The following is a 72,089-nucleotide window of genomic DNA, read 5'->3' on the forward strand; positions in this document are numbered from 1 at the left end:
AGATAATGGTTGAAGAAGTGAGTCTTTAGTCGACGGCGAAAGATTGGACGGGATTCGGCTGTCCTAACTGGGATGGGTAGTTCATTCCACCATTGTGGGGCAAGGACTGAGAATAGGCGGCTTCTCTTTGATGACCCTCCGGAAGCTTGGATAGGAGTAGATCTGAGGCGGCCAGAAGATGCAGAGCGTAGGGGTCTTGAGGGTGTGTAGTTAGAGACCATTGACCGGAGGTAGGCGGGAGCGGTTCCCTTTGCCGCACGGTATGCTAGGTCGAGGGCCTTGAAGCGGATACGTGCAGCAATGGGGAGCCAGTGCAGGTCCCTAAGAAGTGGGGTGACATGGGCCGACTTCGGTAGGTTTGAGATCAGGCGGGCCGCTGCGTTTTGAATGAGTTGAAGAGGCTTGGTGGCAGTGGCCGGGAGGCCAGCTAGCAGTGCGTTGCAGTAGTCGAGGCGGGAGATGACTGTTGATTGGACGAGGAGTTGGGTGGCTTCTTTTGTCAGGAAGGGGCGTATCCTTCTGACGTTGCTCAGGAGGAATCTGCAGGTTCTGGTTGTCGCTGCGATGTGAGCAGAGAAGTTCAACTGGTCGTCGAGGACAACACCAAGGTTCTTGGCGGTCGGCGACGCGGTCACAGCTGCATTCTCGACTGTGATGGAGAGGTCGGTCAGGGGGGAGGATTTGGCCGGCAGGTGGAGCAATTCTGTTTTGCTTAGGTTCAGTTTGAGGTGGTTGGTCGTCATCCAGGCGGAGATGTCGGACAGACAGGCCGAGATCCGCTCAGAGACGTGGATATCTGGGGGAGGGAAGGAGAGGAAGAGTTGAGTATCATCGGCATAACAATGATATGAGAAGCCATGAGACGTGATAATGTTACCCAGTGATTTAGTGTAGAGGGAGAAGAGAAGGGGTCCTAGGACCGAGCCCTGGGGGACACCCGTCCGGAGGGGGCGGGTGGCCGACAGAGTCCCTCTCCATGACACTTGGTAGGAGCGGTCATTGAGGTATGATGTCAGCCATGTCAGCGCAGATCCAGCCACTCCCATTCCTGCGAGGGCCGCGAGGAGGATCTGATGGTTGACTGTGTCGAAGGCTGCAGATAGATCTAGGAGAATCAGGACAGAGGAGAGGCCTTTCGCTTTTGCTAAGTGAAGTGCCTCTGTGACCGCAATGAGGGCCGTTTCTGTGGAGTGGCCAGTCCGGAAGCCAGACTGATTGGGGTCTAGGAGGTCATTCTGTAAGAGATAAGCAGTAAGTTGGTTGGATACAGCACGTTCAAGTGTTTTAGAAAGGAAGGAGAGAAGAGAGACAGGACGATAGTTGGCTATGACGGTGGGGTTCAGGGTTGGTTTTTTTATGAGGGGCGTGACTCTGGCTTGTTTTAGGGAGGTGGGGACCACCCCCGAGTAGGACCACCCCCGAGTAGGACATTGAATGGGCCCTAATAATGGCAATCTAGCAATAGAATTTAAAAAGTTATAGCCCTGCAAAGAAGGGGAACTTCTCCATGTTAAATAGAGCTGGCAACGGATGGTATATCATGAATTTAACCTTAGGCAATCAAAGTGTTAAACTAGAAAAGTAAATACAAACTAAATTAACAATGTAACTTACAGTTTATAGAAGGACAGTTTCCTTCTGAAGCACAACTTAATGCCTCATCCTTCCAGTCGGGACCATTTGTCACATAGTGAGAGTTCCACAGATCAAGCAAACCCCCACAGGGCTTGTATTTTGGTTTTGCACTTCTCGTTCTTTGTTATGTTAGTATTGGTATCCTATTATTATGCAAAGTGTGGGATATTCTGGGATATCCTGATGAAGAATGTCTCAGTCAACCGAGGCTTGGATAATAACAAGGTTTATTAACCAAACAGATAGAATACATAGAGAGAATGGCTGAGGCTCTCGCCCCAGGTGATCAGCTGAAATTACCCAGGTAAGAAGCCTGGATAGATCTCAAGAGGAGATCTATATAGTTAACAGGAGGGGGTGTGGTCCCATTTGATAGGTCAGATGGGGGGGGGGGGGGGTACAGGTAATGGGGACACAGGGGAGGGGAGTGTCTTATTCCACAGAGGGGGGGGGGGGGGGCACAGGTAAAGGGAACACAGGGGAGGGGGATATATTTACATGAGGACATAATTATACCACAAAAGTCTAGGTGATAGATAAGTGCCAGGTAGTGTAGTTGAAGACACCTGACGACCTGCGCTGTTGTTATAAGACGGTGGGTAGGCTACTTAGCGCACAACGAATGAGTGGAGCGCATTTTTGTGTGCGCGCGCGTGCACATCCGTGCGCGACTGCGCGTACACATCCGTGCGCGACTGCGCGTACACATCCGTGCGCGACTGCGCGTACTTCTGCTCAGAAAACTGCTAGGACGGCGTGGTACCCCGTGAGACCACCACTGCATCACTGCTCCTAGAACCCACCTCACCCCTGCCCACTTTGACAACCTAGGATGGCTTAGAGTAGACGACAGAGTACAGCAACTTGCAATGGGCCTGGTCTACAAGATACACTACACCACTAAGGTACAGTATGTCAAAATACTTCCCAAAGGTCAGTGAATACCACGATCACAACACCAGAGGGAGCTCCACAAATCATGTTAAACCCAGATTTGGCTCAAACAAGGGACTAAACACGTTTCGCAATTATGCCACATCAATGTGGAACGCCCTACCCAAAGCTGTAAAGGAATGTGAATCACTACCCACTTTCAAAACCACTCTCAAAGAACACCTACGGGAGACTGCAATTCGAAACTGGCCCCTGTAAATGTCCTAACCGAACCCCTTCCAATGTACAGTAAATGACCTAACCCAAGAATACACGAGACCCTCCTCTTGGAACCAAGTATGGTTTCGTCAATATTCCAATGTACAGTTTTGCTTGTACAGTTCCCCCCCCCCCGCCCAACCACCTCCAATGTACAGTCCCCCCCCCTACTCAACCTCCTCCAATGTAGTTTCTACGTCAAATGTATATACACTCTTTTCTGGACTCTTTTTGTATCACAAACAGTACTGTATTTGCAAATCTGGTATGTCATAAATGTATAGATGTAGCAGTACTGTCTATCTGTATGTCGTGTATGTCATATGTTATGATGAATTGAAAATGGGGGACCCTGATGTAAACAAGACGAAAGTCTCTCTGGTCTGCATCCCCTTAACAATTGTATGTATTGAGCTGTACTGTACCCATTCTGCAATCTGTTAATAAAGTTTTCAATCAATCAATCAATCACTCACATATCCCAAGGGTCTAAACAGTTTTGCACACATTAATTTAGTTTGACAGTTATTGAGAGTTAATGAGTTTGAATATGGCCACCGGTGATGTCATCAGATGACACTAAATCCTTGTGTTGTGTTAATTACAGCTCGATGAAATGATAAGGATTGCAATAGGGATTGCTACCCCCCCCCCCCCTCTACTGTACATGTTCATCGAGCTGTAATTAACACAACACACGGATCCAGTGTCCTCTGATGACATCACCGGTGGCCATATTCAAACACATTAACTCTCAATAACCGTCGAAACTAAATGAATGTGTGTAAAACAATTTAGAGCCTTGGGATATGTGTGAGATACAAGATACAAGATACCTTTATTGCCACACAACCAGGTTGGTGGTATTTTGTGTTTGGTACAGTGTTTGAAGCTCTGGATATACATAAAACAGGAACATGGATACAGTTACCCCCCTACCGAGCAATAAATACAGCACAACATAACACACGGAAGAGACTAGTCCATCTGGTCAGGAGCTTGGTTAGTGTAAGGGGGGCCAAGGGAGTTCAGGGTCCGAATGGCTGTTGGAAAGAAGCTGTCCTTGAAGTGGGTGGTTTTTGCAAGGATGGACTTGAAGCGCCTACCTGAGGGCAGGGGCTGAAACAGGGGGTGTGCTGGGTGTGTGAGGGGTCCTTTGCAATTTTTCTGACACAGTGACACGGATGGTTGTGCGAGAGGTGAAGATGGAGTCCAGGGAGGGAAGGTCACAACCTATAATTTTAGAGGCCTTGTTGATGATTATGTGCTAAATTAATTGTTGGTGAAGTGGCTCTTTAAAGATGCACCATTAAGGTGGATGAAGGACAGAGCAGCTCCAGGCTCCTTCAAGGGTGTGCAGAGATTCAGAGAAGGATCCTTGGTACATCTATCCCCGTCTTCATGCAGGCGGCAGCAGGACATAACTGGTGTCAAAGCTTCAGTGTATATCGGTTCATATGATTCATGGACAATAGACTTGAAAATGTCTGGGAAAGTAAGTGCTGGTTACTGGCAAAGATGTCAAGAGAATTAGATCACACTACTGATTTATTGCAATCAAATTCAATTAATGAAGTTATTTGACCATTGTTTAAGCAAAGAGCCTTCTTGGTTGTGAGTAACTGCATACAGTTGAAAATAAACCATTTACTTTGCTGTGATTTTGCTACACTTCTACATGAAAAAATTCTTACGCACTGCATCTTAATGTGACCGGAAATGATTGATGAAGGAATTTTAATAACATACCCATTATGTTATCTTCATCAACAGACGGAACACTCGTCATGTACAGAATAAATTCAAAAAGTATAAAAATAATCTCAAGTACCAAAAACACAGAACAAAACATTTGCGAACAAAATGTGCTTTTTATTCACAATTGGCATTACAAACAAAATTTTACAATATGTAAACGTCTGAATAAGAACCAAAACCAAACTAATGTGCACAAACAGCAGAACTGTATAGAGTTTAATACGTTTCAGAGTGCAATTCAGATTTCAAACTGAAATGTTTACACAAAAATGTGGGTTATAACCCTACAGGTGGTCCTGACCCAGATACTAACGAGGATCATTTTGGCTACATTTTGGCTTCGACAAAACTGAGCAAATTAGAGCTAAGCCTATTAATTCCCACGAGGGCCACAAACGCACTCACACAACCCAGCTGACCGAAATAAAAAGTCAGCTTAGCTCTTTTGACCCAACTGCTGTCAAACCAGCCTACATTAAGACAGGAGCACAGTGGTTTAGTGTGATAAAAACAGGCCTGGTTCAATGGTGGGGGGCAATTGATGTTGATGATGACAATAACTGCATATAAACAAAGAATTTGATAGAACGTATTTAGGAAAGAAAACGCAGACTCAACCCCCATTATCTTTCAAAGCACGGACATACAAAAGAGAAAGTGACGGCTGATGTACATCAACAGTGTTAGTTAACCCAAGTAAATGAAAACGCTGCCAGTTAGAATGCTACACGGTTATAGCACATGACATCATTATACAGCCGTTCATATACATCAACATTTGAAATTGCACTAAACTGTATATCATTTTGGTACAAAGAATCTTTTTTTATTTAAATAAGCCAGCCCAAAAAAATAAAAAATAAAAAAAAACTCAAAAAAGATTTAAAAAGGCAATTTATGGCACTTGGCTACTTCAAATAATGTGCAATGTCTAATGTGAAAGGGAAGCTAAACTTATTAAGGGATAAATGGTTTCATAGCTACTGGTTGTATGGAGCTCAAACCGCTACAGGAGGGGTTGGGTGAGTTAGTGTCTGCTACATCGTGGCTGTCTGCACAACCCTTACTGGGCCACAGACGTCATACTATGGGCTACAATAGGAAGGGACCGGTAGGACTGGATCAAATCAAACCCGCTTATGGATTCATAGGGAATCATCAAAATAGTTACCGACGAGGTCAACATTAGTAAGCTTTTCATTAGCAGCCCGAGCAGCGGATTCCTGGGTTTTATGGCGTTTAAAAATAAGCTAAATAGAGTTATGGTACATATAAAGTTACAACACTGTCAACCATAGAGACATGCAACCAGTCACATCCTTTATTTGACAAATAGTCCAGCAGGTATGTAAATGACAACTTATATATGTATATATATATATTTTTTTTTTATCCACTTTTTCTCCTTCTTTTCCAGTTTTTTCTCCCATCCCAATTTTGTCGTGCCAATTGCCCCCTCCCCTGTCTTGATCGTTGCTCGCATGTGCCCCCCAATGGTCGGCCGTAGGGAGGATAGAAGCCTTGCATCACATGTCCCCTCCGATACATGCAGAGTCAGCCAGCCACATCTTTTCACCTGCCAGCGTGGACTCTCATTGGCGAGGTGTAACGTGTGGGAGGCTCACACTACCCTCGACATCTCCTGTCCTTGCTGTGCAGGCGCCCTGACAGACCTGTAGGAGTCGCTGTTTACAACGACCAGATTACCACCCATCGACTCCCCTCCCGCTGACTCTGCCAATTGAGTCAGTATGACGGCCGGCCCAAGCTGGAGGCAACGCTGACAGCCGGATTCGATACCGGAGTCTCACGCGTTGGTGACGAGCGCTTAGACCGCTGCGCCACCCAGCCGCCATATATGTACTTTAAATATATATGCATTTATTACCATCTTAATTTATCTCCCACCCCCCCCAATTCTATAATGTGAAGCTCTTTGGGCTGCTTTTCATGTATGAAAGGTGCTATACAAATAAACATTATATATTTTCCAGGGACTTTGTGCACAATAAAAGGTTTATGTAAAATAAATAAAATATGTTTTCTAAGATTGAATACTAGTGTTGCACATGTTTTTATGTATGGTGTCGACCAGACTGGGGGGGGGGGGGCCTGGCCATAATTAAAACCAAAACAAATCCTTATGAACCTCGAGGAATCACTTTCCACATACCAAAACTGTCTGCCAAGTCTGGTTGAAATGTAACCAAGATCTATAAGCAGTCTGCGGGGGGGGGGGGGGGGGAAGGAGGGGGCGCCAAGATAGCTGTACAATAATAAAAAACAACAACGACAACAGCCTTGTGCCCTGGACATCAAGGCAGAGATCCCCCCCCCCACCCCCCGAACGCACACCGACAAGACGTCTTCTGTTCACAACAAACCTGAACCATAAAACAACCTCAGCCTGGACCCAAAGTCAACAGCTCCCTCCCACTGCCAGCGCCGCTCTGTACCGGCAGCCGTTCCCTGGACAGTTGTCGGGGCTCGCAGGCTTAGCAGTTTAAGACCCTTTCCACCACTAGGTCTGGGCGTCCTCTCGACGAGACCGCGTCAACGCAGCTCGGGGCCGAGGGCGCTAGGTGGGCAGCGGCTCGTCGTCGCGCTTGCTACAGCGACACTTGCAGCACAGGACGAAGGGCGTGGCCAGGAGGAGGAAGGGAGAGGCCACCAGCAGGAGGAGGCCGAAGCCGGCAAAGATCCCCACCACCTACAGAGGAGGGAGAGAGAGACGAGGACGGCGGAGTGAGTTCTGCTCTACACAGCAGAGTAGGAGAGTAACAAGGGTCAGGGCAAAAACGTCACGGAAAGTTCATAGAAATAGCTCGGAAAATGGACAGTCCATCGTTGAGCTGTGGGTCGCAGCGGCCGAGAAAGTTAAGACCACCAATCTAGCAGCGGAGCGGGGTTGGGGTGTTGGTCCTGGGGGAGGAAATGTCCTTTGTGGCGTCTGTGATAATATAATTAGATTTTTTTATATTCTGTATTTTTTTTTATTTGTATTATTTCTAATCGTCTTATCGTTATTATAATTATTATTGTTGAAGTACTGTCCTGTGATGTCTTGTGTATTATTGTTGTTACTGTATGGTGTTGTGTTTTGTTTAAATAGAAAAAAAGAAGAAGAAAAGAAATAGCTCTGAAAATGAGATTCTGGGCGCGACCAAAATGCTCCAGAGGTGAAAGGGAGACGATGGGAAATAATGTTGCCAATCAATCAACTAAAATGATTGATTTCAATTCAACAATTCACATTGATGTCTGGGCTTATCCGTTATAAATATTGGAGAGAAATATAATTAAAAACGTGCCCCCAAAAATAAAACTGTTCATTTCCAACTCAATGATTCACTTGAACAGAATAACACTCTTCCATTCTGGAGTCATGAGTGTGAACGATTGTTCAGGAAAGATCCACAAGGGGGCAGTAGTGTGACTTGGACATTCCTGTGTGCACACACACACACCATTAAGACTGTGGTAAAACAATACATCTTACAACCAAGAATTGGATTCTTCCTTTGACCTTTCTAGGCAGTGCTTGCATGACTAAAAACACCAGTCTGCATTATAACAAACAGACCGCTTGCCAGTAAATCCTTAACAAGATTTATTTGTCAGCACGCAGAAGAACAGACAAATGGGCCGATATATTTTTGACACATCTATCAAATCTGAATTGGGTGTTGCGTGTTGCGTGTTTTAATTATTATTATAATTATTAATAAAAACAAAATGTAAGCATCTTTGAATACATAGTGAAATAATTTCGTGCTATATGTTTTGGAGTCGAGTCATACGAGTTGCTCGCTCTCTACCTGTGTCCGGTGCCATATGACGGAAGCTCTGGAGTGTCCTAGTTTGTTTCTGCACGGTCCTTTGTCATAATGGATGAGAAGGAAGTCATCCTGAGGAGATAGAAAGAGGGAGGGGACAGAAAAGATCAGTTAGGATCAAACCAAAAGGGAGGAGTCACTTTAAAACCTACACATTAGCCATAATTCACACGGTGGTCATTTTGCTCTTATGTCCTGCTCGGGTTGGGATCTCTTTTGCGACCCCCCCCCCCCCCGCACACACACAGTGGAAGCATAGACTGCATTATGGAACTTTTACACATAATGATATTCATTTCCCCTTTTCAAGCTATTCTAACTTGAATAATGACTGGAGGAGGGCTTTAGACGTTCAAATATTCATTATTTCACAACAAAAAAGCATTAAACTATAAAAAGGCACACGTGTATTGCTCAGGAGCCAAGGCGCTGCAGTGTCCAGTGTGAAGTCGATGGGACGAGCGGCGGCTGAGAACGCTGTAAGCAGCTACACTGCGGTTGTCGACAACACTGCACCAGCGACATCGGGAGCCAAGCCCGTCCCAAACGACCACACCTCAAATGGCCACGCCCCAAACAGGCAATTCACTAGTTCACAACAAAAATTATAAACATGATGTTGTATTTGTATATCTTTCAGTGGCCCTTAAAATCATTTTTCGAACCACCAGATTGAGAACCACTTGTTGCTGCTATGGGGCCGACTTACATCCAGGGACTCCAGGCAGTACCAGCAGAAGGCATGCTTGCAGTTCTTGCACATCATCTGGGCGCAGCCCTCGTCCCTCTCGATGTACACCTTGCACTTGGGACAGCGCTTGATGGGAGCGTCGTCATCGTAGTTCTTGTAGAAGGCGCTGAGGGAACAGAGGGTGGAACTGAGGACCGTGGCTGATGCCGAATCTCTGCAGCCTTTAGACCTGTATGGTTTGTTATAGGCTTATCTAGAAAGTCTGTAACGTGGCTCTGAGCTGGGAGTGTATCGGTGTTCAGACCGCAATACAGCCAGTTGATGGGGTTCCATTTATAGTATTCTAATGACATGTTTTACCCCATTTGATTACAATCACCTGTTGTTAGCGACCAATATGCCTGGGATTTAATTACCATGAATAGAATGTGTATCATGTAGCTCTAAGCTAGCGTGTATTACTGTTAAGAGCACGGTAGTGCAGTACAGCCAGTAGACAGGGTTTTATACAAAGTGTATCATGTAGCTCTAAGCCAGCGTGTAGCAGTGTTACCAACACTGATCGAACGGCAACTGGCCATATAGCAGTAGAACATGTTTTACCTGGTTTCTCCAGGTAGGAAACTGGTGATGGGCATGTTGTCCTGGCAGGCCTGGCCCTTGTGCCAGCTGGTCCGGCAGACTGAGCAGAACTCTAGCCTGCATATAGAACACTGGACCAGCTGGGGCAGAGGCAGCTCCGCCTCCTGCAGCTGGCAGACAGCCTGGCAGGAGGAGGACGGGCACCAGGTCCGGCACGGGTCCAGCAGCACCTCTGTGGGACACGGGAGACAACGCAGAGGCGATATCAGGGACACACATGTTCACACATGTTCACACATCGCGGATGTTCAGAGAGGTTGGTTATACTCGAGTTCCGCAGGCTCTGCCAAGGTACCAAGCTAACCATTTGGATATTACACTACAGCACACTTGAAACAGCCATTATCTTACTTTATTCTATTAACAATATTGTTATTCACATAATCTTTTCTTAATTACCACCTGCGCTTCATAATTTCTTTATTCCTATAAATGGGGAGCCGTTAACAGATTTGTTTGTAAAGTTCTAACTGTACAATTACCAAATATAAGGCAGTGTTTTTTTGCTGCATATTACACCCTAAAAAAAGTGTCGTCTTATATATTCATGCTGGAGATTGGAGGTGTCGCGCTCACGAATCCGCTATTTTGGAGCGATATTTAGCCCCTTTCCTGGTGAGCTAGTATGTCATGTTTGATATCAACGGATTCCCTGCAATCCCAAGATATCATACGATATCAATGACTTCACACCAGCCTGGTACGGTCTCCAAAAGACGGTGATGGTGCAAGGCAGTGGAACAACTTTCACATTCCACAAGCGGCCGCGCCGACACATGGCCTTAGTAGTGCCATGAGTCCGGGGTGCTTTTTGCGTCCGTTTGAATGACTTCTCTTCATGGCAGTGGTCATCCTCAACCGTTTTCTTTTCCCTAAGCCAGGGTAAATACTCTGCTGCAAGTGCAACAACAGAAACAGAAAACATCACACACGGGGGGGATTTACAGGAAGAGCCGACAGTCCACTATTATTCATGAGCCAGATGTCTTGAGTTTAGTTTTTCTGAGGATGTTGCCAATTAAATCATACACAAATCCAATTACACTCAATTTAATTAAGATGGTAGAAAGACGGTATGTTCTCTCAGCCCACTGCACGCTCTCTCTCCTCTCAAGAGGGTAGCGTATATTCTGAGGAGGTTAAGCGGTGTTAAGGTTCTACAGGAGAAGGGGAGGGACTCCGTCGCAGCTGGATACACAACAAAACGACGATACACTCTCCCGACAGAATGGCCCACTTTACGGGGGGTGAACGTGGGGTTGGCGGTAGAGGACTCACCTCTCTCAAACTGCAGCCTCTTGTACCTCTGCAAGCTCTCTGCTAACACCATGCACTCGATCTGCCAAAAGAGACGCATACAGGTCAACTTGTCGGGCTTATAATCCGGCTTCATTTCTGACCTCAATCGGGACACGTTCAGGGCTTAGTGGTGACAGTTTCCACACGGTCTGTATACACACAGTGTGTCAGCTCCACTTTTTAAACAGACTTGAGGAATACCCTTTTAGGCTTGTTTTTATACAAGAAGCCGCTCGTCTTTGCTTTCTTTTCCTCTGTTGCATCTGTACCACTCTACAGTCTTTTGTATATACAATTGTATGCATCATCATATCATTTCATTTGTTTACTTCTTGTTTGTAAATACCTTCTTTTGATGTTTGTAAAAGTACATTGCATTGCAACCGTGTATGAAAACGAGTAAATAAATAATGCTCGATTCCTTTTTTTTAATCGAGTTGTACCTCGGTCTCCTGAAGGCGACCCCGTTTCGGACAGGCAGAGTCTGGGCAGCTGATGGCCGTCTCCAGGCCCTCTTTGATGAGAAGCTCCACGTACTGCTTCAGGCACTGGAGGGAGGAGTGGGAGAGATTCACACGGCAGGATTACTTCACGGCTGCTAGCTCCTAATTATGGATTTTGCCTTCGAGTCAAAGCGCTCGGCAGCAGTCTGTAGGGTGTTTTAAACGCGTTAGCAAACATCAAATATTGTTTTTCCCCTCCCCCCTTTTCTTTTGTTCATTCGGTTTCCACAATTCCTTCAGAATGCCCAGTTAAAATCTGACTAATATAAGCTCTGTTGCATCATCTCATTACTCCGGCACGGGGAAGAGGTCTGGCCCCGCTCCTTCTCGTAGGGAGGGTCCTCATGGCCTCATTCTTTGGCTGTGGTTATAGAATATAAACGTTAGGCCGGGAGATATTACATCACCTACTCCCTACACGCCATACATACACGGCATTAGCAACAGTAAAGCAGTAGTAAGCTCCCTAGGAAGGGAAGGAGGAGAGAGAAAAGAAACAAACGTGACATTAACACACCCCTCCGTTCCTGCTCCTCTCCCAGGGGTCGACGGTGGAAACCATGGCAGCAGTTGGCTCTATTCTCTCCCTCTCCCTGACGGCACGTCCTGCGGTGTTCTTCTCGATCACACTCGTATTACATTCCTCCGTCAATAACTCATTATACTCTGTGGTCCATTACCGCGCGGCCTGCGCTGTGTATCCAGGCTCTGGAGGCTGTTGCACATTAAGTCCTAAAGCGGTCTCGACTCAAAGTCAGAGGCAAATGGACCGCCATTGAGCTACTGTGTGACGGTAGGGAGCAGGACACATTGACGTGCGGGAACCAAAAAGGGATTAAAGGCGGAGGGTAGTTTCCATCTCTACACAGATTAAAGGTGGAGGGGGTAGATCCCATCTCTACACAGATTAAAGGCGGAGGGGGTAGATCCCATCTCTACACAGATTAAAGGCGGAGGGTAGATCCCATCTCTACACAGATTAAAGGCGGAGGGGGTAGTTCCCATCTCTACACAGATTAAAGGCGGAGGGTAGATCCCATCTCTACACAGATTAAAGGTGGAGGGGTAGTTCCCATCTCTACACAGATTAAAGGCGGAGGGGTAGTTCCCATCTCTACACAGATTAAAGGCGGAGGGGTAGATCCCATCTCTACACAGATTAAAGGCGGAGGGGGTAGATCCCATCTCTACACAGATTAAAGGCGGAGGGTAGTTCCCATCTCTACACAGATTAAAGGTGGAGGGGTAGTTCCCATCTCTACACAGATTAAAGGCGGAGGGTAGTTCCCATCTCTACACAGAGATTAAAGGCGGAGGGTAGTTCCCATCTCTACACAGAGATTAAAGGCGGAGGGTAGTTCCCATCTCTACACAGATTAAAGGTGGAGGGGGTAGATCCCATCTCTACAGAGATTAAAGGTGGAGGGGTAGTTCCCATCTCTACACAGATTAAGGTGGAGGGTAGTTTCCATCTCTACACAGATTAAAGGCGGAGGGTAGTTCCCATCTCTACAGAGATTAAAGGTGGAGGGGTAGTTCCCATCTCTACACAGATTAAAGGTGGAGGGGTAGTTCCCATCTCTACACAGATTAAAGGTGGAGGGGTAGTTCCCATCTCTACACAGATTAAAGGTGGAGGGGGTAGTTCCCATCTCTACACAGATTAAAGGCGGAGGGTAGGGCTGGGCGATATGGCCTAAATATGACATCACGATATTTTCTGACCTTTCGGCGATACACATCACGATGTTTTTCTTTTTTCCCCCAAACAATTCATTATGAGGCTTACCAAGACAGTATTTGAGTTTGTAAGCCAACATTAAAGACAAAATAAAATACCCATGCATTTAGCATTTTTATATTATATATTAGATTTAGATTATTAGATTATATATTGCATATATTTAGCAATGAGATATTATATGATTTAGATATGAAATATGATGAATTGAAAATGGGGGACCCTGATGTAAACAAGACGAAAGTCTTTCTCTGGTCTGCATCCCCTTAACAATTGTATGTATTGAGCTGTACTGTACCCATTCTGCAATATGTTAATAAAGTTTTAAATCAATCAATCAATCAATAAATAAATAGCATTTTAGCTTTTTGATGAAACTACTGTATATTTGTATGCCTCTAAATGTTTTGATGAATTGAAAATAGAGGACCCTTATGTAAAAAAAGCCGAAAGTCTTTTTCTGGCCTTCATCCTCCAGTCCACTGTTGTATTGAGCTGTACTGTATTGTACCCATTCTGCAATCTGTTAATAAAGTTCTCATTCATTCATTCAGACGGCAAACAGAATAATTTTGATTGACAGTCGAGTCTGCCAATTACGTCACACCGCTTGCACCCGCCCTGCTGTTCTTAGCACCAATCGGCAAGCGCGTATTCATGTTTTACTTCCGCTTTTGTCCGCCATTGATTTTGACGAGAGCTCAATAACATCAACAACGTTAGCTCACCGCGGTCGACGTTTGACTAAACGAGGCATAATGATTTTACTGCAACGAATGTTATAATAAAAGCCTTTCCATACATCTGTCTGATTGAAAACTTTATTAACAGACCGCAGAATGGGCACAACTTACTCAGCACGGGCTGAGATATGAACTAGTAATGCTTGCTTAGCCTTGCTATCTATCTAGGTTGTCCTATGTTGCTATGCGCTATGCTATGTTGCTATGCTATGCTACGTTGCTATGTTCGGGTAAATACGCTGATGTTATTGAACGTGTAACTATATAACGTTAATGCCACAAAACGAATGCATTTGTTAATCATAAGTAGTAACTTTGATGCAGTAGTGTGTGTGTGGGGCGGCGTTGTTCAAAAGTTTGAACGTGTGGACCAGATTGACGCGACACAATCCTCTTGGGCAAACATCACGATATCCACGATACGTTTGAAAAGTGTATCGTTAATGAACTGTACCCGATATTTATATAATATCGTCATATCGCCCAGCCCTAGCGGAGGGTAGTTTCCATCTCTACACAGATTAAAGGTGGAGGGGTAGTTCCCATCTCTACACAGATTAAGGTGGAGGGGTAGTTCCCATCTCTACACAGATTAAAGGTGGAGGGGTAGTTCCCATCTCTACACAGATTAAAGGTGGAGGGGTAGTTCCCATCTCTACACAGATTAAGGTGGAGGGGTAGTTCCCATCTCTACACAGATTAAGGTGGAGGGGTAGTTCCCATCTCTACACAGATTAAGGTGGAGGGGTAGTTCCCATCTCTACACAGATTAAAGGTGGAGGGGTAGTTCCCATCTCTACACACAGATTAAAGTTGGAGGGTAGATCCCATCTCTACACAGATTAAGGTGGAGGGGGTAGTTTCCATCTCTACACAGATTAAAGGTGGAGGGGGTAGATCCTATCTCTACACCAGTACAGTCAACAAGTCTTCCCACAGCTACTGTGACATTGAGAGGCAACTTCTTGAGATCTCCACCGTTCTGATGAACCATCGACCCGGAAGACAACACTGCTTCTTCCTCATTTGAGATTCAGTGGCGGTTGAGAAACACTCGACTTTCTGCATCACTGCCACTTATTGGAAAGAGTGACGGGATCGGTAACCTCATTAGAAGAATAAATTAGAGCCTCTAGGTGGCGCTATACACGTGACAACAGTCAGCTTCCCGTACACACGTCGTAGAAGATCATCCGACTCAAATGGGGTCCATTCCAAAGGTTTGAAAAGTTTCCCTTCCTTGGTCCTCCGTTCTCGATTCCTCCGTGACCCGGAAACTGAAGATCTGTCGCCGTATTTTAAGGCCGTTCCAAAGCCAAAAACACAAGGGGGCGAATTCACAAAGAATGGATTGCGCGGTGCTAATTGCACCATTAACTGCGTGAGTTTAGCGTGCGGTATCTGCTCCCTCTTTGCGAGCCATTCACTAAGGACATTTTTGAGATACTAGCACAAACACGCCCATACGTGTGCAGTTTGCTCTCGATTAGCTCCAGCGCAGTTTGCTCGCAGAGCAGTTTGCACCTGACAGATAGACAGTTGGCAGATATCAGGAAGGGGAAAAATAAACCCGAAATGAGGGGAATTAAGCTCTTATTATTCTTGTTATTGCTGTTATTGCTTCCATTGTTATGAATGAGAGAACCCACACAGCAGGAGATTTTCTAGCACGTTCACAATGAGGAAATAACATGACTTCTACTGGTGTATCATTTGTAAATGATCAATAAACTACATATTATTAGCATGGTATTAATGTGAGTTATTAATTAACTAAGTTAGTTCGTCATTGGGGAGCTCCAGTAGCTCACCACGTACCGCGAGTGCTATTTCAGCGCCGTGGACAACCGTGCTCGTCACGGATCTGGGGCTGAGTGCGTTCGAATCCCGGACGGCAGCCGTGCCTTTCCCAGAGTGTCTTCCCCCCCATCTGAACCCTTTCAGCCTGCTTCTGTCGGTCGAACTTGACCAAGTATGAATGCGATGAAAAAAGCGATAAACGCTAAAAGAACCAGCTGACTGGTCAAAGTTAAAAAAAAGAAAAAAAGTTAGTTCGTCATTTATATGTGCTGCTTAACTCATTGGCCGTCAACAACGATTACACGCGTTTGTCCGACAACCGCTGAACGCCAACCACGTATATATATATACGTTATTTGGTCCGTTTTCCTTTTATTTCGATATTTCTATTCATTACAGGCACACAGACTCTGGGTTAACATGGGGAATCCTCATGAGAATGTAAAAGTGCAATACCGGCCGCATCACACTAGACGGCGGTATCAAGCACCCTTTATGCCCTTCTATCTTTCTCTGTGGGATGGCCACAGGTCTCTGGTGTCATGTTTCCTTGTCGGGCGAGGGCAGCCGTTCTGCCGGTTCCAACGAAGCGCGTCAAATATCTCCGATCCATATGTTGTGGTGGATTATGCCGTCGACCAAATGGACATTGGCTATACCAGATGGCGATCAAACAATTGGAATATTATTTTTGGAATACTCCCGATCACAGGTAAGGACGTTTTGACGTCAATTCTAGCTTGATCCTGCAATGCTTTCATACCGATCGGGCTGATAACAGTTTTTAGTGTTCAATGCGAATGCCGTTACTGACAAATAATCAGAAACAACCCCCCTTTCATGCATTCATGATGGAACATAATAGCTATGATATAGATTTGATTTCGGGATAATAGCATATACAGGCAAGAAATGGCAACGTGTATAGTGGAATCGACGTATAGGGCTTTAACTCAGGATTTCATGAATTACCCTAGACCGCTCTAAAACCATACTTATATTCACCACGGTATAACACAGGAACGTATGGATGGAAAAATTTATTCTTTCTCACATATTGAATGATATCAAATGGGCCATAGTATTGTATCCATAGCTATAATATAGAATATAGTTATAGCTCTACAAAGAAGGTGACTGAGTCAGTCCTATATTTTAACGTGTGGCAATGCGACCACGGGGCCCCGTCTAATCCCCGGCGGTCAATGAGTTAATATAGGCTACATAAACAAATCTGTCTATTTATTGATACTCTCATCAATTGACAATCATGACGTTGCATTACTGCTGATCAGCACGCCTTTCAGGTTAACTGGTGAAAAAAAAGGTTTAAGTGGTAACGTTAGCAACAGCGTTTCCGTTAGAACATATTCGTGCCGGTCTGGGTGTCCTGCAAGATTTCTATCCCCGGACATATTCGAGAAATTCCGGTCAGAGTTTTAAACAGCAGTCTGTTATAATCACATTTTTATGAGCTAACGAATTCCGTTATATTGGACATTTGTATTAATTACATCAAGCGAAGAATGAGAAATTGATTTGCAGAATCAAATGACTATCTCTCGCCTCCCAAGTTAGTGCGATACGCTAATCCAGCATCAAGCTCCCGCCCCGCAGGCTCCCGCTGCAGCAGCTGTCACACGCACCCCCAAATGAATCTCGAGTCGACATCGCTTCACCTCGTTGTATCAGACACGTCACACATATCATAATGTTCAACTTCACACACAGCAAACTGTAGTTGATCATCACATTGCCTCGTTTGCTAGCTCGTCGCCACATGCAGAGAGGACGAGCCACATGCGCGTAACGCATTTGTTGATTTCATTATAGCCTACATTTAGTTATAATCAATAATATGCATTACTATGTGACACGGCAGTCAACCAACAGTTGCATATGATTAAAAAATGTCAACACTCACTCACCCCGTCTCTCGTTGTGCCTATCCGTTTTGTACCTGCGAGAACAGCGGGGTCGTCTGGTAACGGTTGGTTCGACTTTGATAGATCCCCACTGGAACAGGTGGACGTCTGCGAGGCTCGCAACGGTAGCAGCAGACTGGGGATGCTCTTTGTGGTTCAATCAATAAAGTGTACTTTGTGTACGTTCAATCAATGTTCTCTCTCGTACAGGGACCGAAACTAAAGCCTGCCGCCCGCCAGGGGCGCTCAGTTTTTACCTTTGGCGCTTGACACTTAGAGGGCTGCCCGCCGTGTGGCGTGTAATCAATCAAGTTCATAACGATACTCTTATTTTGAAAATCTGTGCGGGTCTCATTTCCGCCCCAAGCGCATCTCCAGTCATAATATCGATGGCTCCGGCAGTTAGCAACATTAGGTTCGTATGATACTCTTATTTTTAAAGAAACCGTGGCAACGAGTCATATCCGCCCAGCCCTGCAGCGGGATACTATTGGCTAAGGGCTTCTGCTCGCAGTGCTCGTGTCAACACAGAGGCAGTCTGCTCTAGTCTAGAAGAGCGGACCTCCATGAGCTACCGTTACTGTTTAAACAATGACCCAGTCAACTATTCACTTTTAGTTTAATACATGACGAGGCATTGTCTAACGGTATCTAGCTGGCTAGCTACTGATAGCTGCTGATAAACAAATGCTCCAGCAATAGTCGACTCGATTGCATAATACCTCCGTTCCCTCGTTAGCTAGCTCACGTTAGCTAGCTCACGTTAGATATATCTGTCCCAGTAAACTAAATTGTCTTAACGTTATCTACCGGGCTAGCAGTAGCTACAGATAGCTCCTGATATCAATGTCTTATAACATTGATTGAATGCGTATTCTAGCTGAGGGCATGTTGAATGTGATTTGACAAAAGAACCGTAACGTTATACCAATAGGGTCCAGCTGCATCGCCGGAGAATCCTTGCATGCTGAATGTAGGGTCTAGCTGAATATAGGGTCTAGCTGCAGGGCCGGAGAATCCTTGCTGGAGCTGGAGGCTACTCAAGTATACACACAGACAGTGGAGCTGTTTGCAGATAGCGAGCATTTTGACTTATTGCGTGGTGGCGATGTCTCGCAGATAATACAACTACAAGTATGATTATATAATATATATTTTATTTAAAAAAATGTTTTTTATATAAAATATATACCGGTATATATTTTTTTTAATCAAAAAAAATTTGGCAGGTAAGAAATATGCTTGGCGGGTAGATTCTTCCCATCTACCCGCCACTGGCCGGTGAGTCAAAAAGTTAATTTCGCTCCCTGCTCTCGTACATCATAGAGGCTAGACTACTAGACTATAATGTCGCACCTGAGCCAGGAGAATTTAACTTTCCACTCGGGCCTGAACGCTCGACATTTCTGTTTCTTTTCCGCGGGAGCCACCACGGCATCAGCGGTCTCTGTGACTTCAGAAGACTCATCTTCGTTGTCATTATTATTAGACCTGCTTGTGCTTGGTTTCATGAAATATTTGTTAAGCTTAGCTTGTTTGGCCATCTCTCTCTCTCGCTCGTATACCCGTTTGTCGTTATGGTGGCCAGACAGGCTAAAAAAAAGAAAGAAAAAAAAGATTCACATCCGAGCGGCGCCATCCGCGCTTTATCAGAGTGAAGCAACAATGAAACAAATGTAATGATTGTTTCGTTCATCGCATAGGCTATTTAATTTTTGCCTATTTTAATACAATTCAAATAATAAAATTGTGCTTAGAGGAATTATTTTCACCGGACATTATGACCGGAGAGATTTAAATATTCGGACTTCAACATATTTTGCCGGTCAAATACCGGTAATTACCGGCTAACTGGTTAGCAAGCTATAATCTCCAGACATGTTTTGGCCATTCAAGACAGTTTTAAAATGTCCAATCTAATGAATTTAGTTTGCTCATAAAATGCTTAAAATGTTATGTGATTATAATAGACGACTGTTAATGTATAGCGACGTGCACAGGGGCCGACTGCCTGCAGACAGGCCGTCAGAATGTTAATTTGGGATAAATAAATAATAATGGGTTTCTTTATTTATTTTCTCAATTCTCCACTTGAAATAATAAATCAAAATGTCCAATCTAACGAATTTCGTTTGCTCATAATAGCCTACTGCTGAATACCATGGGACAAATAAATTATAAATTATTTTGTGCAGACCTTGCATGGTGCAGAATCACCGCAAAATCTGCCCCTCAATTAATATCGCAGAGGGGGGGGGGGGGGGGGGGCATAATTCCACGGGACAACCACGAGGACACCTAACCCCTTGAATATTATTGCGCGGATCAGAATACGGGCGCAAAATCTGCGAGGTTTTTACACATCGCGCCCCGACCTTTTCCCAACGTTTTCGCTGATGGAAGTGCATTGGGAAGTCGTGCCCCCCGCAGAGTTCTACCACGAGAGGCACGTGGGAGCTTGCGCAAAAACACCCACATTTTCCCACGTCGCTTAGTGAACACCAGATCACTGAAGACGTTGGGTCGCTTTAACTGCGCGGTGCAATTTGCGCCGGCCGTTGTGAATTGGGAGTGTTTTTGGACGAGGCTCATTTGCATAGAAAGGGGAACATGTTCCACGCATATTACCTCATTTAAATACACGCTAATAGCACCGGATGCAATGCTGATGGAACGCAGTTACCACCTCATTTCACCCGTTGCGCCTTCTCTGTGTACAAACTGTGTTTCAGAGCTATTTGCGCCGGCTTAGTATCAGAAAAAGCCACGCAATCCCTTTGTGAATTCGCCCCAAGGTGTCCTGGCTCCAGCAGAGGATACACTCGAAATGTGAAAGTATTTTTCGAAGATCCGACTGTTAATCGTATAAAGCTCCTCCAACATACGGCACTTCAAAATGCCATACGAGTGAACGAACAGTCCATTCCTTCTAACTAGGGATGTCGGATATTATCGGCCTACCGATATTATCGGCCGATATTGGCATTCAAATGTGATATCAGAAATGATCGGTATCGGTTTAAAAATATATATATATATTTTTTACATTTATTTAACCTTTATTTACCCAGGCAAGCAAGTAATAACAAATTCTTTTTTTTATCTACTTTTTCTCCCATTTTCTATTTTTCTCCCATCCCAATTTCGTATCGTCCAATTCTACCCTCCCCTGTCTCGAACGCTGTTAGGCCATGCCTCCCACAAGCCGGCTGCAATGTGGACTAAGCCTTACATCACGTGTCCCCTCCGGTACTCGAGGAAGCAGCAGTCGCATCTTTTCACCTGCACAGCGCGATCTCTCAGCGTCGGGGTCTGCGTTTGGAGGGCACGCCGCCCCCGTCGCTTCCTGATTCTGCTGCGCAGGCGCACCAACCGACCTGTAGGAGTCGCTGTCCACAACGTCCGATCCCCACCCATCAGCTTCCCACCCCCTAATACTGCCAATTGTATTAGTATGAACGACCAGCCAAGCTGATAGCAATGCGGAGAGCTGGGCTCGAACCCAGCGTCTCCTGCATTGGTGGTGAGCGCCTTGCCCACTGCACCACCTAGCCGCCCAAGTAATAACAAATTCTGACAATTAACTGGACAAAGAGTGACTTTATGCCTCTTTCTGACACCTTCACTCCCGGTTTCCTGGAAAATCTCCCATTCAAATTGGCAAAAGATCGCCTCACCTATCTTGGTCTGACCATACCCAAAGATCCTAAATTAATATTTAAATTGAACTTTGCCGACTATGTTTCAAGGCTAAAACAATGCATTGAAAATTGGAAAGTACTACCCCTCTCCACGATAGGCCGCATAAACTCTGTCAAGATGGTTTCTCTCCCCAGATTCCTATACCTTTGTCAAAATCTTCCCATCTTTCTCACAAAGTCTTTTTTCAAAGAACTGGGCCCTCATTCATCAACGTGACGTAGAAAATGTTCTATTTCCACACGTAAGCACAGAATTTAGAAGTTGTGCACGCACAGAAATATTGGGATTTATCAACCGTGCGTACGCAGGTCCTATGCTCCTCCGTGTTGATAAATACCACCTTGTTCTACCGTCAATGCTCGTGCATGATTATCCATATATGGTCATGAAAGTGATGAAACACCCCCCATGGGATGTGAAATAATGGACTGACCCGAGCGGAACTCTGAGAAACTTCACGGAGATTGTTTACTGCTGTCGAACCAAGAAGACACAACGCGTGTTATGGGATAAATAAAAGGCGGACTTGTAAACGGTGATGTCAGATATCAACGGCTCCCTAAGACCATTGCTGCAATTCTGCCTGGACAGCTCAAAATACTAATAAAGACCGTTCGTTGACCACTGTTTGGCGTTGGTTGTGTGTCATTATAACCGTGCTGTAATATGAATGCCTTTATTAGTTGTGTTCGATTGGCTATATGATTTTTAGAGGCATCTATTTTGTTGTCGGTATTACCGACAACAAAATAGATGCCTCTAAAAATCATATACTATTAGGTAGCCTATATGAATTACATATAATAGCAGCCATAGCCTACATTATGCAACAGTAACTTGCGCATACCAGTGTATGCGACGGACCAGTGTATACCTTATATCATATCATATTCATATAATAGTTTCTCTATCAGCATACCAGCATGTAATATGTTCTTTGTTAGAACTCAACTCGTTATTATTTTGCACATAGATTGCAGAAATACGGGAACGTTTTGATTTACATTAAAAGGCTTTGACATTGTAACACTAAATACGTGGAATTCTGTAAGCATAATACAAGTCATATCACCCACACGATATGCTCTGTGTCCAGAGCATGTATGCTTTTCATTCATTTAAGACACATTATTGCAAGGGTTTTGTAATACACATACACCCTGGTGTCATTGCAATGCGTTTTTTATTCTTTCTTATACAGTAAAAAGGGGGAAGAACACTATATCGTGGGTGTTCATATGACTTGTATTCTGCTTACAGCTTCGAAATTCCACTTGTTTCGTTTAACGTAAAGCCTTTTAAATATAATCAAAACGTTCCCTTTTTTTTTTTAGAAATGGTCGTACGCACAGGTTAAGCACATATCTGTGCGTAAGACACGTTGATGAATGAGGGCCCTGGACTATGTAATTCTGTCTTACATCTGGAATTATAAGAATCACAGAATCTCAAAAATGCACTTGCAAAAACCTAAATCTGAGGGAGGGCTGGCCTTGCCAGTATTTAGGCACTACTACTGGGCTGCCAATGTAAGGGCTCTGATGTACTGGCGGCAGGGGACAACAGGTGAATTGACTAGTCCTGGGGCCCCCTTGTGGCTGAGAATGGAGGCTAATTCCCTTATTAACTCATCCTTGCCAGCTATGCTATTTGTCAAACCAGGGGTACCCGGGATCTTAAGAAGCTTGAAACTAAGTTTTGTCGTGGAAAACTGTCAGAATTTTAAATCAAATCAGGGGTGCTTTGAGCCTACCAGATATTTCTATCCATGCACCAATCTGTTTTAATCACACTTTTTCGGCTCCATGGACAGACAGGGGTTACCTTGCCTGGAGTGGGAAGGGGCTAGCTTCCATTAAGGACTTATACATAGACGGTCATTTTGCATCCTTCGATCTACTAAAGAGGAAGTTTGAGTTGCGGCACCAACTGGCTCGGATTTTTACAAGTCAGAAATTATGTTAGATCCAAAGTTCAGGCTTTCGAAGGGCTCCCAATTGAACATTCTTTCTTTGATATATTGCTGAGCCGTCCCCTCTCCAAGCACCTCATCTCTAGGTTTGTGTGTCTGTTTGACAACTGTAATATGGCCTCTACTGAGAAGATTAAAGAACAATGGCAGGAGGAACTCGGTATTGATCTATCCGATATTGTATGGGATAGGAGTCTGTCTATAGTACAACTTGGCTCAGTCAATAGTAGACACCAGCTGATCCAATTTAAAGTTGTGCATCGTCTCCACTACTCCAAGCATAGATTGCACAAGATCTACCCCTCTGTTTCACCTCTGTGCGACAGGTGCCAGGTATCAGAGGGTACTTTCTCATGCCTTCTGGTTTTGCCCTTCACTAACAGGATTCTGGGCCAAAATATTTGACTGGTACTCTAAGGCCTACAAGATAACTCTACAGCCGGGGGCAGAGCTCGCCATCTTCGGCTGCTCTGAGTCCTCTGAGCTTTCCTACAGCTGTACAACAATCTTTGACACTGGGGACAACGGTTGCTAAAAAACAAATACTGATGGAGTGGAAGTCCTCCTCAGCACCTTCTTTCCAACTGTGGATGGCGGACACGACCTCTGTCATACGGATGGAGAGACTAAGGTTCCTGAGAACCGATTCACTTAAAAGGTTTTCAAAAATCTGGGACCCGTTCTTAGCCTATCTCGATGAGGCTAGAGGCGGCAGCTGATTCGCCCCCGTCTGATCTCACAGTCCCCCTATGAGGGACCCCAAACACAATATTTCTCAGTCATGTATGGCTGGTAACCGTGTTGTAATAGCAAATGTAAAAAATGTTATTTTTCTTTTCTTTAATGCATTTTTTTTTACTTTCACTGTCTGAGTGTGTTTGTACGTCATGTTGGTATACTGTTTGTCATGTTTGTACAATGTTCTGAAAAATGTAAAATAAAATATATATAAAAAAAAAAATACAAATTCTGAAAAAAGTATGCATAATGTTGTGTTAATTCCACGACAAGAGATATGTAATGTTAATTACCTGAAATTATTCCGTTTTCTGGGGGGGAAAACCCTGCATATATCGGTATCGGTTGATATCAATATCGGAAATTAAGAGTTGGACAATATCGGTATAGGTAAAAAAGTCAATATCGAACATCCCTACTTCTAACCTATGCTTTTCACGTTTGTTTTGTCTGCCTCTTCTCCTCACATCTCTTCCTCGTTTCACTCGAGGACGACGCGCAAACACATCTATGAACCTTTGGAATGGACCCGTGATGTCCTGCCACAAGGAACAGGATACTTCATCAATGCACACTAATATGTATCTCTACTCTGGCAGGTACCAGTTGAGACCAGTGGTTTAGATAAGCGTGTATTACTGACCAGGGTGCAGAAGATGCATTGGCACTGACTGATGGTGGTCATCTGTTCCAGGGGGAACTCTCCAAGGCACAGCTTGCAGGACATCAGGGGGTCCAGGGCCAGGTCCCAGGTGGGCCGGTACCGTGCCGCTGTCATGCTGTCCGGCACAAGTGACCTTAGAGAGAAATGAAGGAGCCTTTAACACAAGACCTCCGACCTGGTCATGAAGTGGGTTCGGAGCTGGCCGTTTGTGCTCTCTGAAAAAGGTGCCAGAGGAAAGCGCCACTTTCGTCACACATTACACCAGATATAATACGTAGCTTCTCTTGTGTTGCTCGGCAACAAAAGCAGCATGTAATTGTGTGTGTGTGAAAGGGTAGGCTGCGTGATGGTAAGGGCCGTCATGGTTGATGGGTTAGCTTTCTAAAGGAAGCGGTCAATGGGTCGTCGAGAACCTGCAGTGACGCATTTTCCAACAGCACTTTCTTTTAAACAATCTAGGTCAACAACAATGAAAAGGACTAAAAAGATGAACAGAAATGTTTTTCAGGGTCAGACTGACATAACTTGGTTATTATTATTATTTACTTGAGTGCTTCACAAGAGACTGCCGGCTGCACCATAATAAACGTTGCACCTTCACAGGTTTGATGAAGTCATCAGCCAGACACAGCCGCTGTGCCCAGCTGCTGCAGATAATAACCTCTCTCTCTCTCTGCTTCTCTCTAAATGCAGACTACTGCCAGCTCCTCCTAGAACCTCCCCCTCCCTCTCGAGTGCTGAATGCAGTCAACAGCTAGCTGTTTGTCAATATTTCTCCTCAAGGGTGCTAGGCAACCAGCCAGACCAACCTTGGGTTGAAGGCCTCTCCACATGGGAGCCGTGCAGCCGGGCCACACCCTCCTCAGCGGAGTAGCGGAGAGGGAGAGGAATGAATGGAGTGGACCAGGCCGACGTGGCTCCGAGGTTAGCATGCATTTCCCCAATGGGATCAATAAAGGAATCTTATCTTATCCCTGGATAACAGCCAGTCGGAGAGAGGTAAAGGCTATAGGAGACCAATCCTTCCGTGATCGATGTAATACCATAGTCACAGGACTGATGCCTATTAGATGTAATACCACAGTCACAGGACTGATGCCTATTAGATGTAAATACAAGTCGCAGGACTGATGCCTAATCGACAAGTTGATTTCATTGACAAATCTGCGTTTCCTACACACAATCATACAGAAGGACCTCTTTAAACCTAGTACTTACTAGAGATGCAAACATTTTTAAGTATTGACTAATTGACCCAAAGTTTTGGTCGACTAAGTCCTGAAACAGACCGATTGACAGAATTGACAGAATTCCATAAGGCTGTGATGGTCAGGTGGGTCATGTGAGGAGTCCACAATGCAGCGGGCTGTAATGTGGATGTTGCTGCTAGCTAGCCGCGTTAACGCTAAGTTCGTTTCCAAAAGACGACTGCATTGTGGACTCCTCACATGACCCACCTGACTGCTTTAAGGAACCCATCGACCCATCTCAAACCCTGCCCTCTTTTCTTGATCCTCCAATCACAACCGTTGTTTTCTTCTGAAAAAAGGATCAAGAAAAGAGGTCGGAGTTTGAGATAGGTCCATTAGGTGTACTGGATGGTGCACTGTACTGGATGGTGTAGAGGTACTGTACTGGATGGTGTAGAGGTACTGTACTGGATGGTGCATTGTACTGGATGGTGTAGAGGTACTGTACTGGATGGTGTAGAGGTACTGTACTGGATGGTGTAGGGTACTGTACTGGATGGTGTAGGGTGCTGTACTGGATGGTGTAGGGTGCTGTAGGGTACTGTACTGGATGGTGTAGGGTGCTGTACTGGATGGTGTAGGGTGCTGTAGGTACTGTACTGGATGGTGTAGGGTGCTGTAGGGTACTGTACTGGATGGTGTAGGGTGCTGTAGGGTACTGTACTGGATGGTGTAGGGTGCTGTACTGGATGGTGTAGGGTGCTGTACTGGATGGTGTAGGGTGCTGTACTGGATGGTGTAGGGTGCTGTACTGGATGGTGTAGGGTGCTGTAGGTGCTGTACTGGATGGTGTAGGGTGCTGTACTGGATGGTGTAGGGTGCTGTACTGGATGGTGTAGGGTACTGTACTGGATGGTGTAGGGTGCTGTACTGGATGGTGTAGGGTGCTGTACTGGATGGTGTAGGGTGCTGTACTGGATGGTGTAGGGTGCTGTAGGTGCTGTACTGGATGGTGTAGGGTGCTGTACTGGATGGTGTAGGGTGCTGTACTGGATGGTGTAGAGTAGGGCTGCACGATTAATCGATTTTAAATCGAAATCGCGATTTGGAATGATGCAATTATCAAATCGCAAAAAAACAAACAAAAATATTTTTCTTTTATTAAAATGTGTTTAACCAGGAAGTCCCATTGAGATACAAGATCGGTTTGGGAGAGGGAGGTAAGGGGTTTTAGATTGCATGTTGTGAAGTTTAGACTTCAGAGAGGGAGAGTAAAGTACAGAAAAAAAGGTACCGTTGGGTACCGGTATCGATTCCCAGGTAAAAAGAAACATTTTCAGGCTCGGTGTCCCGAAAAGACCCACCGCGTAGGCCAGATGCAAGCCGCATTTTACAATAAACCTCTGTGGGGCTGCTTAATTTTTTTTAATTATAATCGCAATTAGATTATTTCCCAAAATCGTGCAGCCCTAGTGTAGAGGTACTGTACTGGATGGTGTAGGGTACTGTACTGGATGGTGTAGGGTGCTGTACTGGATGCGTGTAGGGTACTGTACTGGATGGTGTAGGGTGCTGTACTGGATGGTGTAGGGTGCTGTAGGTGCTGTACTGGATGGTGTAGGGTGCTGTACTGGATGGTGTAGGGTGCTGTAGGTACTGTACTGGATGGTGTAGGGTGCTGTACTGGATGGTGTAGGGTGCTGTACTGGATGGTGTAGGGTGCTGTACTGGATGCGTGTAGGGTACTGTACTGGATGGTGTAGGGTGCTGTACTGGATGGTGTAGGGTGCTGTACTGGATGGTGTAGGGTGCTGTTCTGGATGGTGTAGGGTACTGTACTGGATGGTGTAGGGTGCTGTACTGGATGGTGTAGGGTACTGTACTGGATGCGTGTAGGGTGCTGTACTGGATGGTGTAGGGTGCTGTACTGGATGGTGTAGGGTACTGTACTGGATGCGTGTAGGGTGCTGTACTGGATGGTGTAGGGTGCTGTACTGGATGGTGTAGGGTGCTGTACTGGATGGTGTAGGGTACTGTACTGGATGGTGTAGGGTGCTGTACTGGATGGTGTAGGGTGCTGTACTGGATGGTGTAGGTACTGTACTGGATGAGTGTAGCCTTTTTACAACGCATCCGCGTTTCCGGCGCTCTGATTGGCCATGTCACATGACCTGGCCAATCAGAGCGCAAAACGGGAACCCGGAAACGCGGATGCGTTGTAAAAAGGCTACAAGCGTACTGGATGGTGTAGGGTGCTGTACTGGATGGTGCACTGTACTGCAGGGCTGTACGTTAACTTTTTTTGCACATAGCACTGGTGCTACAGAGGTTGATGGTTTTGTAGCACAGGCCAAAATCTTGTAGCACAAGTATAAAACGTGTTATATTTGTAACAGTCACAAATGTGTCTATTGTATTTGTGTTATTTAGTTGCAGTGCCATGTTTGGCTGTCATTTTCATGCTGACAAGTTGACGTCACACAGCCAGACACGTTACGTGTAAGGAATTATGGGATTTGGTGTTGGGTGTATGGACTCTACTAGGGGTGGGAATCACAAGTTTCATCACGATACGATATAGATTCTTTGGACAACAATACGATATTTGCTGATATATGCCACGATATGATACGATGCAGGTGCCTGCAATCGATATGAGACGATATCATAACATAAGCCCATTTAACACAATCAGTAACATTTAGATCAACTCAAAAAAGGCAACGGAAATATCATTTGACATTTTTATTTTTGACCTCTTCCAGACTTTTAAAGGAAAAACAACCTATTGTTTTTAATACACATAGACCTCCTGTTCACTGTAAAGTGCCACGTTTTGATATATTGAGCTTTAAACTTTAAGTTAAATGTTTTGGAACTCACAACACGCAACCGTTTTATGTTGCATGATCATGAATACATTTATTTTGTATTGTATTTTTTATGTTTAAATATCAACATTATCTGTCCACCCTCAGTACATTTACTATCAATATAATATACTCGTCTGACTTCATCTGATCTTTCCAAACGCACACACACACACAGAGAAGGGAGAATGTCTGCCCCCTCCTCCTCACTCTGCCCGTCTGCTGTTCTCTCTATATGGCTATGAACAGCTTGTTGTTAGCTCATGCTAATGTAACGTTCATTTCGGACTTTATGACGCGAGGATTGCAAAGCATGTTATATGCATTTGACCCGTTGCCGAATAAAACAGCAGGGATTTGTTTTGGGTCGCGACAACACTATCCACTAGTTCTGTTTCAATGTCCGCGTTCCAAACGCTACTGCTGCTGAGACGAGTCCTGCCGTGTTGTGAGCTGAGCCGAGCGGATATGAGTCACATTGAGCTCGCAACTCGCGGGGATATTGTTCGCTAGGGATTATGGGATTTGGTGTTTGATATATGGAGTCTTACGCAGAAGGGACATTGTATTTAATCGCACAAGACTACAAGTACCAAGTGGATAGCGGGCCATCGCACCAGTGCTATTGAAGTCAATCCTTTCATCGCACAGACTGACGTCAGTGTTGCACGTGAGACATATATATCGCACTGTACAACCCTGCTGTACTGGATGGTGTAGGGTGCCTTTCTGGATGGTGCACTGTACTGGATGGTGTAGAGCATAGGTGTCAAACTCATGGCCCGCGGGCCAAATGTGGCCCACCAAGTCATTTGATGTGGCCCCCAAGAGCTCTGGTAATTTTTTTTTAATTTTTTTTATAAACATTAACACTTTGATCGCCATGGTTAAATTCATAATTTACCATCCCTAGCCAGCTCTATTTGTCTATGGAGAAGTTCCCCTTCTTTGCAGGGCTATAACTTTTTAAATTCTATTGCTAAATTGACATTATTATGGCCCATTCAATGTCCTATATCCATTGTTCAGGGTGTAGCAACGATATACTTTTTCATTCACATATTCATACTAAAATATGGTCTAAAGTATAAGTATGTTTTTATCGTTTTCTGCAGCTTTATACAGAACGTGATTTATAGCTCCAAATGCATTATATTGATGATGAAATACAGTTTGATAGCAATCGGCGCGAGATAAAAAATTTCAACTGGACGTGGTTCTAGAAGTTACTACGTATCATCTGATGTTGACCGGATGGGCGAGGGGGCGTTTATAATTCCGTGGGCAACGTTATACCATTCATCTAGTGTGGGTCATATGATCATCAGATCAGTTAGTATAGAAGACGTTAGAAAATAACGTTGAAACTCACCGTATCTTCCTCACGCCGTTGGACGATCAGCGTGGAGTAGACAGTTTTCGATTATGGGATGTTGATCCTGATGAACCATTTCCAGGTTGTATAATACTATATACGTCCAAATAACATTGTTTATTGAGTTAGGGCGAGCGATTGATTATCCAGTGTGTTGAGATAGAGTCCTGCTAATGATCGCGAGTGCCCGGACGATTTATGGATGAGCACTTCCTGTTTGACGAGTCACTTCCTGTTGGCGATCTGCCGATCGGCCACCAGATGGCGCTCTTGAACCGCTAGAGAGTTGAGTGGAGATCAGCAGTATATCTCAGGACCCCGGAGGAGAAATATGATTTCGATCACAGATTTTTGAAATATTGACATCAAAGACGAGTTACGGCGTCTTCGGCAGAATGAGCATGGCTAGGAATGACGTCTAAACACATCGGCGATTAAAGTGTTAATCTTGGGTTAAAAAATAGCGGCGTTAAAAGAATTGTGGGTTACTGCGTTAATAAAGCTTTAACTTTGACAGCCTTAGTTATTACACATTCTTACACATACATGTATGTTGAACATCCGAGGTATTGATGAAGTAACGAAGGAAAAAAGCCAAAAGCACTTACTCCTCAGACATTCTTTGACAATTTTACAGCCCAAAATACAAAAAAGATCAGGCGGAATAGGTAACAAAGGGTTGAAGAAATATTGTCTGAACTGTCAGATGCAAACTGGCTGTGTGACATAACCGAGCATCTCGCTCAATTGAATAAGAAGCTGTAGGGACGCAAACAAGTCCCACCCAAAACTTTACCAATATAGTTGTGAACTGAGACAACCCTTTGTTATTTTTGAGTACAGTTACAATTGTGTGTTCATGCAGACACATGGTAGCAATTTCATTACGAATTGAAAATGGGGGACCCTGATGTAAACAAGTCGAAAGTCTTTCTCTGGTCTGCATTCCCTTAACAATTGTGTGTATTGAGCTGTACTGTACCCATTCTGCAATCTGTTAATTAAAGTTAATTAAACTATCTTCCATTAGTTGGATGTATGGTTGTGCAATTTGTTTTTGCATTTGTTTTTGTAACATCTGCTACATCTGTCCCACGTGTTCTTTGCAGCTCACAGTTGTTAGTTCTGCCCCTCTTGACTGTGACAAAAAGGTTTTGAACAAACTTAATGTCATAGCTTGTATTTGATGATATTCTTTTTTGTTATTTACTTGAATGGTTTGATCATTGATTGATGGAGTAATATGGGGTTCTGATAAACTAAAATTATTTGTTAAAATAACATAAGCCAGGGTTAGAAATTAACATTTTTTTTCAATGGCTTTTTTTGCCCCCCTTAATTGATTTTCGGGGGCTTTTTTTTGTATTTCGTGGGCACAACATTTTTATAATGAAAATTAACAAAGATTATAAAACATTGTTGACACTTTTTTTTACAGTCTTCGTCCCCATGTTTGATAACGTAATGTTAATGTCTCCATATATAGGGCTCTACGCTAACCTTTTTCCCAAGGAGCACATGTGCTCCTAAATAAAATGTTAATAAATAAAATCTAAATACAAATTTAGGAGCACAGAAATTTAGGAGCACAGTGACAATTGTTCAAGTAACACACACACACACGATGTGTGACATGGCTTGGTTTCATGTTTTGAGGTACCTTCAATTATCTGTAAATAATACATACTCTAAATAATACATACTCTATCTAAATAGATTAAATATGATTGTCCCTGAGGGCAAGTTGTGTTGTTGTCAGATCGATCAATGAAATACGTTGCGCGCTCAGCGCTGTGGAATGAAGGAAATGCGCATCGGGATCGGATTTGGATGTTATTCTTTGGAGTTGTGTTACAAATGGAACGGTCTTTCCCCGCCGAACACAAGTTACTTAACGTTACACAGGTCGCGCTATGCAGATGCTTAGCTTGCTAACGTTAAGATAACTTAATGTTACACTATGCATGCTTGCTGAAAAGCAGAGCTCTCCGTCTGTGTTCGCACCTCTCAAATACCCTGTAACACGCAGCGGGCCCCACCTCCCTCCCTCCTTGCATTCCACCCAAAAACTGAATTTCAGTCCAGTTTCTGAACTATTAACAGCGGAGCTGTTTTGTAATCTTCACTCGTCTCGCACACTGTCTGCAAGTAAATGATTTTTCCGGTTCGCACACACATATTATTAGGGGCAAATACGAGGGAAATGCTCGCACTGTAGAGCATATATATAATTATTATATATATAATTAGTAAACTGTCGGGGGGCTTTTCTTGCCCCCCTTAACTGATTTTCGAGGGCATTTGGTCAATTTTCGAGGGCATTTTGCCCCAAGCCCCCGTTAATTTCGAACCCTGAAAGCTAACATATATTTTTACATCTATGCAAATGCATATGCAATATGTATAACTTGAATAAGTAATAAATACAGAAACAACATGTTTAACAATATGTAAATGAGTAGCTACATTTATTTTACATTACATTAACATTTATACGGTCTTTGGCCCTTTGAGGGCAACCATAATGCTGATGTGGCCCTCTGTGAAAATGAGTTTGACACCCCTGGTGTAGAGGTACTGTACTGGATGGTGTAGGGTGCTGTACTGGATAGTGTAGGGTGCTGTACTGGATAGTGTAGGGTGCTGTACTGGATGGTGTAGGGTGCTGTACTGGATAGTGTAGGGTGCTGTACTGGATGGTGTAGGGTGCTGTGCTGGATGGTGTAGGGTGCTGTACTGGATGGTGTAGAGCAGGGCTGTACGCTAAGCTTTTTCACTAGGGGCACAGAATATTTTTAGGGGCACATTTTTAAATAACAATTTTACCATTATAGTGCAAAAAAATATGTTTCTCCTGCCTCATCACTGTGGTCCTTTTATTTAACATTTAAGTGCTTTTGTTTTCAGGTTTGTATCTTTTATAACGAACCAACTGAGAAAGTGTGTAAATCACTAATAGAACAAAAACAACAAACTGTGTGTGTGTGCGCGTTTGTAGTGCTCCTTGAATGAGATCATCACAACACACACCATTGCATTAATCAGGAGGACAAGAAACTCTGCATACCTTTGTTTCACAATGAAAAGTACCCGCTTCATATTTGTGATGTTACTGGTTTCAGTGTGTGCCTAAAGTGATCAATGTGTTGGGCCGTTTATAGAGATTTATGCCAATTAATGTTTATGTATATCCGGGATTTTTTTTTAATAAGAATTGAGAGGCCTACTACGGTATGTGTATATGTGACCTTTATTTTGAAAACAGTGTTGCGACGCAACCTTGTTTAAGTTTGTGCTTTTGACAGTGAAATGTTCAGTTCAACTTAGCTCGAAGGAAACTCTAATCAAAAAGGTTTAATTGACCCGTATGAGGCTCTTACGGTAGGACTTTGTTTATAGAAGAGGAATGTAATACTAGGCAAAACGAGAAATAAACAGTGATTTTACCAGCAGTAAGTTGCAAGCCACTTTCATACGGGGAACAGTGACAATTATTAGTATTATCTTATTTGCATATGGTCTCATTATTAGATGGATAGATGGGATCCGGTTGATACTTTATTGATCCCTGGAGGGAAATTTAAGTAGACAGTATTTAAGTATTGAAAAACGTTCTAATAGTGGGCTACTCACCTAATGCATGGCTGAACGTTAGAAGTGTGTCCCGGTCAATCATCACTGCCAGATCAGACTTAATTTAATCGGCTATGGTCTCTTATCACCTCTCCACATCTGACGTGGTTGTCATAAGATGTTCTTCTTGCAGAGCAAAATTAGCGGCTTAAACTTATTGAAAGGAAGTTCTTCTTTGGCGATGCAATAGGCCACATTCAGTTTCGATTCGATTGTTCGCTAGGAATTATGGGATTTGGTGTTGGATGTATGGACTCTACGCAGATGGGACACGTCTATTCTTTTACCAACGAACTTGCATTTTTCCACGATCTGATTGGCCACTGACGTTTCTGGTCATGTGACATCTGCGCCAATCGTGTAACGCCTGTTTCTGCGCCTATTTCCGCCTCTAACAGCCTGCAAACTACCTAACGCCTAGTTCTATCACTGGTTAAGCTGCTTAGGCGACTCTTTCGAAGTTGGTTAAGGTTAGAGTTTGGAATCAGGGCTGGTGTTCTATCGCCCTGCTCTAAGACAAACTCTAACCTTAACCAACTTCAAAAGAGTGCCCAAGCTTAACCAGTGATAGAAACAGGCGTCACATGATTGGCGCAGATGTCACATGACCAGAAACGTCAGTGGCCAATCAGATCGCGGAAAAATGCAAGTTTGTTGGTAAAAGAATAGACGCAGACGGGACATGGTATTTAATCGCACGATAGACTACAACTACCAAGTAGAGTAGCGTAGCCCAGATTCACTTCACACGCAAATATTATCGCACGGGGGGCTATGCAGTAAATTCATTCATCGCAGACAGATTTTTTGATAGCACCGCGACATTATGTCACACTGTACAGCCCTGGTTGTAGGCTAATGTTTTACAAATTTTTTTATCCAATTTGTATGGATTAATTTAGGAGTGAAATGCGAATGAAGGGTTGAAATCGCTACTCGCAAGGTTGCCCCCAAATATTATTTTCCACTCGCACAGGCCAAATTAAGGGGTAATTTGCGATAACCTCGTCGCAGTGTACAGCCCTGGTGTAGAGGTACTGTACTGGATGGTGTAGACTGTAGAGGTACTGTACTGGATGGTGTAGGTACTGTACTGGATGGTGTAGACTGTAGAGGTACTGTACTGGATGGTGTAGGTACTGTACTGGATGGTGTACTGTACTGGATGGTGTAGGGTGCTGTACTGGATGGTGTACTGTACTGGATGGTGTAGGGTGCTGTACTGTACTGGGTGGAGATGCCTCCTCCTCCTCAGGACAGTGTGTGAATGACAAAAATAGAAGAGTCCTGGAGTGGATGCTCCAGATAAATAAAAAGAAGCTCAGCGTTCAGAGAAAGGAATAAAGTAAAAAATAAAATAAAGTGACGGCAAGGACAAACATGGATAAGTACTTCCTCTCACTGCCAATGTTTTATCCATTCTGAATATTCAAATGACGAGTTGATCTCTGGTACGCACTCGATTTAAAGATGTACTTCTGGATGACTGATTAGTTGATTTAATCAACAAATCTGTAAAGTAATTAGTTGACAAAAGTCCTACGACCATTAGTCATCTAAGAAGAACCTTCCCACGTTCTCTTTTCTCCATGCGTGTGTGTGTGTGGCAGAACAGTCCTAGAAGACCGTTATGTGTCTGAGTCAAGGCAGTAGCTCCAGTAGGTTTCATCATGCCTACATAACAACACAGTCATCACCGCGAGATGGAAGAGTGACCAGGCCACATTATTACCAGCTTGACGTCAACTATAATTGAACAGGATGTTATACAGCACTGGCAGGGGCAATGCACATTATATTCCGCCAGTTTCATTTCAAAATCAATTCATCTTCTGCGGCACCATAATCACCAGAAAGGGTGCTGTATACAAATGAAGGCTGAAGCATAGATTAGGTGACTCATGTCGTCCTAGAGTCATTATTCACTTTGCAGAAGCAGCGAATGGCAGAAACTACTGGGAGGAAATAATAAGGAGACCAACAAGGGTCTTAGAACATTTATATATATATAGAGAGAGAGGGGGGGGGGGGCTTGCTTTTCATTTAGGCCCAATTGCTTACCAATCTTTAACTATAATGCATATTGTAAATCAAATACTCTCATATTTCTCCAACTGAATTAAACTTCAATTAGTCGATGAGCGACCAATTTAGAGCAAAACCTCATTTGTGGGCAGGCTTTCAGGGGAGGATTTCAGTGCACACACACGCACAGACAGAGACCAATCAAATCTTAGGATTATGGATGGATGCCATCAATCGCTTTCCAAGCTTCATTCAGACACCAGTGTGAAGAGATTCCGCTCCTCAAGGAGAGCCACAGAAGTAGGTAGTGGTCCTGGGCGGCTCAGCGGGGAGAGAGACATGGGGGGGGGGGGGGGGGGGGTTCAAATGAGGACACAATCCCATACAGTATTGGGTTGCACTCTTCCTACTATACTAATATGTCTTTACTGTACTAATATGTCTTTACTGTACTATGCGGTCATCACTGCAACACCCAAGTTTCAGCACTGTTTGATGAACATTGTTACTCAGTTGTAAGAGTCGTACCCTTCCTGCTAACTTGCTGTACATAACTTGTAACAAGTCGCTTTGGATAAAAGCATCAACTAAATGACTAAATGTAAATGTGGGTAGCAACTAGCTTGTTTAAGCAGTCATCTGGAAAACAACCGACATTTATCAAATTCATTTTAAACACAAGCATTTACTCATTACTAGCAAGCTTTTTCATAGTCGTTACAAAAAATGGTTAGTTAAAAGTATATAAAGTATCTCCCGACTTAACGTGCCGTGAAACACTTCCGTTTCCCTGTACTAGAAAAGTTGTACAGATAGCTCAGTGATTCATTCATCCAGAAGTGTACATGCCCGACATTAGCTAAAAACATAGCTGTGTGGCCACTATAGGACTGGACTGCCTCATTCAATGAGACAAGTGATCAGTGAGGGTAAGTTGGGTAACTTCACCGCTACGCAGAGGAAGCCGTGGACCTACAGGAAGAGACGGGCTCTGGAGTGGACCGAGACGTCGACTCCACTCAGTCATTCCGCTCGTTGCCTTCTCTCAGACTGAATAATAGGCTAAGCCTATGGGAAGTAGAGGCTCAAACGGATCAATTCACATATCTCAGGAAGAAACATCACCAGTTATGGCTTGACACGCGTCAGTAGACCCATCTAACAAGATTGCATTTCCCCCCCGCACTACTGTATATGTATTCTACTGTGGTCAGCCGCCACCACACACCGAAAATAAGTCCTCCCGTGTAATAAAGATTTATTTAATAAAAAAGAAAAAGGTTTCTGCTGGGCACAGGGCACCTCATCAACTCTCCTCAGCTTCAACTCTACACAGTGTGGGTCTCGTGCTTCTTACCACCACGCAGGCGGAAAACAGAATTGGGTAGACATTGCGTTACGCTAACTAAGGGTTTGGAAATTATTCTACTGTGGCCTAGGATCATCATCACGCTCGGTTACTCGCTTATTGGACTGCCGTCTTGGTCTATTTTTGTGTACCCAACAGCCACACGCACACAGGATATGAGCCGGTCTTTCCGTCCGTCATGTAAGTTGGCTGGTCAAGACATGGAGAAGACAAAGAGACTAGTGTAGTGTGTGTGGTCTATCCCTCCATCTCATCTGGGTCAGCAACTTGGTGACACGTACAGTAGTGTAGCCCTAAATCTGGCTACTAAGACATAAGATATAAACTGGCAAAAGGCAGGTACAATGATCATTCACCAAAATGTAAAAGGGCTATCTACAGTATACAGTCAAAATAAAAAGGTAGGTTCTAAAACTGGGAAGGCATCTTACAGTACCTGCCGGTCAGGAAGCATTCTTAAAAGTTGCAGTAACTTAAGAGCTTCAATCATTCAAAATGAGGGCCGTGTAGACTCAACCCGAGCACAGTGCAATTACGTGGAACGGGTGTGTCATTTAGTGGTTGAGTCGATATGGTAGACCCCAATCTATTGGGCTGGCGATGAGGACCTTGTAGCCGAGAGAGTAGAGACCACTAAATTCCATGCCAATTTCAAATAAAAAATGTTGCGTCTAAAAACTGTCCTCATTTCAGAAACGATCGAACATGCACCTTTGAAGCAGCACCTTGTGTTGCGAAATCAATAAGATGCGCTGGCAGTGTCGAGGTCAATCACACACTTCTTCAGGGCGTCCAGTTGAACTGAACGGGGTCGACAACAGCAGATGAGGTTTGCATCTAGGGATGCCCCGATCACGTTTTTTGCCACCGATACCGATCACCGATCGTCGTGAGCCATATCGGCCGATACCGATTTTTTATTTTTTTTTTAAACTTACATTTTTATTAACAGTTTTAGACAAACAGCACTTACAAAAAAAAAGAAAAGAAACTAACATCACAATAAAAAAAAAAAAAAAACAGTGCACATAAATATTTACATGGGTATCATAGTTATAGTTGTCTGGTTCCCCTACAGTTGTTTTCCAGGTACTTAATACAAAGGCTGATTGTGTACCTCCCTTAAACAGGCATAAAAAAGTAATTCCTACTCAAAGATGATAAATACTGACTAAGGCATGTATGTGTGATCTGGGTCCAGAGACCCTCCTTGAGCTTCTTTCTTCCCTTATCCTTCGTCCTTTTTTTTTTTTTTTTTTTTTTTTTTATTAACTTTCACTTTGCCTTTTGATTCACCCATCATCCCTGAATGTTAATATCACACCGTTAAACAGACATAAATAATAAAAACATAAAGCAATTGTAATAACCCCAAAAAAATAGAAAATGCTAACTAAAGCATAGTTGTGTGACATGGGTTCAGAGACCCTCCTTGAACTTCTTTCCTCCTTTACCCTTCGCCCTCTTGTGTTGCATTTGGTTCTTCCTCTGTGATGTCGTTTTCGTTCCCTTTATAATCCTCCCACTTTCCCCATCTTTCCCCAAATTTCTCTTCCTGTAACCTCAGCATGTGTGTTATCCTCTCCATATCCTGTATTTCTTCCACTATTCCTACCCATTGTGCTATTGTCGGTGGGTCTTCCTTGTACCACAGTCTCGTTATTGCTTTTCTGGCCGCTATCAACATTATCTTTATTAAATATTTGTCCCCCCCTTGTATTCCCTCGTGTGTCAGGTCTCCTAAGTAAAGCACCAGTCCTGTTTGTGGTAACCCGTATCCTAATATTCTGATCATTGCTTCCCCTATCTCCTCCCAATCCCCCTTCAGCTTCTGACATCCCCAGAATATGTGCGTGTGATTTGCCCCCTCCTTCCCACACATCCTCCAGCATGCTCTTTGTGTTGGTGCATATTTTCCCTTCAGCTCTGGGGTTATAAAGAATCTGATTATGTTTTTCCATCCAAATTCTTTCCATATCCTCGATCCTGTTGTTGAATGTTGCACCTCGCATATGTTCCCCCATTCCTTCCCTGTTATTCCCATCTCTAGTTCTCTCTCCCATTTCTCCCTTATATAATCGGTTGTGTGTCCCTTGCTGGTCATTATCGCCCGGTACAGTGCTGATATTACCCTTCCTTTCCCTCCTTTGTATGCCCTTACTATCATCCTAATTATTCCATTCTGTTCTTCTTCCTTGTCCCCTCTTATTTCTCTATTATAGTAATCTCTAATCTGTAGATATCTGAAGTGGTCCTTGTTTTCTAGTCCAAATTTCTCCTTTAATTTTTGTAGTGTTTGCATTTCCCCCTTCTCTATCATTTTGCATATCGCTGTTGCCCCCCCCCCCCCCCCCTCTCCCACCTTCTGAATCCATGGTCTAACCTCCCCTGGTTTGAATCTCTTGTCATGTGCTACCCATCTCAGGACCCCTGACTGCTTCTCCAATTTGTGTGTTTTTACTACTCTGTTCCATATGTTCAAGGTGCATTTGGTGATTGGATCTAATAGTCCCTCTTTCTCTTTAAATAGTTCCCTATCTCCCACCAGAGCTTGTACCTTGTATCCCTCCCCTTCTTTTTCAATGTCTTTCCATCTTGCCTCATATCTGTCGTTACACCAGCACGTCACTGCTCTCAGTTGTGCTGCATAGTAATAATCTTGTAGGCTGGGTACTGCCATCCCTCCCTCTTCCTTTGGTAGTTGTAGTGTTTTATATCTGACCCGTGGTCTTCTCCCCGCCCATATGAACCTCGATATCAGTCTGTCCCATTCCCTGAATTGATTCTGTGGTATTTGTATCGGTAGTGACTGGAATAGGTACAGTAACCTTGATAGTATGTTCATTTTAATGACCTCTATTCTTGAATTGAAGTCCAAGGGCATTACTGTCCATCTCTAAGTCTCTCTTGATGTTCTGATTTATCTGTGTATAGTTCGCCTCAAAACAGTTTCTCCACCCCTCTCGTGATGTTCACCCCTAAGTATTTAATCTTGTCCATGTCCCATCTTATCCCGTACTGTTCTCTAATTTCCGTCGTTGGGGTATAGTTCCATGCTAAGGTCTGTGTCTTTGTCACGTTTAGTTTGTATCCTGAGTAGTGGCCATATTCCTTCAGTAGATCCATCAGTGCCGGGAAGCTCTTGTCTGGTTGCCTCATGTATACTATCACGTCGTCTGCAAATAGGCCTAGTTTATATTCCGTTCCCTTTATCCTTACTCCGTCCAATCTTTCGCCGTCGACTAAAGACTCACTTCTTCAACCATTATCTGAAATGATTAAAAAAAAAAAAAAAAAAAAAAAAAAAAAAAAACCCTGACTAACCTTACTGTCATGCACTTGTCCTAATAAACTAACCTACACTGTAACACGCAACACTTGATGAACATTGTTACTCAGCTGATAGAGTTGTACCCTTCTTGCTGTCTTGTCGTACAGAACTTGTAAGTCGCTTTGGATAAAAGCGTCAGCTAAATGACTAAATGTAAATGTAAATGTACTCCCTTAATGTCCTCTGTCTGTCTGATCAGTTGTGCCAGTGGTTCTATGAAAACGGCGAAGAGCGTCGGTGAGAGACAACATCCCTGTCTGGTAGCCCTCTCTAATCTGATTCTATCCGTCAAGCTGCCATTCACCTTAACCCTCGCTGTCGGTTCTTGATATAGCGCCTTGATCATCTTCATCGCCCTCCCGTTCAGTCCGAACCTCATCAATGTTTTATATAAAAATGTCCAGCTCACACTGTCGAATGCTTTTTCTGCATCTAGGCTAATCAGTACCGCGCTAACCCCTTGTTTTTGTATCTCCTCTACTATGTGTAATGTCTTTCTCACGTTGTCCTGTGTCGGTCTCTCTTTAATAAATCCAGTTTGATCTTCATCTATAATGTCTGGCATAAACGTCTCAAATCTCTTTGATATTATCGATGTATACATCTTGTAATCCACGTTAAGTATGGACACAGGTCTGAAACTACTACATAATTCCCTATCCTTCCCTTCCTTCGGTATCGTGGTGATTATGGCTTCCTTCCACGAGGGGGGCATTTTACCCTCTTCCATCGTGTGTCTGAACGCCGCCCCTAACATGGGTGCTAATTCAGTTCTAAATGTCTTGTAGAATTCCGATGGGAATCAGTCGCTCCCCGGAGACTTGTTTTTAGCTCTACTAATTGCCTCTTCCAGTTCTTGTTCCGTAATTATTTTATTTAATTCTTCATTCTGTTCTTTCCCTATCGATGGTAACTCTAGCTTCTCCAGGTATGTTTCTATTTCCTCTTCTCTCGCTGCTTTTGGCTGTGTGTATAATTTCTCATAGTATTCTCTAAATGTCCTCTCTATTTCAGCTGGGTCCCTCAATATTTCATTAGTCTTTGTATCCCTTATTGTGTGTATCGTGTTCAGCTTCTGTTGCGTCCTAATTCTCCTAGCCAACAGTCTGGTCGCTTTTGGTCCCCCTTCATAGTACGTTTGTTTCATGAACCTCGCTTTCTTTTCTATTTCCGTCAATAATTCCCTATTTATCCTGGCCTTTACTTCTTTGATTTCTCCGAGCGTTTCCTGTTCTTTTGATATCTGGTGTCTCCCCTCTAGCTTCTTCAGCTTCCCTATCAGATTGTGATATGTCTCCGTTCTGGCCTTCTTCAGCATTGCTGTTTTTTCCATCAATTTCCCCCTTATCACCACCTTCAGTGTGTCCCATAGAATGTTCGGGTCTACCGCCCTGTTGTCATTTTCTTCCTTATATCTGGCTATCTCCTCCTTGATCTGACTCACCACCCCCTTGTTATTTAATATTCCTACATTTAGTCTCCAAATCGTGTTCCTCCGTCTCCCTTCTAGATCTACTGTCAGATATATGGCACTGTGATCCGTTATGTCCGCCACTCCTATACTGCTCTCCCGTGCCCTGTAACTGTCCCCCGTCGTCATCAAAAAGTAGTCTATTCTCGCATATGTCACGTGTGGGTGTGAGTAATGTGTGTATTCCCTGTCCATGGCGTGCATCCCGCTCCAAACGTCTGTAATTCCCATTGCCGTCATCTGAATATTCATATATCTACTGATGGGTGCTCGTCCTTTTCTAGTACTCGTGGTGTCTAGGTCGTGATTCAGTAGTACGTTAAAATCTCCCGTGCATATCAATATCCCTTCTAGTTCCATCACTATCATATCAAAAATGGTCTCATATAAATCCCTCTCACTCTCTGGGGGTGCATAAACATTCACTAACGTAACCATTTGGCCCTCCATTTTCCCCTTCACCAGAACAAACCTTCCCTCCTTGTCTCTTACCTTCCTTGATCAATTCAAATTTGACTGTTTTTGATTAACGTGATTACTCCTCTCCTCGGGTTTTGTTTAAAGGAACTATAGTATGCATTTTCATATCCAAATCTCTTCAGTTTCTCATGATCCTGTGCTACCAAATGTGTCTCCTGCAGAAAAATCACTTCCATCTCACTTTTTTTACATTTCAACATCACTTTGTTTCTCTTTATCGCATTATTCATTCCATTAACGTTTAACGACATAATTTTTATACCTTTAACCATTGTCATCTTTCTTCTTCTTTCGTCTGTCAGTCCCCCCCATGTCACATTCATTCCCCCCTCCGGTTGGAGCCTCCGCTCTCTTCACCGAATACATAAATAAAAAACAAACTTTACATAAAGTGCTCCCAAGGTGTTCGGGGGGTCCCTGTGTCCCCCCCTGTCCCCTGCTGGTGGGTGAGGGGTAATTGCTCTCCTAGCGAGAGGCCCCCTCCTGACGGCTTGGGGGTTTGAAACCCTTACCCCCAATCGCTCGTCATATTTGTCCAGCTTTCTTACAGTTTTTTTTTTTGCTGTCGAGCTCCTGGTCAAAAGCGCTCTGTCCTTCCTTCTGACCAAAGACCCTCTTTTCATAGGTCCCTCTCAATGTGACTCATATGTTTCAATGTCCCTCCTTCCTCCCATACCCGTGTGCGGTGTCTCCTGTGTACCCCTTTTTACTTTCTTTTCCTCCCCTCTATTTTCTATGTGATGTCCATTTATCCCCTTAATCCCTCCCAACTGTGTTACTCGCAGCATGTGTCTATGTATTTGTTTCAGTATGTTCTGTGTCTCGCCTATCAATCCTAGTTATATTTCCATTTATTTCCTCCATCAGCTTGTGTATTATGTGTCCATGTATACGTTATGTTCATTTCTATATCCTGCCTCTACCTGGGAATGTGTGTTTAAGCATATGTTATTTCAGTTTCTATATTTTGTCTCTATTTGAATAGTTTTTTCAATCTCTTGTGCGTGTACTCATCCGTTCGCCTCCTCTCCTCTCCTTCTCCGTCTCTGGCCTCCTCATCCGTCTCCGCCCTTGTTCCGTCACGTTTCACCTCGGCCTTCTCCCCTCTCCTCCCTCCTCTCCCTGGTTTCGGTCTCCTGCTCTGGTCCATCTGCGTGCCCCCTCCAATCTCTGCTGCAGGCTCCGTGTCTGGTCCTCCTGTCTCCTTCCTTCTCCGTCCTCAGTCATCTGCATCCCCCGTCGTCTCATCTCCTGCGCCGCTTCTCGTGCCGTCGCAAACGTCACCGTCCCTTCCTCCCAGTGAATCCTTAGCGAGGTCATGGGTGACTGGAATCTCATTCCGTTTTCTTTCAGAGTTTTCTTCAGTCCCGCGTAGGACCTGCGTGTTATTGCTACCGCTGTCGAGTAATCGTGATCAAACGATTTCAATCTTCTTGGTCCACACGGTTCTGAGTATCAATTCCTTAATCTCAAATCTCAGAAAGTTAATAATCACCGCTCTCGGAGGTCTGTCCGGTTTCGGTCTCGGAGCCAACGCCCTGTGGGCCCTCTGAATCTCCATTTTTTTCCAGTCCTGTCTCCTTCAATTGCTCCTTGATAAGCTTTTCTACATAATGGGTCACCGATTCCCCTTCGACTCCTTTCAATCCCCATATTCTGATGTTATTTCTCCGTGACCTCCCCTCCATGTCCGACATCTTTGTCTCCATCTGTTCTTGTTTCTGAATCGCACATGTTAATACCTCGTGTATCTCAGTGTTCCATTCCTCCGCTTGTGCCGTCCTAGTCTGTAACTCGGTCACGTTTCTGTCCTGTTCCGCCATCTTCTCCTCCACCCTTTTGAGTTCTGTATTCATTTCACCTCTGAAGTCCTCCTGTTCCTTCCTCAATTCCTCCCGTAGCTTCCCAATATCATTCCTTATCGTGTCCGTGTTCAGTTTTATCGCCGCCGTTATGTTCTCCAGTATCCCGGCCTGCATGACCACGGCCCATCCTGGCATTCCCGTGTCTGCCTCAGCGGGACCTCCCCCTTCTTCCGCCTGTCTTTTCTCGGCTTTGTTTCGGGGACTCTGTTTCTTCAAATTCTCTTCTTCTCGTGTGTTCTCCATTTCTCTTTCCTTCACAATCGTTGTCTCTTCCTTACTTCTCGTGTGCATTCTCATTTTTAATCACTTTTCGGGTCCTTTTTTATCCGTTTTTTCGCTCATTTGACCAGGAGCTCTATCGCACGTGTGTTACCCGTCTGCTCTCATACCGTAAGTCCGATACCGATTGTTTTTGATTAAAAAGAAATTAAAAATTATTTTATATAAAAATTTTTTTTTTTATAAAATATATATATTATATAATTAGATTGTACTTGTATTATCTGCGAGACATCGCCACCACGCAACAAGTCAAAATGCTCGCTATCTGCAAACAGCTCCACTGTCTGTGTGTACTCTAGTAGCCTCCAGCTCCAAAAAGGATTCTCCGGCGCTGCAGCTGGACCCTATTGGTAACGTTACGGTTCTTTGGTCTTTTCACATTCAGCAAGCCCTCAGCTCCAATACGCATTGAATCAATGTTATAAGACATTGATATCAAGAGCTATCTGTAGCTACTGCTAGCCGGCTAGATGACGTTAAGACAGAACTTTAGTTCAATGGGACATTTCGTTTTGAACAGAGAACTAACGTCAGCTAACGCAAGCTAACGCAAGCTAACGGAGGTATGAACATGGACTACTAGACTTTCTGGATCATTTGTTGATATCAGGAGCTATCAGTAGCTAGCCGGCTAAATACCGTTAGACAATGCCTACTAAACGTGAATAGTTGACTGGGTAATTTTGTTTAAACAGTAACGATAGCTAGGTAGCTAACGTTAGCTCAGGTCAAATGCACTACAGACTCGAGCAGGGGAGCCTCCTCTCAGTCCTCAGTGTTTACAAACTCTACACGGGGCGGGCGGGGCTAGGGAGGAGGAGCAGCGGCAGTTTGCAGGTCGTGTGTGTCTGAGACAGACAGCGAGTGAGACCTTCGCTTGATCGGTTTCCGCGATCGGCGAATATGACTCATTATCGGAATTCACAGATTGCATATTTATACTGAGTATCGGCCGATAACGATCGGTGGCCGATCGATCGGGGCATCCCTATTTGCATCAAAGTCACATGAAGCATGATACTCATGTATCTGTAATTATATAATGCAGTATCAAAGGCTTTACTTATGCAAGAGCCTTTTATAATCCATCTTGGTTAAAGCAAATTATCTCCCTATTCATTCACAACCAGGCCGGCCGACTATTTCAACGTGCATGTTCAGGTTTCTAAAGAATTTCTACGTGTTTAAAACTATGTAGCATGTATAGGTGTCTTACTGTGATTTTTACCCTGTAATTCACAGATTAGCTTGAAGGTGTATTAGGGTTGCTCAATCATGGCAAAAGTTATCACGATTAATTGATTGAGAACATCATATGACGATGACTGAATTTGTTTCATCTCGACCAAAGGCTGCCTTTCTGACGTCTTCTACAAGTTGGGCAGAGTGCACCACTGTGAAGGAAGGGTGCGCTGCTTTTCCAATTCCAACACAAGACAAAAAGTAACATGGCATGCGGCAACAATGATCCTTTTATCTCCATTATCTCATTTTCATGATCATGGGAAGCCAAAATTGTAATTGAAATTGAAACGCGATTAATCGCCTAGCCCTAAAGTGTATTACATATGCCATCTAAGCTTTTTAAAACGCTGGGATTCCTTTTTCTTTGGAACCCATGCCCGATTTGATCATTGCCTTGCAATTTCACTGATGGCTTCAGTATTGAGAGACTAAGCACTGTGCTGCCTCCTCTCACCAGGCTCAAATACAATGGGTTTAATAGGCCAGTTACACATGTAACTGGGCAACTTAGATAGCACAAGACCTATGAAACATGCCAGACAATGTTGGTTTAAAAAATATAAAGTGAACCCATATCTTTAAGGAATTTACATTGCAAACAGGATCAAATATCCCAATCTCAGCCAAAAGAAGAGATCTAAGCACATCATGTGACAAGCTTTTTGATTTCCCCGGTGGAAGCCAACAGAGAAACCGGGAATGTAGGTCTTCTCAATTACGTGGCAGTGCCTATAATTGGATCAGATCTTGTGGAAAAACGCAACGCGAGACGTGAAGGGATCCACTCTGGTGAAAACACAGATCAACAAAATGCAGAGTGCTGTTCATGGGATGTTAAGACGAGGAAGCAGCACAGAGACAATTACAGCCGAACAAGATCTCAGAAGAACAACAACAACTGGCAGGTGGGAGCATAATAATTGTTACTTGTTAGACTAGAAGTCTTTATTTGTCATGCAGTTTAACACACACACACACACACACACAGGGAGCGAAATTAACTTTTTGACTCACCGGCCAGTAGGGATGGGTATCGTTAGGATTTTATCGATACTACTACTCTTATCGATACTGCTTAACGGTTCGGTACTTTATCGATACTCTTATCGGTTCTTTTTGGTTCTTTTTTTGCAAGAAAAAAAGACAATTAATTAAGAACAGAATCAACATTGCTTTATTATTTATAAATACAACTTTATAAATAAGTATTATAAATAAATATAATTTCTTCAGCAACAGCAATGTTCTTTTATATAACTTTATAAATAAATATAATAAATTAATATAATTTCTTCAGCAACAGCAGCAACAATGTTTTAAATGTGTCTGACTCTGAATTATAGACTTTTTATAATAAACAACAAATGCAAAAGGCTAACAGAACTGCGACACTCGTTCACCCTATCCTCTGTCATCCTTCCTCTAGCTGCTAGGGAGAAAGGACTTTGGGTGGTGGAGGGAGGATGTGTGGTGGCCCTGGGCTCACTGGCCTGGGACATAGTGGCTGACGCCTCAGCTTGACGATCTATAAAAAGTTTAGATTGTAGTATTTGTAGCTAAACAATTGTTTTGTTTATTAGCCTATTTGTAATAATTCGTTATTAGCCTAGGCAACTCCGTATCTTGGCTTACGGTTACGGCTGCAGTGGATGCAGATGGAACACTGCGCGCAAGGCAGTCGAATACGCGCATTTCTGCACACTAATATCATGTTTTGCCAACAGATGTTTTGATAAATTGATTTGCTCGTATTGCCACCCTTACTGGCAAATGTTTTGTTGCACTTGTGGCAACGTGCATTGTCGGCATTGACCCTTGTAAAGTATATCCATACTTTAGAACGCTTCGCTCTATCCGCCATGATCACGACTCAGTGCATGCAGAGCTGCTGTCTGTGTGCAGAGCGCTATAGCACGGGGCGTCGGGGACACTTTCATTAAGGAGTACCCGTATGTAGGACCCGTATGTCTATGTGTAGCACTAGCGAGCGACTCGCGAGGAGTGTGTGTAATAATTGACTCGCTGGCTGCGGCTCGCTTCTCGTGCAGAGACAGAGAGAGGATCGTTCGCAACTTTTAAATAATAATAATAATAATAATAATAATAATAATAATTTCTCTAGAGTATCGATAGCAGTACCGAGGACGTCAGAGCTTATAAATACTCCGGTATTTTCTAATATAGTACCGGTTCCCGTTTAAAACCGGGGTCCGGGGGGCATCCCAGTGGCGGGTAGATGGGAAGAGTCTACCCGCCAAGCATATTTCTTACCTGCCAATATATATTTTATATATACAATTTTTTTTTAAATAAAATATATATTATATAATCATACTTGTAGTTGTATTATCTGCGAGACATCGCCACCACGCAATAAGTCAAAATGCTTGCTATCTGCAAACAGCTCCACTGTCTGTTTTGGCTGTGTTGCTCTTCTAGAAAAATAATCCTTTCAGGGTTGCCTATTGAAATACTGTACACTTTCCTACTGTACACTTTCCTGATTAATTGAAATGGGGGACCCTGATGTAAACAAGACGAAAGTCTTTCTCTGGTCTGCATCCCCTTAACAATTGTGTGTATTGAGCTGTACTGTATTGTTAATAAAGTTTTCAATCAATCAATCAATCACACCTCCAGTACAGAAACATTGTTTGAGTTTGCGTGTCAGGTAGACCATTGATTGACAGTCGAGTCTGCCAATTACATCACATCGCTTGCACTCCGGTGCTGCAGCTGGACCCCATTGCCCACCTCTGCTGTTGATAACGCTAGCCAAGTTATTATACACACAGATACACAGTGGGCCAGTGACTTTGGTGTAGGGGTGTAACAATGCATCGATCCTAAGGGGGAAATTCAACTGCATCGATTTGAAAATGTTAGAATAGATTATCGCAATTTTAATGTGTACACGTTATGTTATTGTCATGTCCGTTACAGCCAACACACCGACATACGCTACTGCATCAACGTTATGATTAACAAAGCAAGGCATTCGTTTTGTTGCATTAACGTTATATTACTATTGCTATCGATAAATCTAGGTGTTCTAAAATCTATTGCTATTGGTAAGAGAGACTATAATAAGTTGGTGTCTCGGAAAACGAGAGCCCTGATCGCGGACTTTCAGGAAGTAAACAAGAAAAATTAGAGCTTCCGATTGGTCATTTGCTTTATTTCCCATGAAACCAGTCACTTCACTCTACTGTGATTGGACCGTTGGCTTGAGTGCAATGTGGGACTTGTAGTTTTTTAACGATCTCGCAGCGGAGGAAAAAAAAGACGAGAGAGGCTATAATCTGTATTCGCACAGCGTGCGCGTAATTGATTTTTACCGTTCGCATACACATATTTTTAGGGGCCTGCTTATGAACTACACGTCTACACGCCACACGGCGGGCAGCCCTCTAAGTGTCATGCGCCAAAGGTAAAAACAGACCGCCCCTGGCGGGCGGCGGGCTTTAGTTTCGGTCCCTGCACACACACGAGATGGGCGACCCACAGGAACACACACATGCACTGAGTCGCCGATTAAATGTCTCTCTGCACTTTTCCCATCCCGGTGAAGTTTGAGAGAGAACGAGAGAGAAAAAGAAAAGAGTGTGAAAATGACTAAATGAGGGTAATGCAGCTCCCAATTACACAGATAAGCCAAGGACCATGATCAGAAGAGTAAGAGAGGGCAAGAGAGAAGGGAGCTAAGCTTCTCTGATTGGCAGAGTCTGACCTATAGCTGACAGATGTCACAAGCTGCAGTGTTTCTAACTCCCGGGAGGAAGGCCAAACCGGGTGAAGTCAGATAGATTAGCCAGCTAGCTCCCAGTGGACCAGGCAGCCTTATTGTCTTCAGACAAAAACAATATGACCACGTCACAGCTCAAGGACATCTGGACCACTGCTACCACGGCGCAGTCCAGCTGTCCTACATGGCTGGGGAATAAGACAATATAATAATCATCTTAATGATCCCTTCCCCCCCCGCTATCGATATCTACATAATGGCTTATGCAAAATCACACATCTAATGAGCAATAGCAGCAACCTTTTTGTGATAATGCTCCCAATGCCACACCACCTTTTAGCCAATTGGCATGAACACACACTTGACCTACACGCCAAATGTCAGACTCCTGGGGCTCCTGGGCGTAAACTGACCGACTGAACAACCAACCGACCTATAGAGCTGCTGGTCGCAGCTAATAATCCAGTTAATGGCCACCCCCACTGAAGCGCATGGTAATGTCACGTGTAGGGATGGGAACCGAATTCGGTACTTTTGAGGTACCGAACCGAAACACGTCGGTACTACCGAATCAAGTGAGATACCGAGATTTTTTTTTTTTTTACTTTCTTTTCATGTCAACGTTCACACGCACAATATATGCTTACCTAGGATTTGACTTGATTCAACAACAAAGCAGTCGGAGCAATGGCAAGCCGAAAACTGTCGAAATTGTAGTTATTTGAAGTTTGGATTTCACGACTGAGGTAGGTACATTAAATTTCTTGAGACTAAAGTACCGAAAAAAGGTACCGTTGGGTACCGGTATCGATTCACAGGTACCGGTATCGGTTAAAATGTGAAAGGTACCCATCCCTAGTCACGTGTAGGGATGGGTACCTTTCACATTTGAACCGATACCGGTACCTGTGAATCGATACCGGTACCCAACGGTACCTTTTTTCGGTACTTTAGTCTCAAGAAATTTAATTTACCTACCTCAGTCGTAAAAAAAAAAATCCAAACTACAATTTCGACAGTTTTCGGCTTGTCATTGCTCCGACTGCTTTGTTGTTGAATCAAGTCAAATCCTAGGTAAGCATATATTGTGCGTGTGAACGTTGACATGAAAAGAAAAAAGTAAAAAAAAAAAAAAAAAAATTTATGTTTCTCACTTGATTCGATACTCTGTAGTACCGACGTGTTTCGGTTCGGTACCTCAAAAGTACCGAATTCGGTACCCATCCCTAGTCACGTGTCATAATTTTCATCACGAAGCGATCCCAATGAAAAGGTGGATCGACAATAACACTGAATTATTACTCCGACCCGACTGCCAATCATTGGACGTTTGCGGCAACGGGATAAAAAAAGTGAACATGGCTTCCACAGACATTATAGCACAAGGGGACTCATCTGCTCGTGTCTCGTCCAGCACAGACGTTTTGTTTGTTGTTCCACCAGCCAGAGAGCGGCCTGGCTCCTCCTCCGCTGTGTGAAAGCACTCTGCATGAAGGGTCCCCCCTCTCCTCAATCAAGTGAGAAGTTCACCCAAAGTTCAAAGTGCCCGGGCTTTGCCACGGTGAAACAAGCCAGTGCCTTCATAGAATAGAATAGAAATACTTTTATTATCCCGAGGGAAGTTTTACACTGCAAATCGCTCAACATTAAACATTTAGACAGAACAGGTCACGAATAAGAACAACAAAACAAATTGCCTAGGATAAGAATAGAATAAAAATGGAATAAAATATACAGTAAATAAATACAGTAAAAATATACTGAAGTCTACAGTAGGTGTAATATTGCACAGAGTTGTTTCAAAAGTTAACTGTCACTCTGTGCTCAGTGATGCAGTGAGGCACAGTGATGCATTGTATAGTCTGATGGCTGTTCCTTCCTTCAGTCCCTCTTACATAACGAGACGGGGGGGGGGGGGAGGAGAACCCGACTCAGGAGGTGGTATTTCACCGGATAAGGGCGGCTAATGTGGCGACACGTCTTCTCCTGCGCCAGGTAAAGGAGATCATGATATCCAGTAACGACCCGAGGTCCGCGTGGTGGCTGCTTAACGAGTACGGTAAGGCGGAGAGAAACGGGATACCGGAGCGACGCCTGGACTCGGTAGAAGGCGGCTACTGTCTAGTTCTGGGTTTGGCTGCACCGATTACATCACCTGCCCTTCAGCAGGTGCCAGGAACAAAGAACCATCTGCTCAAATTCCCTCACCAAGAATGACCGACTACACACACACACACACAGAGGAGGAAGTTGGAAGATTGGAGAGGGAGAAAAGAGAGAGGGAGATGGAGAGATTGAAACAGATCGAAGTGGAAGCAGAAGAAAGGAACACAAAACTAGAAGTTAAAAGACATGAAATAACTTTACCGGGGGAACGTGGAAAATCGGGAAAAGACCAGAATGCCAGGAAGCATTGCAGGATGAGACTGTACACGTTTGTGTGTGTGCCAACGCAGGGAATCCAGCCAATGAGCCGCCGGGCCTCAGGGAGAGACGGTGTGTTTGGGAAGCTCTGTCCTCAGAGACTGTGTGTTTGGGAAGCTCTGTCCTCAGAGACGGTGTGTTTGGGAAGCTCCGTCCTCAGAGACGGTGTGTTTGGGAAGCTCCGTCCTCAGAGACGGTGTGTTTGGGAAGCTCTGTCCTCATAGAGACGGTGTGTTTGGGAAGCTCTGTCCTCAGAGACGGTGTGTTGGGAAGCTCCGTCCTCAGAGACTGTGTGTTTGGGAAGCTCTGTCCTCATAGAGACTGTGTTTGGGAAGCTCTGTCCTCATAGAGACGGTGTGTTTGGGAAGCTCAGTCCTCAGAGACAGTGTTTTCAAGTTTCTTTAATAGTTGTCATACAGAAGTACAGAATACTTTTATACAAAATGCTTCTTACTGTTACGCTCCAGAGACTGTGCTAGACAAGATAAGTATGAAATAAAATATAGCATGTAAAATAGAAGTAAAAATAGAAGTCAGTGTTCAGTATAGACATAGTTACTTCTATTCTGCATCGAACATTGTACATGAGTTACCATACAATATACTATGCAATGTACTAATATACAATACTATATAGTGCAAAGCAGAAATGGGATGAGGTACGATTTAGGTATTTACAGTAAGGTGTACGAGTTGTAGTGCAATCCTTTACCAATAAATATAAAGTGTGTTTAGGTGATCTAAAGTGTGGAGAGTGGGTGCTGCAGTGTGTGGTTTGTTTAAAGTGAGTGTGTGGATGTGTGTGCTGTGTGCATTTGATGGTTGTTGCATAGTGTTTATTGTTCGTTGAGCAGCCTGATGGCCTGGGGATAGAAGCTTCTTCTGAGTCTTTCTGTGCTCGCCATGAGACGCCGGTATCGCTTGCCTGACCGCAGCAGTTCAAAGAGGCAGTTGTTTGGGTGGCTGGAGTCCTTGATGATTCTCTTAGCCTTACCCCTGCACCGCTTGTTGTACATGTTCTGGAGGGTGGGAAGCCCCCCTCCAATTGTGCGTTCGGCTGAACGTGTCACTCTTTGTAGTCTGCTTCGGTCTTGTGCAGTGCTATTCCCAAACCAGGAGGTGATGTTGCCAGTCAGGATGCTCTCTATTGTACATGAGTAGAAGTTCTTAAGGATCTTCTGACTGACTTGGAACTTCCTTAGGCGCCTGAGGAAGTAGAGGCGTTGTCGTGCCTTCTTCACAACACTGTCAATGTGTGTGGTCCATGTCAAGTCCTCGGATATGTGGGCTCCGAGGTACTTAAAACTGTTCACTCTCTCAACCGGTGCCCCGTCGATGCTGAGGGGGCTGTAGTCCCCGACCCCCGACCTCCTAAAGTCCACAATCATCTCCTTTGTTTTGCTGACGTTCAGGGAGAGGCTGTTCTCCTGGCACCATCCCGCCAGGACCTTGACCTCTTCCAGGTAGGCCCTCTCGTCGTTTGCAGAGATCAAGCCCACCACTACTGTGTCGTCAGCAAATTTGATGATTGTGTTGTTACTCCGCTGAGCCACACAGTCATGTGTGTACAGGGAGTAGAGGAGGGGACTCAGAACACAGCCCTAGGGGGCCCCTATGTTGAGGGTGATGGATGAGGAGGTGCAGTTGCCTGCTCTCACCACCTGGGGTCTGCCCGTCAGGAAGTCCAAGACCCACTGGCAGAGGTCATAGTTCAAGCCCAGGTCCCTGAGCTTGGCTATGAGTTTGGAGGAGACTATGGTATTGAATGCTGAGCTGTAGTCGATGAATAGCATTCTCACATAGTTCCCCTTCCTCTTGTCCAGGTGTGATGCTGCTGTGTGCAGCACATGGGCTATGGCGTCCTCCGTGGACCTGTGTGTTTGGGAAGCTCTGTCCTCATAGAGACGGTGTGTTTGGGAAGCTCCGTCCTCAGAGACTGTGTTTGGGAAGCTCTGTCCTCACAGAGACGGTGTGTTTGGGAAGCTGTCCTCAGAGACGGTGTGTTTGGGAAGCTCTGTCCTCGGAGACGGTGTGTTTGGGAAGCTCCGTCCTCACAGAGACGGTGTGTTTGGGAAGCTCTGTCCTCAGAGATGGTGTGTTTGGGAAGCTCTGTCCTCAGAGACGGTGTGTTTGGGAAGCTCTGTCCTCAGAGACGGTGTGTTTGGGAAGCTCTGTCCTCAGAGACGGTGTGTTTGGGAAGCTCTGTCCTCAGAGACGGTGTGTTTGGGAAGCTCCGTCCTCATAGAGACGGTGTGTTTGGGAAGCTCTGTCCTCAGAGACGGTGTGTTTGGGAAGCTCTGTCCTCGGAGACGGTGTGTTTGGGAAGCTCCGTCCTCATAGAGACGGTGTGTTTGGGAAGCTCCGTCCTCAGAAACGTATACTTTCCATTTAGCTTGTGGTCGTCCCGTCAGAGATTCCTCAACAGACCTGCTGGAGTTACTGCGGAACAAAAACAGGGAAAGGGCAACGGAAAGGAAGTAGGGGGGGAATCGTCCTTTCCTTCCTCGACATTCCAGCCCGGCCCAAACATTGACTTGGGCTCAGAGAGCCAAGCAGAAACAGAACCCCCCCCCAGTAAAGGAAGTGACAGCGGTAAGGAAAGGCCAGCACTTCCTGTTGTTGGCAAGAGGACGGGTGGCACCCTCCTGGCCACAGCCTGCTGCATACTGAGGACCCGTTTGGACGCTGGCAGGGTTTATACATGAGGACGATGCCGAATAGAGACAGAGAAATGTACAGGAAGAGATATGGAAGAGATATGGAAGCTGAACAATAGTCAGTATGGATAGCCGTTCATTCATTTTACTGAGGGTGGAGGTTAGGGCTAGGCGAATAATTTTGTTTCGATCATGAAAAGAATATAAATCAAGATAAAAACAATTATTGTGACGCATACCGTGTTGCTCTCACTTGTTTTGTAAATGCAGTGCACCCTTCTTTCACAGCGGTGCACACCCCCCCCTCTTGTAGAAGATGACGGAAAGGCAGCCTTTGGCTGAGAAGAAGGGTAAAACTAATTTAGTCGTTGTCACATGATGTTCTCAAATCAAGGAGTAATCATGTTTACTAAATCGTGGTTTCAATATCAATAAAAAATAATCGTGATTGTGATTTTTGCCATAATCTAGTAGCCCTACTACTAGTGGAAGTGGATACCACTATAGCGCACCGTTATATTTCCAATATCACTACTTTCGAAGGATAAAAGGTACACTACTCAACACAGTGTAGGATTACTGGTGATGAGCCTGACTGACTGAATGTAATTTCATCTGAACAACATGATTCATTTAGCTGCCCACAAACACTTAAACAGATTAGGTGAATGGCTGGAGATCAAGGGGATTTGTTGATCATTCATAATCCACTGCGATTCATGCTTCCCGATACCGAATGTTTTCATTCTTCAGAGAGCCTAATCAAATCTGAACGGAGCACGCGGTGCCGTTTGCGTCGACCCCAGGGTTAAGTATGCAGTTCCCCTGTACAGCAGTAAAAGGAACAGTGATGTTAATGGCCTCCTTTTGTTGACAACCCAGATTATTGGATGCGCTGTAGTCAATACTGACTCTAATGTTTGAAAGTAAGTAGGGATATACACTCTAGTGGTATCAGTCTGATACCGGGCTAAAATAAGGTATCGGTATCTGACCCGGAAAATCATAAACGACCCCAGCCATCCCAACAACAGCTTGATCCACCTGCTGCCTTTGGGGAGGCGTTACCGCAGCCTCAGAGCCAGGCCCAGCAGGCTCATGGACTCGAACTTTCATCAAGTCATCAGACTCATGAACACTATTTAGTCATTCAGATTTTATTGTATATATTTATGTATTTAGTATTTTAAGTACTTTACGTTGATTTTATTCTACTGTTGCACTTTTTATATTAACCACTCTCAGAACAGTCACCTTTTTCATACATCATTATTATGCTGGTTTTTACTGTGTGTGTATTGTGTTGTATTGTGTGTGTTATTGACATGCTGTAGGTCGAGGGGGCAAAAGCCAAGAATCTTGCTCTTTTTTTGTATGAGAAATGACAAAGATGAGACAATTATATGATACTGTGTAACATGCCAGAAACTAAAGTGACTTGGTTTGCTACTTTTTTACTACAGTAGATTTGCTAGAATTTGTTTAATCTCTCCAATTATGGAAAATATATTAGATCTCAATCTTTATTTTTTTTTGTCCAATGACCCCAAAGTCACAGTCATATTGTTCAGTAAAAGCACTCGATCGGAATGTGGTTATTGGCCAATACTCCACGTTTAGGACTCAGACAGTGGAAAAAGTGGTACCGTGGTGAGGTCCATCCTTAAACATTTGTAATAGTGGAGATTGAAACAAGCTCTGGATTAAGAAAGAATCATCATAATAGGCTACCAGAGAACATTTCTATCCAGATGTGTCAAAAACGACATACTTGAATAGTAGAGAAATATAGATGTACACTTGGAGGACAATGTAGTTAAACACACACAAAATAAACAGGTTTCTGAACCGCACTGTCCTCTAGACTGAGTGTAGCTGAAAAAAGTCACTGCGAGGCCACCGAGTCAAACCAAGGTCAGTTCGACATTAAATCACACGTTTTAACAGCTCGTACGCTAGTGGCTGGATATTCACTTTAAGCTATTTTAGGAATCAAAAACATCTATAATCTTCAAAAAAAAAAAAAAACATTTTAGGCCGGCTGCACTCCAGATCACGATCGTGACCATTCCATATGTACTCGAAAGCCTCAACACTCCACAAACAAGTGGCGAATAATCAGAGGGGTCATTAAAAAAAGGATTTCTATAAAAAATCCCCGACTGTAAATCATCACACAACATGTAGTTAAATACGAGCGATAAGTCACTTACCCCTGAATCACCATCGTGGGCCTCGAACCCATACCGGCCTATGAATAAAACCCCTGTGGGTTTGGATGGCAGCGATACAGCACATATAAATCAAGGCTCGTCGTCCCTATAGCTTCCAGTGGCCAACAACACTCCTGGAGAACACTAGGCCAAAACAAGTGCAGGGAGTCTATTGGAGCACATGAGGAAACAAATGGATTCACACAGTGAGCCTGCAGTGCATCCGACCAGGCTATTTATCTACCTGTCCTCCTGAGAGAGGGTGGAGACGGCCGCCCCCGCAGACAGAGAGGTGTGTGTGTGTGTAGAGGGTAGAGAGAGTGCGAGCTGGCAGCACAGTGCGTTCCAGATTCAGGGAGCCCCGTCACACTAATGAAAGAGAGACATTCTTAAAGCCCCATTCAGTCTGGTCCAGCTGCACCGCTATCTGTTACTTACCGACTCACTCACTTCATCTCTCCTCGTGAGCACGACTGTCAGGGGGGACTCACTGCAGGCTTGGTGGGAAGAGAGGGAACAGAATAATATGCTATATATACAGTGCAGCACATATGTTATTAGTGCAAGAGGAGACACCGGGACTATTCCGATAGCTCTATTCTGGGGAACTCGTCGAGAGCCTTGCCAAGAGGATGTCAATTCCGGAATCCGCTTAAAAAAATGTAAAGGCCATCAAGAAATTACACACATCTCTCTGTACTTGATTTGTCTCTCGACGACGACGACGACGACGACTACAATCCGGGTCATGTAAAGGGTCTACTTCTAAATATTAAAAATCTGTATCAGAGACCTGGCTGTCAGCAGCAGCTCGGTGCGCAGGCGGTGAGCCAAGAGGCTTTCTACACCACCTTGCCATCCTCCTGGCTTATACCAGGGTTGTCTGCAGCACTGGAGGGCACCAGATCAGTGAAACTTTATGCCAGGCCGGTGCCAACTGCGTGTGCCCAGTGTGCCACCCAGGATGCTACAAAGCAAACCTGCACAGGAATATGCCTGGGTCAGTCAGTCAGTCATCACCACGTCACAACAGGTCTGGAGGAGAGCTTGAGTTTCTTTGACGGCGACTCAGATGGAGGTTTAGGTCAAGAGTCCGTTGCACAAGGGAACAATAATTCCAACGACGTAGATGATGATGATTGATGAAATTACATTTAGGTCAGCATCTTTGACACTTAAGTGGCCCAATAGGCCGTGGTCACATCCAGCGGGTGCATTTTGAGGGATGATTAAGGGCAACAGCATCCCTCTATTTGACACGAATACTTAATGCATCTCCCTTGTTGACCATGAATCTAAAAGGGGAAAACAACAATGTAGGCTTGACTACTTGCTCATCGCCCTCCTCGTTACATTTTAACTGGTCACACCATAGCAGGCTAATGAAGAGCTAGCAATAATTAAACTACACACACATGACAGATCAGGCCTGTGTCAGGTGCGATAAGCATACAATGGGTGTTGCACGTTGGAATAGGTGTGATGATGGTGGAGGTGTCCCACATGAGTTCCCCCAGATTATCTGAATATAGGATTAGAGTGGGAGCCATGCTGAAAACTGACAAGTGTACCACCACGAATATCAGTTGTTGACAGGAAACTCCTGTGTGTATGTGTGTGAGAGAGAGAGAGAGAAAGAGAGTGTGGGTGCGTGTGCCAGAAACAGCACTTAAACTCTCAGAGGAATTCTGAGGATAAAACGAACATATTTTTGTAGATGCACAAAATGGTAAAAAAAATTACACTCCAACACGGCGACGAGTCGCACAACGAAAATGTTACATGATATCAAATGTTGCTACAGTAGATAGGCCGCGATGTTTCTGTTGTCTCGGTCTTACCTTGGAATCAAGCTATGGCTTGTTAGTTGTCCTGAGGAATGACATGAGCCTCGGTCTTCAGTGAACTCACTTCCAAGGGTTTTTCTTTTTCTTTTTTACTACCAGGCTGTAACGCCGACCTTATTGATATGGATGGTAAACGGACATCCTTCTGGCTTCTGCTTCTGGAGAAATAAATACTGTACGCACCCCGAGTGTTCGTTCGTGCGCTTATCAAAATCAGCTGTTTGCTTTACTCGCTAGAAAGACGCCATTTGTACTATGTGCTAATAGGAGGACTGAGGAGATGGGATGCGGCCGCTGCTTTGCTATTCTGAGACTAGTGTCTCGAGCGCCCTCTTGTGGGCATTTAGGGTGAGTACGTTCCTCCAGAAACAAGACAGGGGATGTGATTTTATATTACAATACCGCCATCTGCTGGTCAGTAGATGTTAGTATAATAAAACAAATTCCTTGTATTGTTCAAACGTAATCAGAATCATCAATTACGTTTGAACAATACAAGGAATTTGTTTTGGTACGTTGTTGCATACAATAAACATAGAGAAAGGGTAAGAAATTAGAAATGTAAACAAGTACTACAGATCAAACAAGTACTACAATACAAACATATAAAATAGGAATACAATTGAATAAAAATAGAAATGTTTACAAGAGTGAAAAATATATGTGCAATATAATATATATTTTCTTCCTGTATAAACTGTTCTTGTGGTGTGTGAGGTTTTGGTCTTGATGAACCGCAGCCTCCTGCCAGAGGGGAGTGTTTCAGAGGGACTGTGTCCAGGGTTGGAGCGCTGCGGTCAGTCAATAGAGGAGGTGATGATCGTGGTATAGAATTGCACCATCATCGTCTCTGGCAATTTGAACTTCCTCAGCTACCGCAGGAAGTAGTGTGTGCTTTTTTGGTGATAGAGCTGATGTTCAGCTCCCACTTGAGGTCCTGGGAGATGATGACGGTGCACAGGAAGGTCTTCACCTTCACTGGGGGGTCTCTCAGAGTGATGGGGGAGAGCGGGACTGGGTTCTCCCTGAAGTCCACTGGGGGGGTCTCTCAGAGTGATGGGGGAGAGCGGGACTGGGTTCTCCCTGAAGTCCACTGGGGGGGTCTCTCAGAGTGATGGGGGAGAGCGGGACTGGGTTCTCCCTGAAGTCCATAACCATCACCACCACTGTCTTTAGAGCTTTGAGCTTTCAGTCGCACCAGGACATCAGACGGATCAATCTCCCACCTGTAGGTGGAAATACAACACAATTTGTATTTATGTTAAATAGCTCTACCTTCCAACAGCGATCACTGATAGAGTGTTTGGTCAGACAGTAACATGGGTCTCCCAGTCCCTCCTCTCTGCAGTAAACACAAAATAAAATGTCTGGTATCCCTTCCCACTTTATCCAATCAGGAGAGAGAACCCTAGATATATATATATTTTTTTTTTACTTATTTCAAGATATCTTGCCAAGCCAAATTTGGTTACTGTACTGGCAGATTATTTTACTTGTTTCAAGGACACATTTGCTTAAAACTAGTCTTTATTTCTTATTTTTATGCAATTTTTGCAGTGTGGAGTTCTCTCTCCTGATTGGATCAAGTGGGAATGGGATACCAGAACATTGGGAGGGACTGGGAGACCCATGTTACTGACCAAACAATCAATATCAGTGATGGCTGTTGGAGTGTAGAGCTATTATTTTAACATGCAGACCACCTATTTTAACAAACAAAATATCACATACAGCACCTTTAATCATGTGTGAGATACTGTAATAAGAAAATATTATTTACGAGCACAGCTAGTTGGTAACATAAAGGTACATTCTGGTAATGCCATCAAACAGCAAACTCCTGGCAAAAGAGCCCACTTGGTTTTGCACTTTGTTCACATTTTGTGTGTGTCGGTTCGAGTTTAGTAACTTACAGTATACTGTGAATTTCTTCAGAACTCTGTGGCCAGCAATTGATTGATTGATTGATTGATTTTATTGTGGATTAGAGACATCATCCAAGGTATAAAAACATGATAAAATGCAAGCACTTATTTCCATCATGGTCCCTATATAGCAACCCATTCCCCGTCCTCATTCAATTCCAACCCACACATCATACCAAAACAAAAAAGGTAAACAAGCACGGCAATATCAAGCAGGGCTCTTCGGCATTACACATTCTACCTTTAACTGACCGACCTCTCTTCGTTTCTCTAATCAATATGTTTAATAATAGCAAGACGGTCCAATCAATACATGTGAACCTGAACAGCCCTCTCCACAAATCACAGACCTGCCACTCGAAACTATGATGTCATCAAGATGAATTAGAGAGCACTCAAATGGATTTTCTGTGGACATGGATATGGATATATAGTTCAAACAGACAACACAACAACAGAATAGCCTAGCTAACAATTCATCTGGAACCATACACATATAGACTAATGATAATAATAAAAATAGTGCACTTGTTAACATAATAAAAAAAGATTTCTGAATACAAATAATTATTCTGTGGGTCCACAAAACGGTGGGCCTTCCACTCCACTTGCATCTTGATGTAATAACAGGTCTGAGTCTCTGGTTTCTTCTGGCTTTGAGAGATACTGTAGTTCATGCTCACAAATATTGTGACAAAACTCGGATTGGGAAAACTTTCAAGTCCAATAAAACACTGATGACCTGCTATAGTATGTGTGTTGAAAAGTGTTTCCATTAGACTGGAGGCTGCAGACATTCTCTGATCATGTAATGGGGTATATTCACATGCTGTACATTCTTGAGTTTTCTTTTTAGATGGAAAATAGGCTTTTTGGAACTTTCTTAACCCATTATTAAAGGAATATGCCAACATTATGGGAAATGTGCTTCCAGAGTCAAACTAGAAGATATAGATACCAATTTCCTCTCTGTGCGTTCAGTAGAAAGCTATCTGGCTGCAAGCTATAGCCTAGCTTAGCACAAATTAATGGAAGCGGATACAGATCAGCTAGCCTAGCTTAAAACTCTGGGAGATGTGTTTTTAGCCAACAGACTAGACTAGCTGATCCATATCCGCTTCTATTCATTTGGAAATTGGTCTCTATCTTCTTGTCTGACTCTGGAGATGATGATAAGTGCATTTCCCATAATGTTGTTGTGTTCCTTTAACTCATTCAGCGCCAGTCACAAGTAAAGTCGGGTTAACTCGCCTTTCAGCGCCAATCACGAGTATAGTCGGGTTTTAATCGTTATTTCTTTTATTAGCTATATCCATACATTTTTCATCCATCCAGCCTGATGTTATCATTGGGAATGGGTCTGAGCTCGAAAAAGGGCAAATACCGCCGCCTACGCCTTCCAGCCTTTAGTGTATTCCACTAAAGGGCTATTATCGCGTCTTTTAAATACATTTTCGTGTTTGGAAAGGAAATTCTCTATTTATTTGTCTGCTTTTTAAGTTCTGCTTTATTCATATTATTTTTTAATATACAGTATAATATCAGCTTGATAATGTGTGATGTGCCAGTAATAAGCAGAATAATAAACTATACCTCATGGGACAATAAGATGTATGGAAGATTCTGAAGATCTGTGTTTGTCATAACTATTCATCATCACATAGAACATTGAATGCATATGTATCTCTTGCCTACTATACACTAGGTTCTATATATAACATTCAGCCACTGGATGTGGAGCACAAGCATGTATTTGATCCAATCAGGTGCATTCCAAGTGGGATAATGGGAAGTAGGGAGGAGATAAATGCCTGCAACAATATTCATTCTGGACCCACAAAATAATTTTTTATGATAAATGAATTTAGCAATCATTTGTTTTGGGGGAAAACAATACTTTTATTCTGCAGTGCACCTTTCTAAAAGCTCTGTAGATGTATTCTTTAAAAAAGATTACTCTACATAAATCCTTTATCTATAGCACCTATAAAATAGACACATATAATAGTAGTATTATATGATAGTTTCAATGCCTATCACGGTTTTGTGTGAGCAGTAACTGCCTCAGTGTTTTGTGTGAGCAGTAACCGTGCCTCAGTGTTTTGTGTGAGCAGTAACGATGCCTCAGTTTGGACTGATAAGTGTGAGGTTTTGCCCGCTGCTCACTACCTTTTCTCTGTCTTCTTTAAGCCTACTGTTAGGAATTCCCTACTCACTCTCTCTAGCCCCCACCCTCTCGTTCCTTACCCTTAGTGGCCACACCTGTTTGATATTCTATTATCTCTCGCACCTGTGGTGGCAGGCTAATTAGTCCCCCTGTGGGCTTTAAATACCAGGGCGCTTCCCCTCGTTTTGGCGTGGGGTCGTGTTGTATACTTGCCGAGTCATATTCTCTAAACATCTAGACTCTTTCGGGAGATCCTCTGTCTGCCTATGCTGTTTTATCTCCGGCGTGAGACGAGGTGCAAGCTTTGGCCACCTGTCGCCGTTTGCCTGGAGGGAGACATTGTACTGCGCTCTCTAATCCTCTACGGGAGGTATTCCAGTGTTCCACTCCAGACCAGCGCGCCAGATGCGCTCAAGCCTTCGTCTGCTGTCGCCGTAGCCTGTGGAGGAGACTGTTCTGCGCTCCCTGTAACTTCCACGGGAGGCACCCCAGCGTTCCACTGCAGACCCCAGCGCAGCTGTTCGTCCTGACGCACATCCAGACCAGCGCGCCAGATGCGCTCAAGCCTTCGTCTGCTGTCGCCGTAGCCTGTGGAGGAGACTGTTCTGCGCTCCCTGTAACTTCCACGGGAGGCACCCCAGCGTTCCACTGCAGACCCCAGCGCAGCTGTTCGTCCTGACGCACATCTAGACCAACGCGCATCTTCCGGACCCTCGGGCTTGGCACGCTCTCCAGTCACCAGCGCGCAACGCGCATCTGCAAGGGCTTGGCACGCTCTTCAGTCACCAGCGCGCAACGCGCATCTTCAAGGGCTTGGCACGCTCTCCAGTCACCAGCGCGCAACGCGCATCTGCAAGGGCTTGGCACGCTCTCCAGTCACCAGCGCGCAACGCGCATCTTCAAGGGCTTGGCACGCTCTCCAGTCTCCAGCGCGCAACGCGCATCTTCCAAGGATCCTCGTGCTTGGCACACTCCTCCTCGCAGACGCACCCCGAGGCGTCTCTCTGTTCCGACGCGCACACCAAGGTGTGGCGCGCACTCTGTTCCTCGGCTCCGACAGCGGCTACCCGGTGGACGACACCCTCGCCACCGCCACTGTTCCGACGCGCACACCAAGGTGTGGCGCGCACTCTGTTCCTCGGCTCCGACAGCGGCTACCCGGTGGACGACACCCTCGCCACCGCCACTGTTCCGACGCGCACACCAAGGTGTGGCGCGCACTCTGTTCCTCGGCTCCGACAGCGGCTACCCGGTGGACGACACCCTCGCCACCGCCACTGTTCCGACGCGCACACCAAGGTGTGGCGCGCACTCTGTTCCTCGGCTCCGACAGCGGCTACCCGGTGGACGACACCCTCGCCACCGCCACTGTTCCGACGCGCACACCAAGGTGTGGCGCGCACTCTGTTCCTCGGCTCCGACAGCGGCTACCCGGTGGACGACACCCTCGCCACCGCCACTGTTCCGACGCGCACACCAAGGTGTGGCGCGCACTCTGTTCCTCGGCTCCGACAGCGGCTACCCGGTGGACGACACCCTCGCCACCGCCACTGTTCCGACGCGCACACCAAGGTGTGGCGCGCACTCTGTTCCTCGGCTCCGACAGCGGCTACCCGGTGGACGACACCCTCGCCACCGCCACTGTTCCAGCACTCTGTCCCTCGGCTCGGACAGCCAGCCACCCGGTGGCGATGCCCTCGCCCCGCTGCTGTCCCTGTACCTTTACGCATACGCCTGGGTGAGTTTTGATTGTGATGTCACTCACTCAGCGTAGTGCCCTTGCCCCCGTTCCCGCTGCTGTCCCTGTACCTTTACGCATACGCCTGGGTGAGTTTTGATTGTGATGTCACTCACTCAGCGTAGTGCCCTTGCCCCCGTTCCCGCTGCTGTCCCTGTACCTTTACGCATACGCCTGGGTGAGTTTTGATTGTGATGTCACTCACTCAGCGTAATGCCTCTTGCCCCCGTTCCCGCTGCTGTCCCTGTACCTTTACGCATACGCCTGGGTGAGTTTTGATTGTGATGTCACTCACTCAGCGTAATGCCCCTTGCCCTCGTCCCGCTGCTGTTCCTGTACCATTACGCATACGCCTGGGTGAGTTTTGATTGTGATGTCACTCACCCAGCGTATTGCCTCCGTTAGTTCTCTCTTAGTTATTAGTTTGGACATTTCATCTCCCACTCTGTTTTGTTCTCTCGTGGATATTATTTTGGACATTTCATCTCCCACTGTGTGTATGTTCACACGAAGATAGTATTTACTTTGTTACTTTGTTATTTGGACTGTTCTGCATCTGCTCTGTTTGTTCCCTTTGAATATTAACCCTCTCCTCTGTTCTGCAGAGCGGCCCAGATGTTTTCCCACCAGTCCCCAGTTCCTCCCTGTCCCCAGCCCGCCTCCGCGGTCCTCTGTCCCCAGTTCCTCCCTGTTCCCCAGCCCGCCTCCGCGGGCCTCAGTCCCCTCTGTTCCCTAGTTCTCCCCCTTCTAGTTCCACCTAGTTCCTTGTCCCTAGTTCCCCTAGTCCCCGTTTCTCCTGTTCCCTAGCTCTCCTTGTCCCGACATCTTCTAGTCTCTAGTTCCTTTGTTCCTTTAACCTTCCCCTAGCGTTTCCTTTAATGTTTCCCCTAGGCGTTCCCTTACACCTTCCCTTAGTGTTCCCTTTTCCTGCCCGCCTCTTAAAGGCACTTTACCTTCCCCTCATGTGTTTCCAGTGTTTTGTGTTTTCTCCCTTAAAGGGACTGTGCCCTTTTTCCCTGTTCTCAATAAATATCTGTTTCTTGGCAAACCATCATACCTGTCTTGTGTTGTGCGATTGGGGTCGGTTACAAACCATAACAGTACGACCCCACCAAATCGACGACCCCAGCCAGCACAGATGGTGTATGTTGAGTTTGCCTTTTTTTTCTTGTTCCCTCTAGTTCCCCTCTAGCTCCCCTGTTAGCTCCCCTGTTAGCCCTGTTGGCTTCCCTGTTAGCCCAGTTTAGCTCCCCTGTTAGCCTGTTAGCTCCCCTGTTAGCCCTGTTGGCTTCCCTGTTAGCCCTGTTTGACCCCCCTGCAGCTTGTTAGGCCTCTACTATCTGCATGGCCCCGGTCTGCTAGCTTGGCCCCGGCTGTTAGCACAGCCTCTATGTATTGCAGCCTTGCAGCTGGCATAGGCCCTGTAGCTAGCCAGGCCCAAGCAGCTAACCCGGTCCCTCTGCATGGCCTCCACTTTTTGTGTTTTATCCCCACTGCTAGGACTGCCCTTTCAGCTAGCATGGTCAGTTTATCCCCACTGCTAGGACTGCCCTTTCAGCTAGCAAGGTCAGTTTATCTCACACAGCTAGGACTGTCCTTCCAGCTAGCTTGTTCTCTCATGCTGGTCCAGCCCTGTCTGCCAGCCTAGCTCCGGCAGCTAGCGCAGCCTCTATGTTAATGTAGCAGTACAGCTGGCATAGGCCCTGTAGCTATCAGTGCCCTGGCAGCTACCCTTTCCCTCTGCTAGCCTAGCTCGGCAGCTTGCACAGCCTCTATGTTGATGTAGCAGTACAGCTAGCATAGGCCCTGTAGCTATCAGTGCCCTGGCAGCTAACTTTCCCTCTGCTAGCCCTTTCCCGGTGCTACCATGGTTACCCCTTAGCTACCCTGCTTGCCCCTCAGTTCCTCTAGACCAGTTCTCTAGACCAGTTCTCTAGACCAGTTCTCTAGGCCAGTTCTCTAAACCAGTTCTCTAGACCGGTTCTCTAGGCCAGTTCTCTTGGCCAGTTCTCTAGGCCAGTTCTCTAGACCAGTTCCTCTAGACTAGTTCTCTGGACCCAGTTCCTCCTGACCCGGTTCCTCTAGGCCCGGTTTCCTCTAGGCCAGTTTCTCTAGACCCAGTTCCCCAGACCCGGTTCCTCTAGGCCAGTTCCTCCTGTTGCCCCTCTACTACCCTAGTTACCCCTCGGCGGCCCTGTTTTTTTTGCTAGCCCCACTCTTGTGGTTCTTCCCCTGCTGGCTTGGCCAGTGCCTTTGTTTTTGTCTTGTTTTGCCCCCTGCCACTCTGTCTGTATTTGTTTTGGGTCGCCGGGTGGCTCCCGTTGGAGGGGGGGATACTGTGAGGTTTTGCCCGCTGCTCACTACCTTTTCTCTGTCTTCTTTAAGCCTACTGTTAGGAATTCCCTACTCACTCTCTCTAGCCCCCACCCTCTCGTTCCTTACCCTTAGTGGCCACACCTGTTTGATATTCTATTATCTCTCGCACCTGTGGTGGCAGGCTAATTAGTCCCCCTGTGGGCTTTAAATACCAGGGCGCTTCCCCTCGTTTTGGCGTGGGGTCGTGTTGTATACTTGCCGAGTCATATTCTCTAAACATCTAGACTCTTTCGGGAGATCCTCTGTCTGCCTATGCTGTTTTATCTCCGGCGTGAGACGAGGTGCAAGCTTTGGCCACCTGTCGCCGTTTGCCTGGAGGGAGACATTGTACTGCGCTCTCTAATCCTCTACGGGAGGTATTCCAGTGTTCCACTCCAGACCAGCGCGCCAGATGCGCTCAAGCCTTCGTCTGCTGTCGCCGTAGCCTGTGGAGGAGACTGTTCTGCGCTCCCTGTAACTTCCACGGGAGGCACCCCAGCGTTCCACTGCAGACCCCAGCGCAGCTGTTCGTCCTGACGCACATCCAGACCAGCGCGCCAGATGCGCTCAAGCCTTCGTCTGCTGTCGCCGTAGCCTGTGGAGGAGACTGTTCTGCGCTCCCTGTAACTTCCACGGGAGGCACCCCAGCGTTCCACTGCAGACCCCAGCGCAGCTGTTCGTCCTGACGCACATCTAGACCAACGCGCATCTTCCGGACCCTCGGGCTTGGCACGCTCTCCAGTCACCAGCGCGCAACGCGCATCTGCAAGGGCTTGGCACGCTCTTCAGTCACCAGCGCGCAACGCGCATCTTCAAGGGCTTGGCACGCTCTCCAGTCACCAGCGCGCAACGCGCATCTGCAAGGGCTTGGCACGCTCTCCAGTCACCAGCGCGCAACGCGCATCTTCAAGGGCTTGGCACGCTCTCCAGTCTCCAGCGCGCAACGCGCATCTTCCAAGGATCCTCGTGCTTGGCACACTCCTCCTCGCAGACGCACCCCGAGGCGTCTCTCTGTTCCGACGCGCACACCAAGGTGTGGCGCGCACTCTGTTCCTCGGCTCCGACAGCGGCTACCCGGTGGACGACACCCTCGCCACCGCCACTGTTCCGACGCGCACACCAAGGTGTGGCGCGCACTCTGTTCCTCGGCTCCGACAGCGGCTACCCGGTGGACGACACCCTCGCCACCGCCACTGTTCCGACGCGCACACCAAGGTGTGGCGCGCACTCTGTTCCTCGGCTCCGACAGCGGCTACCCGGTGGACGACACCCTCGCCACCGCCACTGTTCCGACGCGCACACCAAGGTGTGGCGCGCACTCTGTTCCTCGGCTCCGACAGCGGCTACCCGGTGGACGACACCCTCGCCACCGCCACTGTTCCGACGCGCACACCAAGGTGTGGCGCGCACTCTGTTCCTCGGCTCCGACAGCGGCTACCCGGTGGACGACACCCTCGCCACCGCCACTGTTCCGACGCGCACACCAAGGTGTGGCGCGCACTCTGTTCCTCGGCTCCGACAGCGGCTACCCGGTGGACGACACCCTCGCCACCGCCACTGTTCCGACGCGCACACCAAGGTGTGGCGCGCACTCTGTTCCTCGGCTCCGACAGCGGCTACCCGGTGGACGACACCCTCGCCACCGCCACTGTTCCAGCACTCTGTCCCTCGGCTCGGACAGCCAGCCACCCGGTGGCGATGCCCTCGCCCCGCTGCTGTCCCTGTACCTTTACGCATACGCCTGGGTGAGTTTTGATTGTGATGTCACTCACTCAGCGTAGTGCCCTTGCCCCCGTTCCCGCTGCTGTCCCTGTACCTTTACGCATACGCCTGGGTGAGTTTTGATTGTGATGTCACTCACTCAGCGTAGTGCCCTTGCCCCCGTTCCCGCTGCTGTCCCTGTACCTTTACGCATACGCCTGGGTGAGTTTTGATTGTGATGTCACTCACTCAGCGTAATGCCTCTTGCCCCCGTTCCCGCTGCTGTCCCTGTACCTTTACGCATACGCCTGGGTGAGTTTTGATTGTGATGTCACTCACTCAGCGTAATGCCCCTTGCCCTCGTCCCGCTGCTGTTCCTGTACCATTACGCATACGCCTGGGTGAGTTTTGATTGTGATGTCACTCACCCAGCGTATTGCCTCCGTTAGTTCTCTCTTAGTTATTAGTTTGGACATTTCATCTCCCACTCTGTTTTGTTCTCTCGTGGATATTATTTTGGACATTTCATCTCCCACTGTGTGTATGTTCACACGAAGATAGTATTTACTTTGTTACTTTGTTATTTGGACTGTTCTGCATCTGCTCTGTTTGTTCCCTTTGAATATTAACCCTCTCCTCTGTTCTGCAGAGCGGCCCAGATGTTTTCCCACCAGTCCCCAGTTCCTCCCTGTCCCCAGCCCGCCTCCGCGGTCCTCTGTCCCCAGTTCCTCCCTGTTCCCCAGCCCGCCTCCGCGGGCCTCAGTCCCCTCTGTTCCCTAGTTCTCCCCCTTCTAGTTCCACCTAGTTCCTTGTCCCTAGTTCCCCTAGTCCCCGTTTCTCCTGTTCCCTAGCTCTCCTTGTCCCGACATCTTCTAGTCTCTAGTTCCTTTGTTCCTTTAACCTTCCCCTAGCGTTTCCTTTAATGTTTCCCCTAGGCGTTCCCTTACACCTTCCCTTAGTGTTCCCTTTTCCTGCCCGCCTCTTAAAGGCACTTTACCTTCCCCTCATGTGTTTCCAGTGTTTTGTGTTTTCTCCCTTAAAGGGACTGTGCCCTTTTTCCCTGTTCTCAATAAATATCTGTTTCTTGGCAAACCATCATACCTGTCTTGTGTTGTGCGATTGGGGTCGGTTACAAACCATAACAATAAGAGTAATAAGCTCTGCAGGCGCATGTGGTTTCTGAATGTGTACAAATGGCCCAATATTAACTTCACATCATATTTTCATTTTTCAACGCTCGGGAAATACGCTAGACCTGGAAGATATTCAGCAAACCACTTAAGAGTCTCAATCTGTGATAGCTCTTGAAAACCCTGTGAAAAGGAATTCAAGGCCTTAACATAATCCATGGTCTCTTACGAAGGGGTGAAAGTACATGCGGTTTTGGCAAACGATATAGCAAGAGGGGTGGGGGTTGGGGTGGTCTTTTCAAAGGACTCCGGTGACATCAGCGTATTCACCACAGACTTCTCTATGTTAATTGGCTCAAGTGAACATTACACAAATCCTCTATTACCCAATTCGAGCTAAACGTATGCTAATCGATCTATAAGAATCACAATCCTACGTCTTTTTCACCGGGTGAGGGATGTGATTGGATATGATCGTGGAGATTTCAGGCGTGGCCTGGACAACCTCAAGGCCATGCTCTATAAATACTCCTCTGTGATCAAACGGTGACCTGTTGGCTTTTGTTCCTTCCCTTGGACTGACGTATGGCTCTGAAGTTTCCCCACAGAGGGAGTATCCCCGCAGGCCACGGCGTGTCAGAGACGTGTCACGTCCAGAATCCTGAGGCAACATCACCCACTGCCTTTGAAATGAGACACTTGGAAAACTCAAGAGAGCCTATTAATAAACAGACTCATTCAAAGTTACATCAGCATTAGTGGTGTGCTAAACACCACAGTAAGTGGTGTTAGGTCATAAACATGTGTACAGTGTTATAACAAACATTACATGATATCATCAGTATTAGTCGTGTGTAAAACACCACGGTAAGCATGTCATAAACATCATCATAAACATGTACAGCCTATTATAACTACACCACCTCTGGTTCCACCTCTCATGCCACTCAGTGGTATTGAAGTAGAAGAAACTGGCATAACATGTAATGCACATTACAGTTTGAGCATGATTTGTATAGAAAATAAGGGTTTCTCCACAAGGTGGCGACACAGAGCCAGTGATGGGCCAAGTTCACCGGCGTGCAGAGACATGTCGGTGTTCTGTTCACAGGCAGACATTGACATGGGACATGGGGGACTGGGTCAGGAGCTGACATGCAGAGACATGTCGGGGCGTGTTGCTGCAGTGTGGCCCCTATCAGTTTCTATGCTGTTGTTGTTCAACCTCTCTCTGCCTTGGTTTCCACTGCCCTGCTCAGACGGCGTGGACTTATTCATGTTCCCGCAAATCTCACAAATCAAAACTCTTGAAATATTTAAAAACAACAAGTCGAACAACAACACTATTTTATTTTAATTATGACAGCCAACATGATGAGTATAGAAATGTGGTCTAGTTGCTGGAGTGCTGTGGCCGCCTGGCGCTGGACCAGAGAGAATCAGTATCCCTGGGCATAATTATGCAACAACCGTTTCAATATTTTATTAAACCAACAAGAACCGGCCTAGACGGGGGCAAAAAACATAGCGTACCAAATAATGAAAGGCCAGTTGGGACCTGAATAATCCAGTAGTCTAAGGGTTTCTGGAATAGAACACATTTTATGAAGACCTAGGCAACAGCAAAACCGTCCCATGTTGTTGACGTGAGTGTTATGAGTGGAGACTGGCACGCACTCTCACAGCGTTCCATAGATTTCTCTCTATGATTACTTCTGATGTATTTTGTAATACATTCATATGAGCTTGTCATTTCCATATTGGCAGATAGCGATCAATACGTCACACTCACATTTTCTTTTTGCATGACATCAGTGTCTAAGGAAGCGTCTTTTCTTGATTTGACACAACGGAACAATTTCACTTAAAGCCCCAATCCATGATTTATTCTGTCCGTATCAATATGGGGGTGTGTTTACATACATTCTTGAGGAGTTCAATCAGAATATACACTATTTTGAACTTCATTAAACTATTGTAAACTGGAATATAGATCGGTTTCTCTCCAGTGTTTACAAACATTACTAACACAAGCAAATCTTCTACAGCCGCAAAATACAGTGAACACAATATCACTGCTGTGATTGATTGATTGATTGAAAAGTTTATTAACAGATTGCAGAAAGGGTACAGTACAGTACAGCTCAATACATACAATTGTTAAGAGGATGCAGACCTGAGAAAGACTTTCGTCTTGTTTCCATCAGGGTCCTCCATTACGCACTGTAATGTCCAGCCCCTCTACTAACC

At 45.2% G+C, this 72,089-nt stretch overlaps 1 protein-coding gene across 1 annotated transcript; it reads right to left on the reverse strand.

Moving 5' to 3' along the window:
* Positions 1–4,677: 4,677 nt before the first annotated feature.
* rnf144ab (ring finger protein 144ab) lies at positions 4,678–59,070 on the reverse strand. Its single transcript, XM_084314766.1, has 8 exons — positions 58,818–59,070; positions 24,781–24,934; positions 11,457–11,561; positions 10,993–11,053; positions 9,676–9,886; positions 9,091–9,238; positions 8,364–8,453; positions 4,678–7,255 (listed from the first exon to the last, which is right to left on the reverse strand). Exons 2-8 carry the CDS (start codon positions 24,913–24,915, stop codon positions 7,124–7,126), a joined length of 882 nt encoding a protein of 293 aa, XP_084170892.1. The 5' UTR covers positions 24,916–24,934; positions 58,818–59,070; the 3' UTR covers positions 4,678–7,123.
* Positions 59,071–72,089: the final 13,019 nt, after the last annotated feature.

This window comes from Notolepis coatsorum (genome assembly GCF_963971535.1).
Source record: "Notolepis coatsorum genome assembly, chromosome: 5".
NCBI lineage: Eukaryota > Metazoa > Chordata > Actinopteri > Aulopiformes > Paralepididae > Notolepis > Notolepis coatsorum.

What these genes read in the sequence shown, in the direction of transcription:
- rnf144ab (XM_084314766.1), bottom strand. Translation starts at nt 24,915, where the DNA reads ATGACAGCGGCACGGTACCGGCCCACCTGGGACCTGGCCCTGGACCCC. An exon ending in GAGGCTGCAGTTTGAGAGAG is followed by an intron (nt 9,887 to 10,992) that starts GTGAGTCCTCTA and finishes CGTGTCCCACAG; the next exon opens with AGGTGCTGCTGGACCCGTGC. An exon ending in TCATATGGCACCGGACACAG is followed by an intron (nt 7,256 to 8,363) that starts GTAGAGAGCGAG and finishes CCTCCTCTGTAG; the next exon opens with GTGGTGGGGATCTTTGCCGG.